This window comes from Toxotes jaculatrix, chromosome 2 (genome assembly GCF_017976425.1).
Source record: "Toxotes jaculatrix isolate fToxJac2 chromosome 2, fToxJac2.pri, whole genome shotgun sequence".
NCBI lineage: Eukaryota > Metazoa > Chordata > Actinopteri > Toxotidae > Toxotes > Toxotes jaculatrix.
Window position 1 is genome coordinate 18,804,733 of NC_054395.1, and position 72,089 is coordinate 18,876,821.

At 41.1% G+C, this 72,089-nt stretch overlaps 3 protein-coding genes across 5 annotated transcripts; all 3 read right to left on the bottom strand.

Annotated features, from left to right (window-relative positions):
* Positions 1 to 6,287: 6,287 nt before the first annotated feature.
* LOC121189684 (potassium voltage-gated channel subfamily A member 10) lies at positions 6,288 to 20,752 on the bottom strand. 3 transcript variants are annotated; one of them, XM_041050080.1, is made up of 3 exons: positions 20,552 to 20,752; positions 8,404 to 10,098; positions 6,288 to 8,306 (listed from the first exon to the last, which is right to left on the bottom strand). In XM_041050080.1, exons 2-3 carry the CDS (start codon positions 9,911 to 9,913, stop codon positions 8,251 to 8,253), a joined length of 1,566 nt encoding a protein of 521 aa, XP_040906014.1. In that variant the 5' UTR covers positions 9,914 to 10,098; positions 20,552 to 20,752; the 3' UTR covers positions 6,288 to 8,250. The 3 variants fall into 3 exon arrangements, with proteins under 3 accessions (XP_040906014.1, XP_040906006.1, XP_040905997.1); XM_041050072.1 differs by having other exon boundaries at positions 6,288 to 6,851; positions 8,118 to 10,098; XM_041050063.1 differs by having other exon boundaries at positions 6,288 to 10,098.
* A 6,312-nt stretch (positions 20,753 to 27,064) lies between these two features.
* kcna2b (potassium voltage-gated channel, shaker-related subfamily, member 2b) lies at positions 27,065 to 33,769 on the bottom strand. The gene is made up of 2 exons (XM_041050158.1): positions 33,632 to 33,769; positions 27,065 to 32,896 (listed from the first exon to the last, which is right to left on the bottom strand). Exon 2 carries the CDS (start codon positions 32,777 to 32,779, stop codon positions 31,277 to 31,279), a length of 1,503 nt encoding a protein of 500 aa, XP_040906092.1. The 5' UTR covers positions 32,780 to 32,896; positions 33,632 to 33,769; the 3' UTR covers positions 27,065 to 31,276.
* Positions 33,770 to 42,921: 9,152 nt separating this feature from the next.
* LOC121189724 (potassium voltage-gated channel subfamily A member 3) lies at positions 42,922 to 48,939 on the bottom strand. The gene is made up of 3 exons (XM_041050133.1): positions 45,980 to 48,939; positions 43,973 to 44,047; positions 42,922 to 43,827 (listed from the first exon to the last, which is right to left on the bottom strand). Exon 1 carries the CDS (start codon positions 48,876 to 48,878, stop codon positions 47,283 to 47,285), a length of 1,596 nt encoding a protein of 531 aa, XP_040906067.1. The 5' UTR covers positions 48,879 to 48,939; the 3' UTR covers positions 42,922 to 43,827; positions 43,973 to 44,047; positions 45,980 to 47,282.
* Positions 48,940 to 72,089: the final 23,150 nt, after the last annotated feature.

The following is a 72,089-nucleotide window of genomic DNA, read 5'->3' on the forward strand; positions in this document are numbered from 1 at the left end:
GTTGTGACTAATATGTCACAACATCCCAAACACTGGCCTTAAACTCCTACAGATACACATCCTGTTGCGGTGCAGGTATATATTTTTCCTCAGCACACTCCCCCTCCAGGACAAACTCCTGTATAATGAGTTTCTTTGTATTTAGTTTCCTAGCAACTTTAACATTGTAATATCACATGGGCTATGTGTTAAACATCTATTCATACTAATGGGCACAATGACTGATTATAACAGTGTGTTTAACCACCATTGGGCCCCCTGATTAGGCCAGAAGCTGGTGTGTGAGTGTGTGGTACATAAAACCCCCTGGATAAAAGCACTATTTGAACACACTCCATTTACTGCAATGACAATGCTGTTGTTTAAACAGAGCAGTCCAGCCTCATCATCAAAGCAACAATAAAGGAATATCTTTAGTTTGAATTGTGTTTCTGAGACTTGCTAGACTTACTAAAACCCTTTACGCCCATTTTTCCTTTCATTTGACACCCATCTCTATGTAAAAAAGCCACAAACATGCCTGCTGCAGTACGATATGTGTGCATGTATGCCTCACAGAATCGCTTCGCTAGAACTGCTGTAGACTCTTAGTCCTATTTAAATTTCATGACATCTCAAAAAATTGTGAACAGATATGTTAAGTTCTAGAAAATTCTTCGCCTTAAGAGGCCCAAGCCTTATGTGACCAACTATCAGCCTGTTTGTCTGTCTTGGAGATGAGTAATCTGTGGGATCTGGGGGATAATTTAGATTAATTCTGTCCTCTCAATCAACAGACCTAAGCAGATGTTGTCAGGTTTCACTAGGGAGAACAACCTACATGTTTTAATGAATGAGTCTGTGTGTGTGTGTGTGTGTATGATGTCTCAGTGTCTCAGACCAACTCAGCGGGACCTGATGACATAACTGACTAAGAAACAGCAACAGATTGACAGTTTTCTGTTTCTAATCTTTTCTTTCTCCTCCTCCTTCATCTTCCAAATTTAGAACCCACTTAATTAGATGAAGAAACGGTCTTACGATGATGATACCCAGCACTGAGGAACGTCTATTCCTTGTAAAACAGACTGGCAGGACTCCATTTGTCTTAATTCTTCACGTCTTCACCTCTATCCTCTCTTGACATCTTACCTCTTTATCTTATCATCCCTTTAATTTAGAAGGTGTTTCCTAGCGAGTTATGTGCTGCAGTGTAATGCCCATAGGTTCAGGATTAAATGCGCAATAAATTCATATCTGTTAATTACATTAAAAATATGTAAGTCATTTCACCATTTTAAATCTATTGAAAGGTTGTTGCAAAGTTGACTATCATCAGTCTGTGAGTCCTTCCACAAAGAAAACAAATCAGTTAAAAAAATACCCATTCCTTGTTATAGCTGCTTTTCAATGAAAAAGATAAACAACTGCAACATTGCAAAACTGGTTTTATGGATCAGGACAAATTATTTTTCGTGGTTGTCACATTTCTGGAGAAGGGACGACAACTAGTCGGAAAAACTCCAAGAATTCGTCATCGACTGCCTGGCAGGAGTTGGAGTTCTGAGTTGGTCTGACAAGAGAATGTTTTAACCCCCATTCCTGTGTTATTCTTTCATGGCAATCTGTATTCCACTCACACAATTAAAAACATTCATGCCAAATTCAGCCACAGCCTCATTTGTTGGCCTCAGATGCTGCAGTGGAGCATTTGAGGGCTAAAGCAAGACTGACTAACTTTTGCTGAGCAGCGGCAACAGCAGCCTCTAAATTCTGTTGGGCTCTGAGTCTGAATGGTTAAGGGCTCTAGAAGCAGCATACCCCTAGAAGCTAACAGCTCGTATACAGAAAACAAAGCCTATAAATCACTCAGGCAACAAACACAAAATCATCATCTCAATACACACCAGCAATCATGCTGCTATGATGTTAGCACTGAGAATAGTGAGCTAGCTTCTTCTTATAGCTAGCTAATGGTAGGGATGGATAGGCAGGCGCTGCTCTTTCACTTTCCCCATGTAGCTTTATCCTGTCACAAGCCCTACTATATAAGAACTTTGATAACAGCCACCTCCATGTGAGAGACAACAGGAATAACAGACTCTTCACATTAACCCTCTGTTCAATTTACTCCTAACATCCTTTTTTCAGAGACTAAAGATGAGAATTGAGCATGTTTGCATGCATTTCTTTTATTCAGTTCAACCCATATAAATTTTCAATATTAAAATAATTATTGTAAGAATATAATAAGACAGCTTTATTTTTATAATTTCTGCTTGTTTTGGCTGCTCAATATATGTTTGACTGATTGAATGGACTGATTTTACTTAATGTGAAATGTTTCTTATCCTTAATTGTAATACTTGCTAAGCCAAGCAGTCATATTGAATAATATACTGGAAAATAATCACAATAATGATAATTTAAGTTAAGCCAACTTGTCACAGTAATGCTGATAAAGTGCAATTTGTGTGATCAAGTTATAAAATGTGCATCCTCTATAATTTTTGCTTTTCACATTTAATCGAAAATATCAAGTATCAAATGTGTGAATTTTTTGTGGACATACACACCTACACCTACACCTACACCTACACACACACACACACACACACACACACACACAGCATGACTCTCAGAGGAGGGAGGCCCCAGCCTGGATAGAAATAAACTGTGTGCCAGTTCTTTCCTCTGTGTCACACAAACTCTCTCTCTCTCCATCCTACGCCTATTGTGGCCTCCTCTGTCTGCCTTCTCACTCGCTCCCCATATCTCTCACTCCGTTGTGGAACTTTCCGTCAAAGCATCTCGTTAATGATGGAGCACTCTCATGCATCTTTAAGCACTTGACAGGGATCTTCCACTATGCAGATTCACCCCTTTGTTCACACAAATTCACACACACATTTACGCTTTTACACTTTTTTGAAAAAGCCAACAAAGTAGTTCAGTTCTTTCGCGCTTCATCAGTAAAAGGCAGAAAATGCAGTAAAAGAAATGTACTTTGTAAACTGGGTACTGCTGGAAAGCACTTCAAGGAACAGCAGAACAATCTAGTTTTGGCTCAAATCTGCATCTCTGTAATGTATAAATGTGTGAAAGTGTATTTTGTTTGGTTGTGTGTGTAGTATATGTGTGTGTGTATTTTTGGGCCTTTGGGAGCCCAACGGTTTAATCTTATGTCGTCCCAGGAGATTAACTTCAAACACTGCATGCAAAAGATAACACTCCTACTGTCACCTCCACAAACAGGATCATGAGTGTTGTTGCATCTGCACCAGTGTATGACCCACACTCCTTCTGACTCCTGCCCTGGACCTCATTATGTGTTTGAATTCCAATGCGTTCCTATTTTATATATATATGCGTGGGAGTGCTGTGTGCATATATAGCACAGTGGAGGATACTGTGTATGTGTGGTTCCCTTGAAATGAAGTAACAGACAAACCTTCACTTCAAAAAAATTTCAGCGCACTTGATGTTGCCTGCGACATCTCAAAAACAAACTAATAAGACAAGGAGTGGAGTGCCATCATGACAAGCAAGGCAAGCACTGTTTGACCAGTTCAAGATAAAAATAGACATCAATTAGAACTACACTGAAGTGGAAGCAACATCTCTCCTTACATGTCTTAGTATGTCCTTTTCAAATTTGAGTTTGAATTCAAGGAAATCACAAGACTCAACAATTTTTCCACTCAAAGTAGAGCTGTTATTGCCAATTTATAAACGTGGACCATGATCACAGACAAAGATCCTGTCTTCAAAAAGGCGCTGTCTGTAATTCTGTTAAATTGTGTAAAATGGTTTAACAGTAAGAGCTGAATACATCCTTGAACAATCGTTTACTGTTTTTGAACCAAGGTCAAAGCAGAGCAAAGCAACCCAGCTGTATCACGTTAAATGATGATCGTAAAATAATGCTTGATGGGGATAAAAGATTATGTCTTATGTATTGATGAAGACATTCATTTTGAGTAATATGAGGACAGAGCCCTGGAAAAGCAGGCAGAGGAAAGAACTGACATTAGCTCTGGATGCTGAAGCGGCCTTTCGGATGAAATCGTTTCTCTTGTGCTCCCTCTCAAATGGTAACGACACTGGGGAAACTAGAAACAAAAGGAACCTAGAAGAGTTTTTATACACAGAAGACAAAAATTTCTCCCATTTTATCGAGAGAGAACTTGCGAATAAGATGCGCTTCTTCAGATTCTGAATTTGACTGACACGTTTTCTTGACAAGCCTCATCAGGTTTTTATTTTCATCCCAGTCAGAAAATCTATTTTACTCTCAGACTGTTCTTCGTTCAAATATCAAATTAATGCCTTCAGGGATAAAGTGTTTGAAAATTTGACATTGAGCAGGGCTACTGAATGTATATTGTCAGGGGAGTACTAAACATTCAGTACTTCAAAAATTACAAAAATTGCTGCATCACGCTAGGACATCAGTTTGCTTCGCAGCAGAGGTGTATTTGTGTGTGAGAGCATGTGTGTGTAAACGTACAGATTTATGTGCAAGGCAGATATCTGTTTCACTTGCAACCTATTTCCGCACCTACTTGTAACCTATCTATGTGGCTGACAGTCCATTACCAAAGACCAGGTAGCGTGTGAACTCTCAGCTCTCGTCTCCTCCCAAGTGTAATTCATCCCTCCTTTCTCTCTTTTCATCAGCAGCTCTGTTTTCACTCTTTGTCCTTGGATGTCCCTCATTTCCTACGGTCATAATCTGGGTCATACATCCCCGTTTAGGGTTCCTGTTGTCAAGTTGGAGGAAATGCAACCAGTTTTACTACAGCAGCTGAAAAACAATTTGGGTTGCTAGAGTTGTCAGATAACACTCATCTACTCTCTTCAGCGGCTTTCAGAGAGCCTGAAATGTTCAAAACACTGTTTGTGTTACTGTTCCCCAACTCTGCATAATAGCACAACAGTTGTGATGTGACAGAATAAAATTCAGATCTAAAGTTGCCTGCAAGTACAGCTTAATCTGCATTGCTAATTAGACATTTCTTGAAATTCAAAAGTTGCTTTGATAGTTTTACTGTATACACCCTGTAAGTCTAATCTGCTCAGTTTTTCTCCTTCTGCATGAACACTGTAAGACTTGTCACCACGTCTTATATCTCAATTATGTCGTTACAGTATTTACTGCATCCAAGTTCCGATTTTCTTTTATGTCTCTCAAGGCTACAAATGTAATTCAGCTACTTAATTCTGCTGCACAGGAATTCACCGTAACAACAGCTCACCAAAGAAATGCGTCTACACCTAATTGCTCCGTTTTTAAAAAATGAATTCAAGAATTCTGCATATTTAAAAAATGATTCCTGTGGAAACGTTTATATATATTAGCAACACACAAAAATTAACTATATGAATATGTATTTGCAGCAGGCAGTTATTCTCATCACCTTATTGTTGTGTCTGTTACTGTTGTTAGACACCATCTTATTATGATGATTACTATTCCTTGAATACAGTGTCAGGAACATAGCCTCCACTTTGCCCACCAGCTACCTAATCTGAATATGCATGGAACATTTTTGTTCATTGTTATTTGTGTGAAGACTCACTTTTTACACCACAAGTTGCTTTTCACACTGTATCACACTGGAAGGAAGCAAATGCTTATTTTAGGATCCTGCTGGTGACTGTGAGATATCGTTTTACATGTTAAATAAAATGGGGAAATTATTTCTAACAGTACCATTTGGAGTCCCTCCACAATTTATTGCTTGAAGTATTTACTGAATCCATAGGTTTAGCTTTCAGGAGCCTTCTTGGCCTGAAACAAGGTGTTGAGGTGAGTCTAGAGAGAAGGGTATCAGGTGAAGCTAGCCAGCATTAATAGCTCATAGACTCCATGCCATCCAGAGACTGGCATCCTGTTGTTGTTTGGAAGACTTCCAGTGATAAGGTTGCTGCACTTGCCTTGTTGATGTGACCTCTACCTTGGTCTGTGTGTGTGTGTTTGAGCGGCACTAACATTACAGTGAAAGCAGAGACAGGTTACTGAAAGTAATGACGAAATCTTATATAACATGAGGGATTTTCTTCCCTGAAGGGGAACACCGATGGAGATAAGGAGAAAATACAAGAACGCCAACTCCTTCTCTCTCTCTTTTCCTCTGTCTGCCACACGCACACGTCTGCGTGCACACAATCACACACCCTTCTATAAACACAATAGAACGCGCAAAACGTGAGAAGACACGATTTAAAATCCCAGAATATATTGCATCTACATAACAGTAAATCATATACTGAAATGTTATCATACATACAAATACAAATACAGTGTAATGGTCTTGTTGGTGTAATAAACTCTTACCTTTTGAACCCATGATGACACAGGTAATCACTTCAGGTCAGTCTAACTCTGAATCGTTGTACAACTGTGACTTTACAGACAAGGGACGGACTACATCATATAAACTGATATCCTGTGTAATCACTATAATCATCATTATCGCCTTGAAGCTGATTGTCAAACACACAGAAAACACATACAAATGCATATAATCTTAATTTGACCATACTCAACCAGAAATTCAGACATTACACAAGTCTAAAGCTATATTGAGATAATATTGTGTTCCTGGATCTGGATTTATACATCACTTACTTTCCAATGTTTCTTTTATAATCAGAAAACACATTATAAAAGAAATACTCATAAAACATATCACTATGACATTACACTGATACAGTATAATTCAAAACCATTCTCACAAAATAAGACAGATCATGGGACATTCTGACCTTATGTCCCCTGGCCCTGCAAAGGTTCCCTTTATTCCCTGTATTCAGCAATTATCTTTGGCCTCTTCCTTCTCTCTTTCACTTACTGTGTTTTTTCAACCCTGAAATAAAAAATACAGAGCAGATATGCATGATGAACAGGTATTACGGTAAGATTATGTATGGCGAATTCAACAGTATCCCAATTACATAATTTAAGGCACTCCATTATGATACATACTGTGGAATAATTTAGACTGCTATTTATTGTGGAGGATTCTTACCCAAGCTACTTATCAAAGAGACTGAATAAATAAAATAGAATTGTGATACATTTTTAAATAAATAAACAAACAAACACAGTAGGGCTATGATCTAGAAACTATACACAAGTTACGCATTCAAGACACATAGGAAAATTGTGTTAGTGACTTTTTTTTCATATTTTTTTTTCTCTTTTAAAACCTTGGTCTTATTTGGTTAGAACAGGCCATCATTCCTGTCAGTTATGAGTTTGCACAGTTCATCTGTAGGCAGCAGCAGCATCTACTGGGCACAACAGAACATATGCCTCACACAGCATTTTTGAATATGAGAGATAAAACCCTTTACCCAAATTGTCCAATATAAATCTCAATTTCAGCATTGCCTCAGTTAACTTGTAGGACTTGTGAGTTGCACACACACGACAGGTTGCTCACCTTTCCATAACCTATAAGTCATCATAAAAATCTGATGAGTTGTCAGCTACTGACAGCAGTGGAAGGTCATTCAGCAGGTCATTCCTATAAGCTGAACCAATTAGTGGCTCTGCAATGCAATAAACAGTTAAAAAAATATAAACATTTTGGCTTGTGGCGTGTGTCTTTATTCTTTACCTTTTATTAAATTTGTCTGGTTTGAACCTAAGTCTTCTAAGACTGTCTAAGAATTCTGTTTTATGGCTCCAGGACACAGCTTTTTAAAGTTAAGAGTCCTTGCCTAGATGGTGTGCAAAATGTTCTAATCGTTTGTATTAATGGCCAAGACAATGAAAATAAGACCAAAATTATAAAAACAACTGTACACAAACATATTTCTAAATTATGACAATGAGGGATTTTTTTCTGCCTCTACGCAACTAAAAGAGGGATCCTGACATAAAGTAAACTTGAAATACAAGTATGCCGACATACAATCCTGAACATGACTATAGTGAATTCTTCCGCTTGTCTGTTATTTTCAACATTTTCATAATAGACAACAAAAGAGGTATTTACGGTATGTCCTGTATATCATTATAAAACATATTTTTCAGTAGGTAAAAACAAGATATCTCCTTACACCATTATTTGATGGAAATCATTACAGATAATTTCATCTATATTCTCTTCTTTAAAATTTCTCACCTGATTTTGGGGCAATGTCTCTCCTTCTCCTTAACAGTGTCCTTCTACAGTTCTTTCCCTTTGTCACTCTGCCAGATGCCATTGGCCATGTTGAGTGAGGTGTTGCTACCCTGTTTGGTACCTGTCTCAGCCTTCATGGCTTGTTCAACAGCATCTGCCAAGGGCAACTTATCCTCTGCTTCTGTCTCTCTATGGTAGAAGTAGTTAAAGTTGGAAACAATAACAGGAACAGGCAAAGCAATGGTCAACACACCTGCTATGGCACACAAGGTGCCCACCATCTTACCCCCCATGGTAATGGGACACATGTCCCCGTAGCCTACAGTGGTCATGGTAACCACAGCCCACCAGAAGCCATCAGGAATGCTGACAAACTGTGTGTTAGGCTCGTCTACCTCAGCAAAGTAGATAGCACTGGAGAAGAGGATGACTCCAATGAAGAGGAAGAAGATGAGCAGGCCAAGCTCACGCATACTGGCCTTCAGAGTCTGTCCCAGGATCTGCAGCCCCTTGGAGTGACGTGACAGTTTGAATATACGAAACACCCTGACAAGGCGGATGATACGCAGAATGGCCAAAGACATGTTCTGTCCTGAGCTCTCTTGTGGAGTTGTGACCAATTCTGTAACCAGAGTAACAAAATAGGGGATGATGGATATAATGTCAATCATGTTCATGAGGTTGTGGAAAAAATCCTTTTTGCTGGGGCAGACCAAAAATCGCACACACAGTTCAAAGAAGAACCAAGCAATGCAGGCAGTCTCAATGATGAAGAAGGGATCAGAGAAAGTTGTGGGCTTTACACCAGATGGAGCCACGGAAGTGTAAGCTCTGGATTGGTTGAAAGGTTGTACAGCTGTGGGCAACACTGGGTCAGAGTCATCTCTGAATTCTGGAAGAGTTTCCATGCAGAAAATAATGATGGATATGACAATAACAAAAACAGACACCAATGCTACGCCCCGAGCTGCATTGGAGCTCTCTGGGTACTCAAAAAGAAGCCAGAATTGCCTATACATATCATTATTAGGTAGAGGGATTTCAACATCCTTTATGAATCCTTCATCTTCTCTGAACTGCTCCATGGCCTCGCTTCCAAGCTCATAGAACAGAATTTCATCTGCAAACACATCAAGAGGAACATTAGCTGGTCGTCTGATCTTACCCCCTGACTGGTAGTAATACAAGATCCCGTCAAAGCTGGGTCGGTTCCGGTCAAAGAAGTACTCGTTCCTCATTGGATCAAAGTAGTCCATCCTCTTCAAAGGGTCTCCTAGCAGTGTATCAGGGAACTGGTCTAATGTTTTGAGCTGTGTCTCAAAACGAAGACCAGCAATGTTGATAATAACTTTCTGGTCTCCATCATCCAGCCCTCGTTTATCTACAAACAGATCCTCGCAGCACTCCTTAGTGAGCCGGCTGAAGATCATCTCACTTTCCTTAGTGCCCTCACTGCTCAGTAGCAATTTCCAGTTGGAGATCATGCTGGCACAGCTACTGCGCCCCCGCCTGCTTGGGGTTGGCATCGTTGGGGACTGTGGTACTCCCAGTGTTTGTGTCTGTGGAATGGGCAAAGATGAGGTGGATTCCCAAAGGCAAGAGGGCACAGGACTGTGGTAGGAGGGCGTAGAGGGAAGTTGAGGGGCTTGCAGTAGGTAGTTGCCCCCTGGGCTATTCTGCTCTGGGGGCAGGTCAACTGTGAGAGCTGTAGTCTCATCAGCATAGGTGTCCACTTCATCCTCAAGGCTTCCATTAAGGTCATCCAGGCTCTCAAAGTCTACCAGGGCCACCTCCATGGCTGCGTTTCAGCCAGTGCAAAGCCTTGGGACCCCAGGATAAGACAATCACACACACAAACAAATAGACAGGAGGCTCAGTCACAGGATTCAGCAGCAGAGTACCAGAGCATCCAGTCTTCAGCAGCACTAACAGTAACAGGACAAACTGACAGCCCCCTCTATTCTTTTTTCCCCCTTAACACCTGTGGAGCGAGAGACAGAGAGAGAGAAAGAGAAAGAGAGTCAGTGTGTTTCTGTCAATGGTTAAGGATTTGTTTTGTGTTAATTGTCATCAGGTGACGCCAACATGACGTCTGAAAGCACATGTTCTATCATGACTCCTTGTTTCTTAGATACCCATCTCTCTGGAAACCAGCAGGGACAGAAAGACAAGAAAGAGTGAGAGAGGGAGGTACAGAAATGAGGGAAGAAAGAGGGGGACGAGGGTGAGGCAGCTGGAATGCGTGAAGAAATAAAGAAGAGATTCTCTTTTTGAAAGAAAGATGTAGTTGTAAAGTCCTTGATACTTCTTTCCACAGTCTGTTATTGTGGAGGCAGTGTGATGAGTCATGTAAGTGTGAAAAAGTCAAACAACAAACATAAAACAAAACAGTAACCGAGCATTTGGATGTAAGTGTAGCTAATGGAGGCCTTATTTGTTAAATGTTAAAATATCTCTGACTGTTTAGATCACTGTGTCCAGTTGTTGGCATAAATGTCTGATATTTTTCACCCAAATTATGAAACATAACCTTTTTCAACTCATAATTTATTGTACATAGACAATATCTCTTATTAACTAGCTCATACATTCACTGGCATACACGTATACACATTCTTTCTCTTTCTCAGCCATAAATTTGATCACAAACAAAACACCTGCCCCAGGGAAAGGGAATCAAGGAACAAACCATGAAGTGACCCCATTGCAGACTGTAGGAGGAGAGGACAGTGCAGGGTAACTGTAATTAGTGCATAATTAACTGGCTGTGTTGTGGCAGCATGGTCCTAACTTCCTCCAGACACCAGGGCTCGCATTTAAACTGGACTCTGCCCCTTCATTTACTCTGTTCCAGCTTTTGCTGTTTGTTTGGGCTTTTAAATTTACCCAAACTTTTCATCAGCATAAAGATAATATTAAATGGTAAACTGATCTGTGAGGCATGCATGCATTAGTGTGCGTGTGTGCATTTGTCTGGGTGTGCTTCTGTGTGTGTGTGTGTGTGTGTGTATTGTGCTTGTACAGTACTGCACGTGTGTATGTGTGTGACCGAGTGCTGACGCCTGCAGATGTTTAATTAAAGACTCCAGAGATGAGTCACCACCTAAAACCAATGCCAGTGATACCAATCCTGCTGGGAGAGAGAGAGAGAGAGAGAGAGAGAGAGAGAGAGAGAGAGAGAGAGAGAGAGAGAGAGAGATGGGCCAGCTGAGTCAATAAGGAGGATGACATGAAAATTGTTAGGAAGACGGATGTGGGAGGAAGGACTGGGTGGAATGAGGACAGAATGCAATAGAAGGAAAGTGACAGTGAGAGAGAATGGGAGTTGATAGGTGGGTGGATGGATAGACAGGATGATGAGAGAGCAGCTCTGACAAGGAAAGAGGGGTGCTTTATCAAGGGCAGAAGAAACAGATGACGATGAGGGGGTAAAAGAAAGAAAAGCTGTGCTCGAACTAGACAGCTACAAGGCCAGCTTTAATAGAGGGCCCCAACACTGAGCAACACAAAAAGTAAAATGATCAGTCAAATCAAACCCTTCACTCCTGTCCTCTTTAGCCACACGACTGCAATGACGTAATCTGACCCTTAGAGCAACCAGGACTTTCTCATGATCTTAAAATAGAATATGCAAACCAGCCTCCACCGACAAAACACTTGTTTTAGATCAATACCTGGAAATTAGCCAATGATGTGGTTCTGCTTGACCAGTTCCTAATGTTTTTTCAATAATTCAATAAACCATCTGCTGCATGCTACAGAAAGAACTGACAACTCTAAATTTCTGTCTCTAAAAGTAATTGAAATCTGTTTTACTGCTCTGATTCTCCAAAAAGACAAATTTGTTTCCAAAACAGATCAAGATGGTTGCACTGATTCAGCAATTCACCCTTTAATTCCAGCAGTGCACACTATCTGTTGAGAGTCATATGTTTAGGTTCCAATTTTGATTTCTATTAAAAACAGACTGAAATCTAACTCAAGATATGTGAAGTGTTCAAAAGCGTCAATACACAGTCAGCTCTCTTCCTGTTAAAGGAATAATCTAAGTAATGGGAACCACAGTCTAAACTGCTCAGACAGGCTCACAGACAGAGCTACAAACAGAAACACACACCTTACCTTATTTAGCAAGAAGTCTACAGACCATTTGTGTACAACATGCTGTCAAAAGCAAAAACAGGAGAGGGAGAAAAGGGTTCTCCACAAGTTCTGCCCCTGCTGCAGCTTTCTGCTCCTTCCCGAATTGGGATCAGAATGACTAATCTATCACAGACTACACTGGGTAACCTTATGCTGGAGTAGAAACTAGAGCTGTGGCAAAGGCCACATGCTCACACATGCACACACACACAAACACATGCACAGAGGCATGCACACAGGTCACTGAAAAGCAAAGAAAGAGTGGAAACAATCTCAAACTAAAGATTGTTCGTTTTATATACAAGTGCATGTGTGAGTATACATATGTATGTGTTTGTGTGTACGTGTGCCTGCGCATCAGGCCATGTGTGTCATTAACTGTCTCACAGTGATCTGGATGATGTGCTCAAGGCCTTCTAGACTGGAACGGTGCGATTAGATCCTCAGATCTCTCTATGCTTGACTCGCTGACCCTACACACACACAAACACACACACATGTACACGCTGAGGCCATATCCAAATCTGATTTATTTACAGTATCACAATAAATAATTGATGTTCAACAGCTCCATTAACATGTTCAACATGGCAGAGAAAGAAAGAATGATGAAAGAGTGACATGGGCAGAGGAACCGAAGCTCACCCTTCCTCGCCCCACACAGCTTTCTACCTTTCACTTTCAACTCAGCAGAGCTCCTGTATTATCACTTCATTTAACCCCTTCTTTCACTGTAAGCTCTGCCTAAGCTGTACACCTCGAGAACATGCACTTTTAATGTCTAACACCTGTCATCATTAGAGCAGAGAAAAAAGGTGGAAATTTGATCTCTTGAGGTGCCCCCAGATATCTTTTTAACAACCTCAGAGATTATAAATGATCTTATGTCAAATTCCACACAGTGACACACAGGCACACCCGGCCATACCTCCCTGTCCTCACACCGTAAAACATATTTGCACATAGAGGCATGTAAGGAAGCTCCCACTCCACTCTCATAATTCCATGACTATGTGTGAACAACTTCTCTGGAGAGTCTTGTCAACACTGTTTTGTCAACATGTCTTGTTCCATTTCCATGAATATTTATGTACTGTGAGATGGACTGAATCCTGTTTTATGCCCCTCAATTTGACTTGTGACTTGTGAATTAAAAGCACCCTAGCAGGAATGTAAAACTCGTATTTTTGTGCTTTACAGCCTCAGCACTGACAACCTGTCATGAGCACTTTTCAAATTATGCTAAAATGATTAATTCTCAGGGACCCCTGGAAACAGAACTTTTCTATTTCTCTACTAGTTTTTACTACATACCTTTGATTATGTGTTGCATATCAACATATGTTGATGGATGACGGAAAATGTGCTGGATTTGCAAATGCTCAAACAAGCAAAAGAACAACTAAACTATAAACAAAGTCAATGTAGGGTAAAGATTTAGATATAAAACACATGATAAACTTTTTTTTTAGATTCCAGTCATGCATACCGTACATTTGTTCTTGAATTACAGGATACACACCGGCAAAAATATGCAGATGTAGTAGATAAAGTGGATGAATGCTTTGACACCAAAACACAAATTTCTCCTGACAGTAATAAAACTGATAAGCACTTTAAGCATTCAAGCACAATAAAGTCAAATATACTTTTGCCTCTATCCTGGAATTTAAGATTGCTCTTCTGACTTGTTTTCATTTAATTAATGACAACATTTAAAATGAAAAAGACTGTGCTACAGTCTGGGATTAGAATGGTTTAACACAGAAGTGGGCAAAGAATTGGTTTGAGGGTTAAAATGACCAAATAAATAAATAAATAATAAAAAAATATACACAAATATAAACAAATATATGACTGTTCTATAATATTCTGTTGTACATTTATCGATGCTTGGAAAAAGACTAGAAAAAGAGACTAAACACAAGCAGCTGTGCAGTGCAGCAAAGAGGACAAAATGTTTCTGAAGAGGCTGTGTGACCTTGACTCGTTGTAGGACGGCGTAAAAACAGCAGTGTCATATGGGGCCCACGCAACCCATGGTGTTCTGACTATTCTTGCCATGCTATTAATACACAGGGAGTCGTGGTGGGAGAAACCGATAAGTCCCTCTACATGTGATGCTGTAATGCATACAAACACAGGAAAGCATTGCACACACATAGTGGGGAGAAAAAAAAATAGCCTGTGTGGGACAACATGGGAATCTGCATCAGAAACATGGTAAAACAGGCTGTGCTGAGCAACTGTACATTTTAGCAAGCTAACCGCTGCGACTTTACCACATGTATGTAAACATGAACAGATGTTCAGGCAGATCTAGCTTAACTACAACCCAATGCTTTGCTAGCTGGTCAGCAAGAAATGCATGTACATGTCATATAGTGACTTCAAAATACTGTTTTACATTTAGTAGCAATAAAACCTTTCTGTCTCCATTAATTCAACAGAGGATTTGCTGTATAAACCAATACAACACCACTTTGCCTCAACATGCATCAGGCGCATGCAGTGTTTTCATCTTAACTGGTTTAGACAAAGTGCAGCACAGTAAAAGCATTCCCTAGTAGCTTACATTTCTTTCCAGTAAAGTAGCACGGTGTGAAGACACACATCTGTGCAAATGAATGCACAATAATAATACCATGCTAAACTATACACTGTAGAAAGTACATCCTGTGCTGTTATGCAAATGTACTGAAAGTGGCCTCAGCTGCTGTTATTTTAATTGTCTGTCTCCTGCTTAATAATGAACAAACCCAAAATGATCTCCTTTAAATGACAGTTCATTTTCACAAACTGAAGTCCAAATTCCAACATACTTTACTGAATAATATTCATTATCACAAGAATAAATCTGCAGTGTGCCAGATGTTTGCAGCTGAGCACAGCTGGTGTATCTGTTAAGTGCACTCACACAACTGTGTACGCATTATGGTTAACTTTTCATTCTGTGTGAAGAACTACCACAGTGGATGCAGGAGCTGTAAATACAGTATGGTTGATGTTATGTGCTGGACCCTTTGTTATGCCTCTATGATGTGGCGTTCCGGGGGGGGGGGGGGGGGGGGGGGGGGGGGGTCTCTGGCTGTGTGAGGGCATTGGTTGGTAGAGCTGGTATTTTTGGACCAGAGTTTTGACCCTATTAAGCAGATTAATGCAGGCTGGGCAGCTCAGTGCCATAAGCCGAGGGATCTCTTCCGTCAGATCAACACAGATACTAGCGAGCCATCACAGATAGGCACACAAACACAAAAAGCAACACACACCCACACACAGACATGGAGACATATAACGCTTCCTGAGTCACATATTTCTTTAGTCTACCAGAATGTACAGATGTACAAGCAAAATGTTCGTTAACTTCTCACAACTGCTATGTCTTCAGAATCCATATGTGGAAAACAAACTACATTCAAAGCTTAGGTCAAATTTAGGCAACTAAAACCACTTTGAACTGCAATGATTAGTTAATTAGTAGATTTTTTGGTGAACTTAAGATTAATTCTTTCAAAAATTTCAATTTAAATGCTAATCTTCTGTCTCAAATGTGACTATTTGACTCATTGTCATATGCATTGTTGGTCAAATAAAACAAGGTATTTGAACACAGTTGGATTACAGGAAATTGAAAAATGCACTTTTCACTACTTTCTGACATTTTAATGACAAAACAGCTTATCTATAGATCATGCAAACAACTGGCAAATTAATCAATAATGAAAATTACTGTCACTTGCACCTCCATTTAAAAATGTCCCTTCCACACCTTTACCTTGTGCTGCTCTGTATGAATGTCACTTTTTTCTGCAGTCATATTGTTTCTACTGAGTGTAAATTGATAATGCAGTTGTTTAACTGTTAATAGAAAATGAATACATTTACAAGCACACACATAAAAAGTAAAACAAATGTGTGCATGCAAATAGACAAAAACAGACACCAACAAACAAACCTACTGTACACAAAGTCACTCATTTTTATTCAGTACAAACAAGCCTTCTATAATCATTTTCAGATCGTAGGCCTATTACAGATGGGAACTGAGAATATATTTTTAATTATCCAACATCTTTTATCCGAATAACAGATTTTTAGAATATCATAACCTTATCCCTCTCTCTTGAGCTTTTAAATCACTTACTGAAATGTGAATTACAAATGTCCATTTGGTAATGCAGTTCTCATAATCAAAGCCAAACGCTTCTCATTAATGGAGCTAAAAATAGATGCAAAATGGACCCTCAATGTACTTTAGTGTGTGGCGGTTACATGAGGTGATGCTTCACTGTATGTTTTTACTGTATGAGTGTGAGATTGTGTGTGTATGTGTGCTTCAACATCCTGCTTCCCTTCTGTACTGAATTTCTAATGATAAACCTGAAATCACCCTTTGACTGGCAGATCAACTTAAGAGAAGAGTAAGCAAAGATAAAACACACAGTCACACGCATTAAAGTACTCAGTTCTATAACAAAGACCATACCAGGAAAGCCATATCTAGCATAGCTGAATAGATTAATGCTTCACACTATTAAACGTGAGGCTTTATGTAAATGCCCATTGAAGTAGACAAAAGTACTTATTGCATGTATGTTTTACCTTTATTACTTACTTTACTCTTTTATGTTGTTAAAATATGAAAAACATGTTTTTGGTTGAAATATTTCCACAACATTATTTTGAAACTGTTGCAGAGTTCAAATTTGATCATAAATACTCTACATACACTCTGTAATAGCACTTTTAACTTTCCCATTAATGGCCCTTTGCCTCAGGTCAATTTAATTTCCAAATACTGTTGTTGGGGAACAGCCATGAATATGAGTATGACTATGATGTGAACCCCAAGACAGGGAAGTTGGTGGTCTTGTGTTCTGTGTCTTGACGTGTTGGCGCTGATTTAAGAAAATTATTCCAAGAGAAAGTGGAGCTTATTATTGCCCACAGATCAGTCCTGCCCATTGTGAATAGACACTTTAAGCATAAAGAATTCAAGATTTGAAAGTGTTCACCAATACATAAATTAGGATGCCACACATGGAGCTGAATTAAACAAAGCTGTGATGTGGAATATATTGAAAAAATATATTGAAAACATCTAAATATTATTTTTGCTCATATTACCCATCCGTACGACATATGACTGCCTGGAACAGATTTGTTGTCTACGTGCAGTCTCCGCGAGGCATTCATAAGATGTAAGCTGCTGATGCTGACATGGGTGTGTCTGCAGGCTCCAGGCCAAGTCCCAGTGCACAGCAGCTGGGACCAAAATCCTCCCTTGGCCTTTTGACAAGACACACACACACACAACAACGGCAACAACAGCACGAGCAAAGTACAGCCAAAATCACTTCCTAATAAATTAAAAACTTCCTGTAGAGCATCTAAAAACAGCACACAAACGCTGCCAAAACTGCAGGCAAATACACAGGTTTGCCAACAGGTACAGCCCCTTGTTATGTACTCAGTCAGAAGAATGAATAAAAATACTGTTTGAGAAAATCAAACAGATGTAGCCTACTGCCATGTTCTGGTTTTAGAAAAATACAAATGTAGAATCTATGTCTGAGGTACAAGTCAGTTAAACTGCTTCTAAATATGGACAAGGACTAAACTGCTTGTTGGTGTGTCTGGGTGAAAAAAAAAAAACAGAGACAGGCAAATCAGCTCTTGTTGCTTTGACAGGACATCCTCAATTACTGGCACAGAGGTTGACAAAAAGATTGATGTGCCAGCATGGGTCTGTCTGGTCTGTCTGGATGAAACTGTTACACACACACCACACACATGCGGAAACTCAGCCAGAGGCCAGCCACTATCAAAGCGTAGTTATACATAAACAATACATGGTACAATTCTTTTTTCGTGACAAAGGCAGGGCCGAGCTTACAACGCATCAGGTCAAACACTGAAATCTCACATCTAATTATTTTTCAATATTTCCATCCAAGAGACATCTCTAGATTTCATTTACAGAGCAGTTTGAACTAATCTGCATCATGAAGACTGTGTGGGTGTGGTTTTACCAGACTTCACTGGAAGTGACCAAAAAACCAACCCACTCTCATCAGATTTAAATCTTACTCAATTCTGATTGGTGCTCGAAAGTCAGTAACATCTGCATTTTTAAACTTGGACAAAACAAAAAAGGGAACATAAAAGTGTAACAAAAATGACTTAGTTTGGCAGAAAACATGGTATTTGCATAGGCATCACTTATAGTAAGAACTAGATTGAGAAAATACGTTTTCAGGGTCTTTAATAAATCATTTTGTCGGGCTTTGTCAGGCTACAAGTGTTATTATTTCCCCCCACTGTTACTTGTTGCACTAAAAGGTGCTGTTCATTGTCACTGAAAAATAATGGAACAACTCCAGACCATGTGAGTGGTCCTTTGAAGTCTGTGTGATGCGTGTTTCACCAGCAATGTCGTGCCATGTCTGCACCAACCTAACATCCAAACATTCATACATTTCTCTTCCTGTTACTTAACATCTTCAGTTACATATTTTTTACTATTGTACATCATCACATAGTAACAAGTTATATGGTCACAGAGCATAGCCAGGAGGTTAAATATCATCATTTAATTTTACCTCAAAAGCGATGAAACACACTCAAACTCTAATCCCTCCCACTGCCAACCCCGGTCACAAGGCCCTCCCCCACCTCTCAGTCCCACCCTGGTGTTCCTCTTTCACAGTGGGGATTAAGTCTGTCTCATTTACAGAAATATCACATTATTTTTTTAGAAGCCTTTTTTTTGCGTCAGATCCAGACGGGGAAAATATGGCCATCTGGTCTGACTCTCTATGACATATCACTAATCTCAGGTGGTGTACAAACAAGCAATGCACACATGTACACCACCTACACACATACAGATGCCAAACTACACCATGCACATTGAGTGAATCTCCACATCTGCTTATAAAATAAACACAACACATACTGTACACCTCTGACTCCTACAGACCTCTTTTCTCTCTGGCTTTTGGTTGGTGATCATCATAATGGAAGAACCTATCAAAAATAAACCATACTTTAAGAAAAACATTATTCTTATGCATACTTACTTTCCACCATGCTTCCCCACCAAAATAAACTTTTGGCTTGAGGAAGACTTACATCCCTAAAACAATTTTTTCTCTGCCTTGTGCCTTACACAGGTTGCTAAGGGACTTCAAAATGTAGTGGGTGGAGGATGGAGAAGAGTCAGCGGAGTTGAAGTGTTCTGGGGAAAATGGGGGAGTGAATGAAACAGTTAAGCATTCAAGGAACCTCAATTCAGGCTAAAACTCAGAGGAAATGTGAGGGGATGGCTACATAAAACACCACATATCACAGAGGTAAATGCAAACAGTAAATACAGCAGCACATTATGGAATGTGCTGTATATTCCAGTGTTTTTGACATGCACAGGAACAACTAGGCGACAGATTGGCAGAAGAGCAGCTTGACTTTCTGCAGAGGCATGCCATTTCATCTGTCTAGGGGTACGAAGCATTGAGGGGAGCTCCTGACCTGAGGGTTTCCATTGCATACATTTAAAACATTATTCTTTCAGCTCCATAACATTTTTTGTAACAGCTGTATGCTTTGAAGGTCAAAATCTTACATTAAATACATGCTGTATTAGATACTCATCAAACACTATGTGTAGGCTTTATATCTATTTATATTCATAATGCAGGGCCTGTGTCTAGTCTAAGAAAAAGCAAGCACAGGTGCTCGATTTACTCAGTCCCGAACATCTTTGAAAACAAGATGAAAAAGGGGGAAACTAATGGAGCATCACAGGACAGAATGCTCTACAAAGAGCAATGTGAGTTAAGCTTGTATCGGTACAGCCCTCAATACAAGCTGTGATTTTGGCAATCATGGACATAGCACATATCCCACTGAGAAATGTTAGTTTTCATACACTAAAGTTAGCAAGGAAAAAATATGAGGTTCGTCCAGATCGATGAAAAAATTTGTTTTGAGTTAAAAAAAAAAAAGGCCACGTGCCTCTTCCGTCTTTTCAGTTCACATAAAGTTTTCCTTTATATCGTTTATTTAGAGTCTAAAAAAAAGACGAAAAGTTATGTCAAATAAGTAGGATGTGATATTTTCTCTAACGACAGACAGGAGCAGCGCGAATGTGCAACAGCTGGTTGAATTAAAAAAAAAAAAAAAAAGAAAGAAAGAAAAGAAAGAAAAAGATCGTGCCGGACGATCTGGTCTCACAGCAACCTGTCGCACTTGTTGTAACAGACTGTTCGAGGAGACGGAAAGTGGCCTACCTTTGGAGCCGTCACGATCCTAGAAGCGTCCGAGCGTTCTTGGTGAAAGTTTGGCGCTCCGGGCCGTGCCGGAGGCATGGTTAGTGCACACTAGATCGACTGACCACAGCGCGCTTCCTGTCACCCCAGGGCTGATCGCGCCGACAGCAGGCGCGGCGGAGGTGCCCCGGCCAATCACCCTGGGGCCAGATGTGCGAGTGATATAACAACAACAACATGATTACGTTTAATTTGGCCAATTTCCCTCTTGCAAAATCCCTGTTTTTCTTCGTCCTCCAACCAAAGCTGTATCTCTTTATCTCGAGGGGAGGACAGAGAGAGAGAGAGAGAGAGAGAGAGAAAGGGGGGGGGGGGGGGGGGGGCAGAGAGAGGGAGACTAAGGAGATTAAAAAAAGGGTTGTTTCCTAACCTCTGCCAGGCTGCCTTATGCTCTCTTGACCACCAACAGTCATGATAACGTAGTCATTTCTAAACACAGTGAAAAAAGGACAGGTTCACATTTTTTCAAGTCCAACAAAACAAAACAAAACAAAACAATACTGACAGACCAGTGTGGACATTGATAGTGTTATTGGTCGCTTTAATTATTACTAATGTCTATGCTGACCCTGAACAGATCATTCCTGGGGTGATTTGATTATAAGAGATGGTAGGAAAAATCTTTGTTAAAATTTGTTTTAAAGTTCACCTTAATCTATGTGAGGCTTCAACAGTCTGACTTGCAATGACAAGACAGTGCAAATGGGTACCTTCCAAAGTTATTGTCTTTTCAGTATGAAATTTCCTGTTTGGGCTTCAATGGAGAGCTTTTTTTCTGACCTGCTTCAGAGGGAGAGTAACACAAAGGGATAAAATTGTGCTTAAAAAGTACTCCTCTAACATTGCTGGACTCATGATGGACAGTTAAAAAAAAGATTCAGAGTGATGCCGCAGAAACAGCAAAATCATCTTTTTTATTCCATATATTCTTACTTCCTATCATGGCCTGCCTGGTGCCTACATTACCCACAATGCAGCTTCACTATGCAGCTTCAATAATTAAATGAGCTCATGTTTAATAATAATAATTAATACAATTTTTTAACATGTATTTTTTACCTATATGTTTGAAGATGGACTTCAAACATATAGGGTCAAGATTGATTTACTACATTGCTTGCTTTCGTATTAATTTCCCATCATCACTGTTTAAATGGATGTGTCTGGCACAGATGTTTCCACATTCTGACCCCTGGACCTGGGTTCAGCCTTAGACTTGGGAGGAGATGCAGCTGTCTTGCTCCTGGGCCTTGATCAGTTTCAGAGTCAAATGGGAAGAAGTGCACAGTATGGATAGACCTCCCTCTGCAGACTACTGGTGGCACTGCACTCTGTCACAAGCCAATGTCACTCTTCAGGCCTTAGTTCTCAATACTGTAAATTTTTGTTCTGATTGATTTAGTTTGTCTGACTTACTGCTGTTATGTCAGTTTTGGACAGCTTGTCAGGTAAAGAATATAGCGTATCAATCCCCAAGAAACACTGGCTGATTGTGATGTATCATCTCCAGTTTTGTTTAAAGAAATTTCCACTGATGCTATTGGAAATAAAACCCTGTTTCTCCTCTGGGTGACTGAATAACTGGGTTCCAAGTGTTTCCAGTCAATGATGTTTATCTGGAGACTGAAGGCTGCAGATCTTTTATCTTACATATTTATCAGTATGGATAAAAGATAAACTTTCTGGCATGTTTCTCACTGATAGTTTTCCATTTTACACAGCCTAACAAATCTGGATATTTTTGGCTGTTTATGTGTGTTTCCAGTAACGCAATCCATATTCATGAGTATCGCTGTCTTCTTCCAGGAATCCTAGACGACATGTCTCAACAGGCCTGATCTCCTGCTCTTCTCTCAGTCACTCACACTTCTCTGTTTTTCCTATTCCTCCCAAAGCTGTCACTGCCAACACTCTGTGTCTGCTCTGTTTCCCCATTAGAGTCACAAAAACAGGCCAAAGACAAAGCTAAAGAGAAGATGAGGAAGAGAGAGATTGGAGTGGAATACCTGTTTCATTTTGTGTAAGTCTTATATACATACATACATACATACATACATACATACATACATACATACATACATACATAGAGATAGAGATAGATAGATAGATAGATAGATAGATAGATAGATAGATAGATAGATAGATAGATAGATAGATAGATAGATAGATAGATAGTGAATTGTATTCTTCTTTGATTGGGTTAGAACTCAGGAGATCAAGCAGATGGAGGGAAAGTAAATGAACCCTAAAGCTAAGTAACCATGGACTGCTAATGCTCTCCAGTCACCACCCATTATGTAATCCACTTCTGATGCATACCCAATCAATACACTAAGAGGTAAGAAGAACAAAAACAAAGGGCCGACCAGTGTGTGCGTGTGTTTGTGTGTCCAGTGCGCCTATGTGACCACATCTGTAAATCTGTGTTTTACAGTGTCCTTTTATGTAGACAGGCAGGTAGAAAACCATTCATACGACAAAGCAAACTTGAACCTGCGAGACAGAATAATAAAAACACACCTGCAGAAAGACAAACAATACCAGCAGGGACCAAACAACAAGGGAGAAATAGAAATGAGAGCTGGAGAGCAGGAGGGATTGTAGAACATGGTTTTTGAGTTTATGAATTATTTATGCTGGTGGGATATTTTAAGCCCCCAATATCATGTCTGTGAGAAATGAGTGGGTGGAGGTACAGAGAAGGAGGAGAAGAAGTGGGTATCATTTGCCCAAGACCTCACTGTGTTGACTATTATTGTACTTATGCCCACACATACAAAGAACTGTAAAAGAATCTTTAATATTCACCAACACATTTTACCGGTTCTGTCTCAGAACTTCTTTTTTACTGTAATAAAGCAAGAAAACTGAAACTACTGTCTTTTTTTGTACAAAATGAAAGCAAAACAAGAAATGTGTGTCATTTTCTTTATTTTCTTTCTTTACTTCTTTCTTTCAGTTTTTGTCTTTGTTTTTGCCTCTGAACAACAAAAACTAATGGAATCCCACAATTTTTGGCAAACCTTGCTGACAGAAAAATAAAAGTGGGATGATTTCTCTGCCATGTAAGATGAGCTCTTCATAGTTTGAGGGCTGTATTTTACTTATTGTAAACAGTATATATAGAGCATTTTGACACGCATATTTTAACTGTGAAACAACAGGGTGGCTTGTATCCAATGCTTTTTTGAGGAAAAAAATACAAAAACAAACACAGACACAGAATCACAGTGTTACATTAAGAAGAGGAGAAAATTATTTGAGTTCAGTATCTGTAGACAAAGTCATGTTTCCTCATGGACACTAGGTGGCAGATAAGTTAACAGCAATTGAATTAATGAATGAAAAGTAAGGTTAACTGACACCGACTCCTTTACTCGCTGAAAGTTCCACAAAGACAAAAAGTGAACAGCAAACTTCGTCACAGCAGGCAACTTTTAATGAAGCCCTCCATCTGTCCACTTCGCTGCTTGAAATCCACATGCAGCTCATTGACAAAGGCCCATGTTCTCAGGTTGACCTCGGTTCAGATGTAACAAAATAAAAGAAAATCCTGATGTGTGTCTGTCCTTACTGTGATGCAAGTTCACTGCTTGCACATGGCTCAGTTGTACTTCTGCAGGTCATTCATGAAAGCAGCAGGATTCCCAGAGGCCCTGCTGTTTGTCAGTCCAGACACACACTGAGTTATGCAAGATCTTTGCTCAGTGTTTTAAGTGATACCCTTTAACTAAGAGGGGTGCTCCGTTTTTTCCTTCATGCTCTGATATCCGGTGGTAGGTAATAGGTAGGATTTTTTTTTTCTCCAGTCTGCACAGATGTTGTCACTGGTTGTCAAATGTGAGGTGTAACTGAGTCTCAGTGTTTATGCTAAAAAGAGCGCATGGGACACATGGTGTATTCCTGTACTCCTTTATTTTATCATGAATAATTCTTGGGAGCTTATTTCTCTGAAGGTCACTCCACTGTAGGTAGGCTATGCAAATTACCAATTGTTTTGCCTCTCAACATCTTGTTTTGTGCCTTGTGTTTGTTTTGCTTCCACATGCCTAATTTTGCTGCTAGCAGATGTAAAGACAGATGGAGTACATTAAAGAAACAGCATGGCTGAAAATATTAACAGCAGTAGGTTTCTTTTATGTTCATGGGGAATGCCTCCTTCTACATATATGTGAAAGGAATCTATTTATGAATTTATTGAATCTATTTACATACTGGACAACAACTACAAGTCAGCTGCAGAAAGTGGATGAAATACAGAATTTAATTTCAAATTTCTACATAAATTATCTATAAAAACAGTCTTGAGATTCTTTATTAGCTAGGACAATATTGAAGACCCTTGCTGTGTGTTCGACTCTAAAGTAAAGGTAAGTGATGGAGAGCAGCCGACAGAATGTAGGCCAAACCCGTAAATCAATGCAGCTCATTAAACACATTGACAGACTGGAGCTCCCCAGTGGCATTCTTTACCAATACGTCCACCTTCTCATCTCTTCAAAATCTAACCCTGCTCCCACTCCACCCTTTATGTTATTCACTCCATCCATTCAGCCATACATCATCCCTGCATTTGAGAAATATTTTTTAACATTTTTGAAAATGTTTTTTTCACATGGCAGTTTGCATTGTTCAAAAATAATCTTAATTTTACTGTTTTCCCCCTTGTGTTGAGCAAATATCCCCAGTCCAAAAAAAAAAAAAAACAAAAAAAAAAAAAAACAAACCCAAAAAAATCTTGGTTCTCCACACTTACAGTTACATTAAACTGTGCAACATCAACACAATCCACTGGCTGTTTAACTATTCACAGCAAGAATGAAGCATTCCCTATAAAAAGAAAGGAAACCTACTGCTATTAATAGAAGAGGCAAACATATGGGGGTTTCCACTGTTGGGACAGGAGGGATGAAAGGACTCCCCCCTCCCCCACACACATACATATAAATGTTCAAATGTGCACACACATACATACACAGGTTTCCCCGATGGAACCTGGCGTGCTATAAAGAAAGTTCAGGATGACAGGCCATTAACTGGGCTGTGTATTAGGTTATAAATCAGTTCACATTGCAATGGGTAAATGTTCACATGTGCTGGTTTTCACTTGGTCTATTGGGTATTGCCTCCTGCGACATGCAAACACAAGTGCACTTGTGTCCATCAAACTGCCACCTCTTAGGAGAGAAACTGGTGGGGGGAAAACTTATGGGTAAAATATGAATTTCATTATTTTCTTGTGGCCGCCTTAAATCATTTAATTAAAGTGTAAGTCAAGACAAGAGCTGAGAACAATCTCACACACATTGTAAGATAGGATAAACCACAGAACCAGGGATGTAGTTGGAATATGGGCTGTCTGGGTGACTCAAAGAGAACTTGAGCAAAGCTCATGTTTAATAATCAAACAGCAATCAGTGGATCAATACCCATCAGTTACCTGGAAGGCTGCCTAGTTTCTGTCCTTAGTTGACGTACCGGAACCCAGTCAACTGAGATGGCCAGAGGGAGCATTATTCTCCTGCTAATATATGTCTGGGAGAGAAATCAGATCACCCACCGTGCATTACTTTAGTGCTTAGAGCCGCTGGAGAGGCAGAGATGGAGAGAGATGAAAACAAGAGAAAATGTGTGGGAAATGAAATGTGAGAGGGGCAGATAATAGAGAGGGAAAGTGAGAACAACCTCAAGCAGCAGAGATGAGAGTAGAAGGGAAAGGCAACAAGAGGGGAGACAAACATTTCCAGCAACTGGGTGAAGTGTTAGACGCTACTAAATGGCACTGATACAGAGAACATTTGTACTTGTCCCACTCGATGCTGAACCAGGAGTCAACAGTGTTTTGCTCTCCTCTGTCTTCCTCATTCTCTCTGCCACACTTTCCCCCTCGTTGGTTTTATAAATAGGCCACTTTGCTTTCTCAGTTAACCACAGAGAGCATAAGATTCACTTAAGGGGAGAAGAAGAATACAAAGCCATTTAGGAGGTGAGGGTTTATAGTCGATTAAAATATACCTTCTATAATGGACGTGAGAATTTATACTGTACAGTATATGAAACTTTTATGTTTTCTTTCTCATTGCTTTATTGTCTTTGCTTTAAGAGCAGCGAAGAAGAATGGAACCTGTTACACTCTGTAGACTTGAGTGACTTCGCTGTGTTTTAACACAGGACATACAGTTAGACGTTGGACGTTGGACTTAGATTTTGAGAAATCATGTTTGCTCAGTTCTCTATCTGCATCCTGCACATATGAAGTATATTGTTTAAGTGAAAAAGCATCATAGTTAAAAACCATCAACCTAAACAGCAGGTTTGGGCACACATGATAAAATGAGCATCGTTGTGAGACAAACTGATCCACTATTAGAGTTTCCCATCTATTTGCCTTCACAAGAGGCTGTTTCAGAAACTTAATACATCACATGAGAAAGACGTAAAACAGAAGCTTGAGGTTATTGTAAAGATGTGTAATTGATATAATCATCAGACCATTATTATTATTATTATTCATAAGAGTTTTTAATTTACAATTATTTTGAATGATGAAAGTATCTCTTTTTAGATGTTCTCTATTAATCAGTTTATATTCATTGAAAGTCCTTGTGAAGGGCATGTCAAGTGTTCAGATCCATATTCCCTTTGTGTGTAACGGCGTACAGTTTGCATCTTGGTTCAGTCTTTTCCTTACAATGGTAGAAAAAAAACAGGTTTTATACAGATAGCTGAGCAGAATGCACCATGAGAACATAATACAGTGAAAGAGCTGAGGATTATCTAAAGCACATTCAAACACACTTCTGACTGGTTGAATGGTTGAAGAGAGCAGAGGAAGAGAGAAAGTATAATAAGTGGGAGTTATTGTCTGGGGGCAAATATGTATCAAGACCGAATCTATTTGACCAAGGTCTGAAAGTGCATTTCAGTCAAACCTCAGCCCATGCACTGTGTGAGGCTCAAAGGTGTGCTAATTATAACATTCAAATACAAAAACATACTGGAAAAAAAAAAAAAAAACAAGAACAAACATAAGCTCAATCAGTGTCTGATGACACAAATAAGTTAAAGTTCTCATAGAAATTACATTTCTTTTGATTTTTTTTTTTTTAATATACTTCCATCCTTTGTCCCTACAAGATAATTCACCTACTATACAGCTTGAGTTTTCTTTGATTAGTTCAGCAAGCATACACTTCGATTCCCTGCTACACAGGAATCTGTACATGGCAGAAGCTCATTTTAAAGCTGAAGCTTTTAGGCATTTTAAGACATCATTAAAAGAAGCTGTAACAGTTAGATACATTGTTTACATGGCTACGTGTGTTCACCACCATCAGTGGGTTTTTTAAGTCCATTCAGTTTGTGGCCTTAAAGTTTGATAAAACCACAGGTATGTGTTTGTCCTGACAGCAGAGGTCACCATAAAGGTTATGGGCAGTGTGCGTACACGTGTGTACACTGGCTGTATGTATTCAAATGTCCGTCGTGTGTATCAAGTGTCCTCTTGTCTGTGTTGTGAAGTACAGCAAAGATGTGTTTTCCATGGTTCAGATCCAAATGTGCCGTCTCGTTGGTTTCTCGAGGAGAGTGTCTCCGTCTTGACAGAGAGTGTCACATCAATTGTGTACTTGGTAACGAGAGTGGAAAAGACGGCAGTCCAGACGAAGCCTTCAAGTCACATAAAGTCACGTAGGTGTTCCAGTACAGAGTAGAGAAATACAAGTACACATCAAAGTAAAAAGCAGAGGGTGTGGGCAGTGTTTATCTTACTTTCATTATCATATTTTCCTTCCCAACCTTTCCTCTCTTTCCTTCTATTTCCTCTCTCCAATTCCCAGTAACTGGCTCTGGCTGATACTGCAGCTTATCTCATAAGTCAACACATGCTCGTAGATCTGATCTCTAGTGAGCGTAGCAAGACATTCCTCTCTGTTTTCTTTGTTTGATTTACTACATGCATGTGTTCAGTATATACACAGTCTGTAAACAGTGTGCTAAGATGGAGCAGAATATACAGAGCACCACAGTCGTTCTGGCCTTGAGTTAAGAAGAGTGGCATTTTAGATAACTGCTACTACATTGTCTCTAAAAGCTACACGCTCAGCTTGCATCTAAAAGCTCTCTACCCCAGTCTCTTTGTCTCTCTTTCTTTCTCCCTCTCTCTCTCACAGACACACACATGCACAGACAACATTACACACTAAGAGTGATGGACCTATATGTCAGAGATATGGGCACTCCGACAGTCCCTCGGAGCATCATGATACACTTGGCTGAGCAAAAAGTCTGACTGGCCAACTGTTTGAATCTCTGTGCATCCACTGGGCTGGTGGCAGATAGTAGCTGTTGTTGCTCTTTCACTGTGAGACACAGTTACTGGGTTGTGACTGTGACAGACTATAAAGACTATGAAAGCTGAGGGGAACGGGATATTAGCTAACATCTGAACTGCAGTTGTTACTGTAGGTTTAGCAATTCTTGTTCTGGAGTCAGTGTCGCTCTGGACTCTTACGTCGCCTTGCTGTCTTTTCTAAACCCATCAAACCTTCCCTGTTTCCTCTTATGTTTAACCTGTTGTCATTTTGGGATAGTTAACAAATCTTGTCTTGGACACACTTCCCTCTCTGGGTGAATACTTCACATGGATTGCGATTCAACAATATTTCAAATAGCAATGGCAGAAAGATGCATAGGCTATGCGAAGCATCACTCATACTTCTTAAACAAGACACTTGCCTTTCATATATTGCACATAGCGCCAGTATCACTAGAAATATAGGGATATATTTAAGTAAATTTGCCTTTTAAGTATTACTCATACTAATGCATGCTACAATGAATACTTGAAAGGACATGCAGTCCTATAATAGCAGAACAGCATCTGTTTGATTAAAAGCTAATAAAGGACACATACTCTAGGACTCTAGGTCCTGCATTATGTGGGCAAAATGCACCAATGGAATGTTCAAACTACGTGGATGAAAAAAAAAAAAAGTTCTGAGATAGAATTAATCTCTTTTCCAACCCAAGACACAATATTCCAGATGACAGCATGTTTGTCTTTGGTGACCTTATAATTGAGCTTACAACACTGTAAAATCTAACATCACTGAAAAACATTTTTGTTGCTTTTAACTTATTCCATTTCAATTTTGATGTATTGCTTACAGGGAGAAATATATGGGAGAGAGCACAACACAGGCTAAAATGATTTATCAGTTTCATTAGGTAAGATCAATCAAATTTACAGGTATTGCTAATGAGATCCTGGATGTCATAAGCAAGCTTGCAGTAGCTGGCATTGCTGGTATGAAAACAGATGGACCTTACAGAGCTCATAGTTTAATTTTAGTGGATCACTGAGGTCTTTCTTCAATTGCGGGCATTTGGTCATTTGAAACTTTTAGGGTTAATAAAAGCCTTAATGGATTATGAAATCAGCTTCTGACAAAAACAGCAAACTAGAATCTCACCCAAGTTTGCTCCTTGATCTAATTTGATCTACAAACATGGAATGCTATGAAGTCAAGAACAGCAACATTTATGCTGGGCAGTGGTGTCAAATTAAGCACTACTCACTGTTACAGTGGAGGAGGTGGCAGCTAAAGAAAGTCTTGAAGGTACAGGATGGAGAAATAGGCACTCACTCAGAACACTACAGAGAAAATATTCACAGTCTTTCTACACTGAGTGTCTCAACCATAAAAATGTAGGTGAGAAGCACACATTCATCATATTACTAAAAAAGAACACATTACAATAAATCAAATGAACATACAACAATAAATAATACATTCACTTTGTTTAGAGAGACATTTTTTCTGTCCACCTACTAGCCATCATTGGCTGGGGGAAAAAAAAGGCAGAGTCTTGGCGAATGTGTACATGTGGTAAATCCACTTGAGCTTCATCAAAGAAAGAAAAATGGCAGGAAAAAGAACGTGGCGTCCTGTTGTGGTCCAGAATCACAGAACAGCACTGTCATATATCTGTTGGTCTCCAAAGAGGCCACTAGCTTGCACTAGACAATATCTGGTGAGGGCCAAGTAAGTAAAGCTAGTGCATTCAGGTTTTTTCTCTGACAGAGAAAACAACAAATGACGTCTTGCACTTTTCCCCTGATAGAACAGCTCTGATCTTGGAGATTTTTTTTCCTCTGAGTCAGGACCTTGGCAGTTAGAGCAACAGATTTCCATTGCTCATGAATGCTGATCGTATGGCCTGTTTTTAATGACAAGTTAATAAGTTAAGTTACATTTAAAAATAAAGATTACACCGATCTAAATTATTGTTATTGAGCATCTTCTCCCGACGGCAGCTTGAGCAAGAAGGTAGAAACTTGTGGTCCCTTTACACTGTTAATATTGATTATTACTGGTTAGGCTACTATTTGGCTACTGTTGCGAGCAGGACGACTATAGTCATACAGGTAAGACTAACTCCATGCAGACACTGACAATGTCCTAAATAAGACAAGGGGCAGTTCTATGATATGCAATGATAGGTCCATAGGATGTGGGAGAACATCAGATCCTCTACTGACCTTTTCTCCAAGTTCATCTCACATCTGCTCTGGTCTCCCATACTGGGCACCATGCGTAGGTCAATACAGGGAGTCACACTTCCCTTCCCCAGTTACAGTCCTTGTGGACTCCAGCTGAAGTTAACCATCCACAGTAGCTCACACTATACATCTGTACGCATCTTAGTGATATTTACGTAGTTAGTGTTGGAAAGGGTGCAGTTTCCTGTTTTCATGGCCTCTGGTCTGAAGTCCTCAGTGCTGTGATTCACAGCCTCCTGGATCTCCACATAGTCTGATTTACTGAGAGTGGATCCACTGCCGCTCCGCCCACTCTTCTTCAGATCGTCAGCTGAGCTGGCTTTAGGTACACTTGGGATATTCAGATACTGTGCCTGCTCCTCACCCTCCGTCTCTCTGTGGTAGAAGTAGTTGAAATTTGACACGATGACAGGTACAGGCAGGGCAATAGTCAGCACACCAGCAATTGCACAGAGAGACCCCACAATCTTTCCTCCGATGGTTGTTGGGACCATGTCTCCATAGCCTACAGTGGTCATGGAAACCACGGCCCACCAAAAGGCCTCAGGGATGCTGCTGAACTGGGAATGTGGCTCGTCTGCTTCTGCAAAGTAGACAGCACTGGAGAAGAGGATCACACCGATAAACAGGAAGAAGATGAGGAGGCCCAGCTCACGCATACTGGCCTTCAGAGTCTGTCCCAAGATCTGGAGCCCCTTGGAGTGACGTGAAAGTTTGAATATACGAAACACCCTGACTAGACGAATGACACGGAGAATAGCCAAAGACATAGCCTGCTGGCCTGCCTGGCTGTCCTCTGGTCTCTCTGCTAGCTCTGTGCCCAGTGTGATGAAGTAGGGGATGATTGCCACAATATCAATGATATTCATGATGTTGCCAAAAAATCCAGCTTTACTGGGACAAGCAAAGAACCTAACTAGGAACTCAAAAGAGAACCAGATGATGCAGAGGGTCTCCACGATGAAGAACGGATCTGTAAAATATGTTGTGCTATCAGAGGTAGAGGTGGCATTGTACATGGACTGGGGTGAATACTTGTACATCTCCTCATCATCATTTCGGAAAACTGGCAGTGTCTCTAGACAGAAGCTGACAATAGAGATAAGAATCACCATGACAGAGATGATGGCAATGATGCGAGCAGGACCTGAGCTCTCTGGATATTCAAACAGCAGCCACACTTGTCTCTGAAATTCATTCTCTGGCAGAGGCCGTTCCTCCTCCTTTATGAAACCTTCATCCTCCCTGAAGATTTCCATTGCCTCCTCACCTAACTCATAAAACCGGATTTCCTCCGAAAAAATGTCCAGGGTCACATTAACAGGCCGACGCAGCCTCCCTCCTGACTGGTAATAATACAGAATAGCATCAAAACTTGGTCGATTCCGGTCAAAAAAGTACTCGTTCCGGAGAGGATCAAAATACCTCATCCTCTTTTTGGGATCACCCAGCAGCGTCTCTGGAAACTGGGAGAGGGTCTTGAGCTGCGTCTCAAAGCGCAAGCCTGAGATGTTGATGACGACCCTCTCGCAGCACTCATGATCCGGCTCTGGGTCGTACTGGTCATGAGGCTGACCCGGGTGTGCTGCTGCTTCGTCGGCAGGGTCGCTGGTAGCAACCGTCATGCTGGAAGGAGATGGGACCTGCAGCTTTCAGACAGAGTGGGGCCACGTCGGGCCGCGAGGAGATAAAGACTCCCCACACTTGTGGGTTCAGGTACAGGCAGATCTGCCGGTGAGGAGCTACAGGACAGGACAGAAAGCAGAGAAAGACTGCAGTATTAATGTGATTACCATGTGTTTCATGCTATCCTTTGTACGCACTGAGCAACAAAAATCATACTTTTACACTGATTTATTAATCTAGTTTTTGAAGCTATATATTCTATGTGTTCATTGGCATGTAGCTCTGCTCAATTATTTTTTTTATTTATGTGACTCCCAGAAATGCTGTGTTATTTCAAAGCCTTCTTGCAAACAGGCATGAGCAGGGCAGTTGAAAATAACAGGCAGGAGGGGCAGAACCATTTGAGCGCATTGGCTCCATTGTGTCTATGTGTATTAGGTTATGAGTTCTCTCTCATTTGAGCACACTGCAGGATCAATATGATAGCCAGTAATACTGTATCAGCTCTCACAGGGTGCAATTACAACCAACAAATCTGATTACATGCTGAGTGCTCCATACAATCTCTGAGATAAATTTCCTCTCTCTTTATGTGTGATGAGATCAACATTCACTCCCAAAGCCAAGAAAAACTTCATCAAGCCACTGATCAAATTAATAGTTTATCAGCAGATTATATATAGGGATATTTGTCACAGCCAGTGGTTGACATAGCCCACTGCGTTACAGCAGAGCTGTTTGAGCAGTACATTGTAACCTTCAAACTTCAAGGGCCACTGCATAAAAGCTATATGTATGTCGATACTGGTTGTAAAAGCAGCAATTTCCAAATAAAAATCAAAAAGTCCTACCTATTTTCACTGGCGCTTGTTTACAGTCTGTCCTCTAGTGGTAATGTGTAACAGGGCCCAACAGAAGTGTCCGGTCCAAAGTCAGTCCGCACGGTCAAAGCACCTCCACTCTACCAGCCATTTATCACCCGATGCGCCGGCTCTGCAGCAACGCAGCGGTGGGAGTGGGAGAGGGGACAAGGCGTGAGGATGCAGGAGTTACCTCCCTGGCCTCAGTGACCAGCATGTACATGTTGTGATGCAGCTAGGCTACAGGTTGAATCTGGGAGGGTGGAGGTGTGAGGAGGGGAGGAGGTGGGGATTTGTTAAGAATTGTTAAGCAAATATCTTAAAATGCTGGCATCAGCAAAATTTGACGCCCCCACTTCAGAACAATATGTCACCGCCTGTAGCAACAGAAAAAGGTAATCCTCCAGTGTGGTATCTGCAGAGACTTATTGAGGAAGGAGGCTGCGGGAGGCGATGCTGTCAGTATTTCTACTCGGAAGCACCCATGCTTCGGCAGATTTCATATAAGGCGAAATCACCTGTTTGATCCCCAAACAGGTCCATATTCCTCCCGAAGGTTTGCGCATCTCGGTGTTTTGGCTCACTAAAATGTTATTTTCCAATTTATCTCCACATAAATTCCACCATCTTTTTTCTGATGGGGAATATCCATATGAATACACCAATGATGCACATTAGTAACAAATGGAGGCTTATGTTCACAACCCATTCCATGGAATAACGCAGTCCTCGGATGGCGTTTTCAATAGGTGAAGGACTTTTAAAGAAATCTGAGACAAAGCAGCCAAGTTCATGCACTGGGATATTCAAACATTAAATGGCAGTGCTGTAGTTGATCGGCAAGCGCGAGTGAGTTAGTTTGGAGTGGCAGGTGCCAGACATGCTCAAGCCATTTGCAGCCCTCTCCTGAGTGGATCATGGACAGCCACAATAGACTCCATGCACTAAGCAAAGCAGCATAGCATTATCTGTCGGACTACAGCATAATTTCAGATAATGGCATGCAGGAATTCACCCTGATTCTCTTGGTGCGTAGACGCATGTATATTTATCCAGTTTGTCTCCTCTTAAAAGGTGCCTTGAGGTCGTGAGTCCATTCCTTCATATCTGTCCCTCTTCCCTTATTTGACTAATCTATCCAACGGCTGTGTCATCTCATCACGACCAACTGTTTTTGAGCTGCCGGCTCTTCCCACGTCTCTCATATTTCACCATAATTCACCATAGTTGAGATGCGTGGGCTGCAGTTGGGCATCGCAACGCATACTAAGAGCTTCTTGCGCGCCTCGCCCCATCCCTTTGCGCTTCCCCTTCCCCGACACTCCTGTCCTCACTGCTCCACATTAAAGGGGAAGCATCGCCCACCACAGGGTGGAAACTGTTTTCATCAAAACATGCGCGTTTCAGGAGATAATAAGGATAAAACAACATTTGGAGGTAGAGACTAACAAGATATGAATTCCTAAAATGTTGTAATAGTCTTTGCAGGCTTGCCCTGTATGTACATTTACACTTGACTGCAGACACATAAGCCAGCATAGCAAATTAGTTCTGGTCCAAAGATAGAAAGAAAATAAACCAAAAAAGAATATACAAAATGTCACCAATATCAGCACAGTATTTGGTATGCAGGGATGTCTGGGAAAGTGGCAAAAAGATAAACAGCAGGGGACTTTTTCCTCTGAACTGAAATAAGGGCAATGAATTGAGGGAATGAGGGACTGGTGAGACAGCAGCTGCAATTTGTGTGCACATCCGTAACCAGTGTGTGGGCAAAAGTCCCAGGGCAGCATGTCTGAGCTTTCTTGTAACCCAGTGAGTCATTTTTATCATAGTTTGTCCCATATCTTATGATTTGTGTGTGTGACTGGGTGTGTGCAGGTTTTAATGGATACTGACAACTCCTGTGCTGTAATCTGTTTGTGTGCATGCCCGGCCGTGTGCTTTGTTATGCTCGTCTGTACAAATAAAACAGGTACAATATGTTCTCAAACATTATGAGAGAAGGATTTGTAATGTGTGAGTACGCTGTCTGTGCCACCTGTGAGGTCTTTAATACATGCAGAACACAGAGGCAATCTCTAGTACAGTTTGGTGAGTCTTTGATTACGCTCTGATCATTTACAGACCTGCATACTGTATCACAGTCCGCTAATTACTGCCCCCACCTATTACGCACATGCAGGCACGCACTCACACTCACAGGGGACTGATACTAACAGCTCTTAATGCAATCACAAACTAGATGAAATTCATGCTGAGAGTCCAGCGATTATACGGTCAAGTTAACTGGTGCAGTGAAGTTCTCTCGCAGACAGTTTTCCCTGCCCTTCTTTCCTCCACTGCTTGAAAGTGGGCCAGGTGAAAACCCAGATATGTCTTCAGGCAGAGAGCGGGAATCGCACATGAAAGGAAAAAGAGACTCCACAACTCTCTTGAGAATACATGAGGAGTACTGCATGTCCTCCCCCATGATTTCCCCTCGCTCTGCCATTCTCCACAGTCCAAGGACAAGTTCAACATAACATGCGAATTCTTCACCAATCAAAGTGTCAAAATACTGATTAAGATGATGACATGGGACCACAGGGATTATAGCAGTAGCCCACTCTGCATAGATTGAATGCAAACAGTAGCTCACTCTAGGCTCACTCTGCACAGACTGTTTTCCACTCTTGCTGAAGGTCTCAATGAGGAGGAATCGACACTTTTACATAAACAGGCTGATTGATGGCTAGGAACTCTTAAATCCACATCGTCCATAAATGTAAATGAAGAGGGGCCCCATCTCTCAATGCCTTGCAGCTGAGAGCCCTGCCACCAATATCCAGTGCTCGGGGTCAGTAGTGTAACGATTCATCATCCACCACCACGTTCATAGCAATTATCTATAACACAGTTTTACTAACAGGACAGGGAAGAAGGCACTTAGAGTATGAGATATGCAATGAAGTGTGTTGGGGGACAGTTGAGTCATATTCTCTACTGACTGTGATGTTTTATTTCATTCTTGCATTTATTTTGCATTTACAGTTTGCATACACTGTTCATGTCCCATTTCATCTTAGAATCCAGTGTTCTTAAACATGACCACGATTTTTTCTCTTAAACTCAACCAACTGGTTGAGCCCTGAACCATAGTATGCCTGGACCACAGTTTAACATTATCCTACCTGATCTATGGTGAAAGGGACAGTTGCATACTTCTAGTGATTTCCAGTGATTTGGCTTGTTTACCAGCATGGTCAGCAGTTTGGAGCTGCAATGGCTGTCACAGACAACTCATTCTCGTAAAGTCATTACTCAGTCTAATCTGGATACACAGATATTATACACATAGATTTTGATTCATTGTGACTTACGGACTGGTCATACTTCTGTGTAGAATTGACGCTGTAGGTATGGTGTTGCCATGTACCCTACACTGTAGCCTGATCCATTTATAGTTAGAAGTACCTGTTGTTCAACAAATTATTATCTCCAACTCCATCATGATCCACTCAATTTCAGTTGCCATTGTTTGGAGTACCTGAAGAAGCTCAACATAGTGGCATCGAAACTCCACCATCAATTAGCATTTTGCCTGTGCTTTTGCAGAATGACGCAGACACATCAGTGCCAGAGTATACATGCTCAGAGTGGCATAGGCTACTTGCATAGGCTTTTTCACTTTTTGGTGACACCATTATACTCCAATATTCATTGTGAATAAAAGTCCATAAATCATAGGAAAAAGACATATCTTTTAACTCCAGAACTTTCCTGAGAATCAGGGGGCACAGCGTTAGACTTTGAAAACCCACACTGAAAGAGTTTTATATTACTGGCACACAACTGACCCACAGTTTTGAGGGCCGTTAACCCTCCAACCATTTTAGATCCTCAGTTCTGTCTCCAGTTCCCTCTCACCTTCAGGATGTGCCAAGTCTCAGCAGAATGGGACCATTGATTCTGTTTTGTGTTCAGCCAAGCAGACCAAATGGAACCTCACACAGAAACTTAAGAATGCCTTTCAACTAATGACCCCACATGGTTGTATTAACTACATCTGTGCACTATATAAAGCATCTTCTTAATTTAATTTGGTATTTTTTAATTGTGGCTCCTTTGTGCACCGTAGTGGCAGGGCTGGGGCCCTAGCTGAAGGAGACCCCCAAAATGTCTGGACAGAAATCTCTGTCTTGTCTGGGTTTTGTTAGAGCTATGGATAACAAAATGATACAAAAGATATTTGTTGTCAATGGAATAATGATGATGACGATGGTCAGGACAACAGGAATGTGCAGGGAGTGCCCAGACCTCCCTGCATAGAATCCATTATTCTGATGATATAATCAGGATTCATTTACTCAGAAAATAAATTAGCTTTTGATTCCCCACATTCACCAGCCATTTCACTGCAGCACAACACAAATAGTTCAGCTGAGACATATTGTGAGATAATCAACACATTTGTGTATCAGTGAATGAGTCAGCAGACCTGCACACCTAAAATCCCCACCCTCGTCTATGCAGTAGGACATGTGAAAGTGAGAGAGGGAGGAGGAGAGTGAGAAAGAGACGAGGTGAAGGAGAGATGAGGGCGTTGATCCAACTTATGACAGCAGACTGCAGGGGAGGAGCCTTGTCCTGGATGACCTCTGCTGGTGCTGCAGCAGGTGATCACTCACTTACAAGCTACAACACACATGCACACACACACAGATGTAATAAGCTTCTGTACTGGCATGTGCACACACACGTACCACCAGAACACAATGGAATACACATTTAAACAAAGTCACACTGACTTTGTGTTCCTCTAGTCAGAGTCCAAGGCAACACACGTACAAACACAGACTTAATGGTAAAATCCACAGCACAATAAACATACAAACACACATGCTCTCTTACACAACTTGGCTCCTTTGCCTCTATTACTGTAACTTTCCTAAATTCCCGAATGGCAACATCATGGCCTTACCTTATTACATAGTGAACACATGAAAATCCTTCAATTCCTAATTAACTGTAACATGAAGTCATCAATTTCTCTACCTGCAACAGGTATTGTCCTCCATGACTACTTGCCAAGGAACTTAATTGCCATCACCAACTTATTTTGACCCTTCATTGCTCTTTTCCCCTTATTTTCTCCGTTCACTCCTCTCTCTCCCTGAATGTTTCCCTCTGGGGTTCCCCTATATTTAGAGACTGACCTTGGAAGAGCTCTACCTGCCTGTTGAGAGCAGCCAGGCTGATGATGATCACTGCTTTCATGATGAGATATGTCCTCACCTTCAGAGTAGAGTACTCTGGTATCGATTCTGGATGTGGTTTCACTTTCTGTTGTTTTCTCAGCCTTGGAAAACAAGGAAAAATCAATAACCTAACTGATCTGGAGGTCTGGCTTAGCTAAGAGAGGAAACTTGGGACTATGTATATGATACCTATACTGCATGGGTAGGTACTGTATGTGTGACTGAATATGCATGGTATATGCACAGTCTTTGAAATGCCAACTGACTGTGCAGTGACACAATGGAAATCTTCCCCAAGCAAATGTTTTCATCCCACACTGCAGGCAACAGTTAAGTGCTGTCTGTCTAGTCAGTTCAATCAAATCAACAGTTAATGTATACAACCACAGTCTGGCAGCCACAGGCATCAGCTACTATTTTGTCCGTAGTGTGTGTCTAACGGTCAGCCTCAACATTAAAACCTATTATCGGTTTTAATGCTGTGGCTGATAGGTGTATGTGACAGCCACTTGTGTTAACGCTGTGTCAGAACCACTATACATCCCATGAGAAAGACAGTACCTGACCATAGAGCGATTCGGTGATGGGATCAGAGGGCGCAAATAAAGTGAAGAAAAGGGAGGAAAAGGTTGAAACTATGTCAGGAAGGACAGATCAGAGAGGAGAGGGCGAGTGAAAGAGGGAATGAGGAGAGTAACATAGTCAGCAGGAAATCTAGTTAGAAATGTGAAGAAAATTAAAATGAAGGGGAGGGATGGAACAATAGAGGTGGAGAGGGTAGCAGATAAAGGTCACAATGACAGTGATGAGTCATCCAGTAGAGCACAGCAGCATCTCTCTCTCTCTGCTTTACACTATCACCCTCTCCACCATCTGTCTGTTTGTTTTGACAGCAAAACCAGAGATGACTGGCAGCAGATCATCCCTTCCAACAGCTAGGGAAAAAAAATCAAATGTGTTTTAACATCTGGGTCTGAATATGCTACAGATATTATTTTGAATGTGTGTTTGCATGTCCCTATGTGTGTTAGTGTGCATCTAGGAGTATGTATGTGTGTATGAGATAGGTTTGTTTTGTGTGTTTGCATATAGGACATATGTCTGGGCAGGGAGTCCCACATTGTCTTCTGCGCCTGTGGCTAGAAACTAGAACTGATCAGCCAATCAGCATCAAGAAATAATCAGATTTTTTGTGGAAGCACTGCCAACAGCATCATCAGCCTTAGCAACCATCCGTCCCTGCACTGCCAGTGGTGGGACTCTGCTGGTGAACATGTTAACATCACATAATTAAAAGTCAAAGAAGAAGTGAGCCACACATGCCATGTAGCTGGCAGGTGTGAAGGATGAAAAAATGTTTTTCTGTAAATCATCTTGCGTATGTTAGGAAAATTTGAATTGTGAATGTGCTTATCTCAAGAGGGTCCACAAATTTTTTAAAAAAGGTGGTCACTTTAATGAGTTCAGGTGAAGTCAAATGTACAGATCCTGAAATCAGAAAATTGTCTTGGAGGGGCTTCACAACCTGGGCAACATTTGACATTACAGAACTTTAACGTGAGTTTCAGCTCATTGTTACAGCTCAAGATAATATAACTTACTGTTACTGAGTGGTGACACAAATAACTGAAAAGTTTAAAGAGGAAGAGTGGCAGACATGCCTTCAAACAAATAAAATCTGACTCTGTCTGGCTCAGTAGATAAGGCTCAACAAGGTGCAATCCTCAGTCTTCCTGCCAGATAGAAACACACATTACTATAGAACACAGGGAAAGAGCCAAATTTAGTTCAACCATGGCCTACCTCTTGAACATGGCATCAACAGCCAACAGGCTCACAGGACTGCACAGATCTGTGTAATCAGAAAATACCCCTATTAACAAAACAAATAACCTTTCCCTTTGTCTCTCTCTCCAAATCAAATCTTCTCTTACCTGCACAGACCAAAGCACTGCTCACAGGAGGCCTCAGACAAAGTAGGAGTGCTGCACTCTCACCTGGCCTTTTAAAGGCAGGCATATCTATTCCTACCCATTAGTGGGTGGAGCTACAAACCTAAACCATCCAGGCCTCTAAGCCTAACTTAACCCTCACATAAACTTTATTGTTATGGTTCCAAAAACCAACCAACCAAAAAACAAACAGAACACAGAACTAGATATTTTCTGCAACAGTTGGGAGAGACCATAAACAGAGCTAAAATAGAATAAATATTAGGCTCATAGTTGCCACATGGCAAAAAACAAAACTCCAGTTTAATGATTATATTTTTCCATGAGTTCAAAACGTATTTCTGTTGCCACCAGGAAAGAAAATTACATATTCAAATCATTCCATGGTCTGAAAGACGTTGGAATGTCCTTTAATTGGTAGCTGTTGTTGACATTTAGCCCTATGATACCTCTGTGTTATTAGTGTGTGCATATAAACTGATGTTGACTCATGAATGGGTTGTGTTGGCACTGTATTAACTCCGCTTAGATTTGCTGTCCAAATGGAGTCCCTGAGCCTAATCCTCTGCCAGACATACGAGCACACACGTATACAATACCCATAAACACACTGACACGCACACAAAATGACACATTGCCAACATCACCCTTCTCCGAAGCCGTGTGCACGTAAATGCTGCAGCAGTTGATATTGAATACAAACAGCTTAAGTGGTGATTTCTCCAATGCACCTGCAGAGAGAGCTGAATCTGTTCTATACGGCTTTTTCTCACCAACAACCCTCCCTTGTTGCTATGGAGATTTCCTGCTGTAGCGCCATGGCTGGTTGTGAGTTTTGATGACATCATAGGTGTTTCAGTGATCTCGAAGGCAGCACTACACCTTGCACTAACTTCTTTAGTAGTAAAGCCAGAGATTTGTCCATAACTGTGCTCCACTGGAAAACACTGGGGCAGTATTTAGTCTGGAAGTATATCACTACATTTCATGCTGTACAGAAAAGCAGTTTTACACTCACATAATAGCCAAAGTAGATGGCAGAGTTATTAGCAAGCTGGTGGGTTTACTGGAACAATAAAACACACTTGCTCATACACAGCATGACAGTGTGATGGCTGTAAACCTCTGTTAGAATGTTAATATTTACCTCCTCGGCTCAGAGATGATCTGAAGTTTTCCATTGGGCTCGTACACTGTTCAGTTCTCTTTAAGGTCCAGCCATGCACTTCAGTGAGCAGCCAAATGTGTAATGTGATATAATGTTCTCATGGAATTAAAACTGGGAATCACCATCTCTTTTCAAGCCAAACATAAATTCCTGGTGCTTCTGATGTTGCAGTTCTTGAATCAGACAGAAGAGTGTCTTTTATTTTTAATCTTTTCCTTCTATTTCACTGATGTTTACAAATGGATACAGTATTCTCTCATAAAGGACTGGTCCGGTCACCCTGTTACAGAGAGGTTTTCTTCATCTATCTGTTCAGCACAGCTACATGAGAGACTTCTTTTATATGAGTGTGTTTTTCTGTGACCAGCCGTCTGAAGGGCTACGAGCCAGATGCTGTTGTTCGCTGTGTAAGGCTCTGCAAGGGAAGCACTTATTAAACAGTGACATTTTCTGTGTGTCAATGGCATTTTTATAGATGCTAATAATCCAAATAACTCAGGAATTTTTTATCATGCACAATCTCACATTTTTTATATAGTAGAATCACTTCATCTAGTGCCCTACTTTAAGCTATTCAGTGTTTTTTCTCTGCCCTTATTTCACCTTCATCCAGCTGAATAATAAAATACAAATTGACCAGGGTGCTCATACTAAAAAAAACAACATATTGAAGTGATGACAGAAGTGCAAAAATATCCACACACAAAGGATTACATTGTGCCAACCTTCTGTAGTCATATTTGCCATTTTTGAAATACACATTGTGTACACAGAATAGGTAATAAGGTCTGCAATTGGGCCTTGATATTCTCCCAGACATAAATGAGCACCATTCTCTCAGTAATTGAGTGAAAGCAGGCTGCAGCTCCTCTCAAATAAAGACAGTACAACTCATAATCTCTTTATATGGGTCATGTTTAAGACAGCACAGAATAACACAGAACAAATACTGGCATACACAGCCTTCCCCTGACAACATTCTGCCCCATCCCAAAAAAACACCAGTGCACTCTGGGATAAAAGAGAGCCATCCACAGGCATGTGTATACATGTGTGTGTGTGTTTGTGTGTCTGCGTCTGCGTCTGTGTGTACGTGCATGCCTTTGTATTGTTGTCCATGTGTGGGTCAGGGGAATAGCAGCAACCAGCACAAGTATGCATGTGTGTGTTTCACATATTAGCAATACAGAGCACACAGAGCTAACAAAGGCATATGGCTAACAGTCTTTGATTTGTATCACAGTTTCATTTCAGCAAATAACGGTTGGCCTCAGTTTTTGCCACTTTTGACTTGAAGCAAAAGCTGTTTATCAGTTATTGTCCGTAATGAATATCCGTTCCCAGAAACATGAATTACAGAATGTAATGTCCTTGTAAAGTCCGGAAATGAAATGTGCTTTGCAAAATTGCTGGCTGTTTCCTGAAGCTGTCCTTTTGAATTTTATATAGAAAGCAGTATGGAGAAATGTCAGAGTCCATAACACACAGTTCCATCTGAATTCTGTCACTGTCTGAATCATTTTTGATCCTGTGATGGCTACACTCACAGTGTGTTAACTGAAGAACAGAAGCAGTCATAAAACTGCAGCTACAAAACTGTATGTGGAACTTGTTATTTGTCTGTTTTTATTTTCATTCTTGAAATTGCATTTTGGTGGTCCACTGGAGGAGGAGAACTGCTAGGCACCGCTTGTTAGAAGTCCAGGTTTGAAGAAACCAGTTGGGAAGGCGAGGGCAGGGGAAGAAAAATTGATCCAGAGGGAGTTCTGTCTCACCTCCTAACTTTGGCCCATCAGGCCCAACAGGAAGACCAAAGTCATTGTACCCCTACAGGGAAAAAGGGTCACTGCAGGTTAATGGATAATCCCTAAAACTGTAAAATAAGAAAACCTTTCTCACTAATTACCAGTGAATGTTAGCTGAAGTTCACCCATGCCGTATTTACACTCCTTATCAAATACAGTCTATTTACCTAAATGGGAAGCCGTCTAATTGGGGTCGTCAGGGACTTCAGGAGGTCTGAGCAGAAAAATGGAACAACTTTTACCTGAGAGAGGGAGAGAGAGGCGGGAGGAGGAGGAGGACAAAGAAAAAGCAAAATTGTTAGAGCTATACAGTGTAGACAGACCTATCACACAGCTCGGTGGTCTTATTAGCAATGCAAGGCTGCTCCTCTTCTCCCTGCTGTCTCATTACCACCCATGCAAAAATCAAACTGTAAACACTGTCAGTTCAGAAGAAGAGGAGAGGAGAAGAGAAGAGAGGAGAGGAGAGGAGCAGGCAACATTGAGGTAAGAGAATCTGTCCTGCAACAGGAAGGTCACAATTGACATGGAACCGACAGCTCCATGTCCCCTTCAACTGTCTTTTAGTGAAACACAGTAGATATGCATCAGTACCTGCAAATTACCCTGTATACGATCAGTGTCCACACTGTGACAAACTTAAACAGAGAGGATCACAGGTCAGGAGAAGTAATTAGAATCTGACAGAAGCAAATATAAAACTTAAGTGAGCTGTGGGGATTGACGTGCAGATGTGAACAGAATAAGAATCAAAACGATGACTGTGCATGGTCCTGTATCTTGTCTGAGTTTTTTTTTTTTTTGTCTCTAACAATCCATTCTGTCGTCCTGTCTGCCCCCATGAGAGTAGCTCCCAGACTGACCAATCTTATTGGAAGATAAATGAGTAGCTTGCATCTCCGCCATAATATATTTTTCTCAGTGATCAATAGAACTGTGTTTCTCAGCAGTGGAGCTTTTATGTGACCTGAAAAATGAACAGGTAATTTAACCAATGTCCAATACGGAGGTTTTCACTGAAAAATTATGAAGTCATGGTCAGAGGTCAAAATGGAAAGGAATAATCAATGAAGAGGTTGTTCCATGGGACCTCCTACTTTGCCTTTAGGGTACCGTGGCTAATGAGACTGCCCTTTTTATTACTCAGCCATGACTGGAGAGGTATACATATTATTAGTTGACTACCACACACATGCTCAAAAGCACACATGCAAATGGACACACACAGCCACACTGAATAGATTCAGAGAACGACTGCTTGATAGATTCCCCATCCTGCCTTTTTAAAATATTATTTCCTTCTCCCCGTCCTCTCCGTTTCAGTTAAGAGTAATCATAGTCAGGGAGTACACTGAACATAAATCTAGACATACATCTGCAGGAATAGCAGTGCAGTAGTTTCAAAAACAGGAACCCAGTACAGGAAACAAAACAAAACAAAAGTAAGAGGGTTACACTGTGGCCAAGACAATTTTCAGCCCAATTAACACACATATATAAAAGAATATAAGCATAAAAATGATAATTTAATAGCAGTGTTAATCCAGCAGCTCTATCTTTACTCTTGCTGTCTGGCATTTCATTGTGATTTGTCCTCTGTGTTTGTGTGATGTCGATTGCAAAATAAGACAGAGGTCACGAAACAAGTATGAGCCACCTGTTCTGGTGGCCACCTGGGGGCAGCACTGAGACAAACTGGGTGGGCATGCTGTTGGTGTCCAGAACTGTTTCATTTCGTAGGCAAAGTCACCTGAAGGTGAAAGACGACCTGGGCACACAGCAGAAGCATCACACCCCATTACGCACAATAGGAAAGCCCACACACACAGACACACACACACACTCAGGCTGATGGAGGTCTACACGTGCACATCTGCAGCTTGTGACACACCACTATATATTTTGAAGCAAACAAACAAAAAAGCCCATTTACTTACGTAAGGTCATGGTAGTAACTACAAAACGAGTGTAAAAATTGTAAGAAACTATTTTGATCTGCACGTGTTAATGGAGATCATCTCATTTCCATAAACTGACATTCTCTCGTGTGTCATTCTGAATTGCTTTAATTGACAAATCTACAAATCAGTTTTGAAAATCTACAAGCAGCAAAGGGCTAAAGGCAAATAACTCATTCACAAAGGGAGAGGGACATGAAAGTGGCCAGAACTTACCAGTTTTCATCAGTGGGAGAACAGCAGCCTCTGCTGAGCGTCCGCAGTAGCGCACTCAGGACAGCCAGACACAATGTGCTCCCAGTCCATTCATAATTCCTCACACACTGTCACTCCTTTCCCGGCTTAGCACCTCTCCGAGTTGTGCCTTTTTTTCATTTTTGAGGGCAAGTTCATGGTGGCAATTTGTAAACAGACCTCCATAGTCCAATTTGTTTTTGTGTCAGTGTTAAAGTCACCAAAGTGAGCTTGCTGATTGGTGATAGTGGCGCTGGAGCATATTTGGGCTCGGATTTTACGCACTCAAAGAGCGATGACAAAACAGTCTTATTGGAGACTGGAGACAAGCTATTTAGATGAGAATCTTCAATATAGCTTCCAAGCCATCTGGGAGGTTACTGTGGAAACAAGGGTGCCATGGCAACGGTGACTGGGGTTACCGAGGAAACGACCGTCGCCATGGAGACTGCATCACAGCGGGCTATATTTGAGGCATCCAAAGAGAAACACGCTCCATCTTTGATCGCTGTATGTGTGCGTGAAAGAGCTCTGTGTTTCTCCTCTCTCACGTGTGTCTTGCGCCGATAATGAGACACTTATAGTCGGCTGCCCCCTGTGTTTACACGGTGCCGTTTACGCATTAAATAGCCGGACAGTTCATGTTAAGGAATTATAGGGGGGTTACTTTGAAAGACAGTAGCATTTGGACTAGACTTTAACGCACAATAAAGGCATAGCACAGAACGGTCTAATTGAGATAATATATTCTGAACTGTGTTTTCAAACATTACATGTGTTTAAACACACACATATTTAAATGATTCTGAATATTATACATAGGCTATGGCTGACGAATCACGACTCATAACGCATGTTAATACAATGTGAGTGTCCTTCGAGTAGCGTACATTTGCACTCATCTTTCACAGTTACAAAGCTTGTATTTCTACCTGTTGTGATATTATATTGGCTATTGCACAACGCACAACAGGTCCATTCCCTCTCTCAGAAAAGAATAGTAGGCCTAATACTTTGAGGAGCTATTTCTCTCCAAGTACGAATGGAACCATACAGTGTTATGATGATTCAGATCACTGAAATGAAAAATCCTGACTCTTTGAATGGAGCACAAAGCAGCGTCTCTGAACAAACAGGGTTTGCTCTTTCTTTTTCTCTCTCTTTATTCCTTCCTTTCTTAATCTGGTCTACCGGGGCTTCCACACGCTGGTGCGCAACGACAGAACCAGCTGTGTGTTGACACACCCCCTCTTTCCTGTGTTCAGGGCCATGACTCTAAAACTGGCTACACGTCGGTGAAAATCTTCTTGTTTATATTCACACAGTTCTGCGAGTTGTTTTGCGTGGTGGTGGGGAAGTTAGGCTGCTGTTTGAACGCGCTGTTGATCCCGTGCTCCTCTATCACCATATACTCGCTCTTGCTGAGTGAGGAAGAGGAGCGGGTCTTCCTCAGGTCCTCTGTGTCTGCCAGAGGCTGACAGCTGCCCACGTGCAGGTACTGTGCTTGCTCCTCGCCCTCCGTCTCTCTGTGGTAGAAGTAGTTGAAATTGGAGACGATGACAGGTACGGGCAGGGCAATGGTCAGCACACCGGCAATTGCGCATAAAGACCCCACAATTTTTCCTCCGATTGTCACGGGGTGCATGTCCCCATAGCCCACGGTGGTCATGGTGACAACAGCCCACCAGAACGCGTCTGGGATGCTGTTGAATCCCGAATCAGGGTCGTCTGCCTCAGCAAAGTAAACAGCACTGGAGAAGAGGATGACACCGATGAACAAGAAGAAGATCAGTAGGCCCAATTCACGCATACTGGCCTTTAGAGTCTGTCCTAATATCTGAAGCCCCTTAGAGTGACGGGAGAGTTTGAAGATGCGAAACACCCGAACAAGCCTAATTACGCGCAGAATCGCTAATGACATGGCCTGCTGTCCGTTTCCTTGCCTCTCTGCCAGCTCTGTGCCCAGTGTGATGAAATAAGGAATGATGGCCACAATGTCTATGATGTTCATAATGTTTTTGGAGAACGTGGCTTTACTCGGGCATGCAAAGAAGCGCACCAGCAGCTCGAAAGAGAACCAGATGATACACAGCGTCTCCACCACAAAGAACGGGTCTGAGAAGGGGCTGATGAAATATGGGAGTGTGCCATTTATCACAGGCGCAATGGTGATCGGATCCCTGTTCTCGTCCCTGAACTCCGGCAATGTCTCTAAGCAGAAGATGACAATGGAGATGAGAATGACCAGGACAGACACTATCGCTATTCCCCGGGCGGGACCCGAGCTCTCCGGGTATTCAAAAAGCAGCCACACCTGTCTTTGAAATTCATTCTCCGGCAACGGCCGCTCCTCCTCCTTTATGAAGCCCTCATCCTCCCTGAACTTCTCCATAGCCTCCTCACCCAGCTCATAGAAGCGGATCTCCTCAGAGAAAATGTCAATGGGAACATTAACAGGTCTTCTGATGCGCCCTCCAGACTGATAGTAGTACAGAATGGCATCAAAGCTGGGTCGGTTCCGATCGAAAAAGTACTCATTCCTAAGAGGATCAAAGTACCTCATCCTCTTCTTGGGGTCACCCAGCAGCGTCTCTGGAAACTGGGAGAGAGTCTTGAGCTGCGTCTCGAAGCGTAACCCTGAGATGTTGATGACCACTCTCTCGCAGCATTCGTGATCCGGTTCATATCGGTCCAGAGAGTGGTGGCCTGGGAGAGCCGCCGACTCTTCTAGCATGTTGTCACACGCCACAACCGTCATCACGTCGGCCTCTGTCTCGGTGTATCCGTGGTTCACCAGGTTGTCGCCCCGGGTTTTGGTTGCGCTCGGCGGGGGTGATTGCAGGAGGCTGAGGTGGTCGTCCATGCGCGGTTGAAGACGCATACAGGGGCGACCGCCTCGCCCCCTCCGCGTACCCCGGTCAACCACAGCCGCCGCCACAGCCCCGTCACCTCCACCGTCTCCTTCACTCTCTTCCTGCGCTTCACTTTCACTCTCTACTGTTGCTGTTCCCGCCCACGGGGAGAGACCTGGGTTTATAAACAGGCCTTCCACCCGCCCACGGCGCGCCAGCGCTGGGTACCTTTCACTATCCTCCGCCAATCGCGGGACGCACCGATATACACAAGAAGCAACAGACGGGCGTCATTCAACACCAGCGTTTGGGCGTGCCCGCCTCCCTCTGCCCCCTCTCTGTCTTGTAGACACGCGCTCTTGCACACACACACACACACACACACACACACACACACACACACACACACACACACACACACACACACACACACACACTTACTAGGCGAGTCCAAACAGTGTCCTTTTTAAAACAAGGTCATTGCACACAGATAGGACGTTTGCAAAGAGGCTACTCATTAATATAGAGCCTCACTTTTCCGAGACACTCTTACAATACGCACGAGCTTTACGCGCTGCCTTTTGTTCCATCTTTTGTTCATCCAAGAAACGAATTTGGGTGTGCCATGGTAAAATCAAAAGCATTTGGAAATTGAATATTGAGGACAGCCCTGTCGTCCTTAATTTCTTAAGAAAACAGAGAGAAATAGTGGTTGGAATCATTGGCATCTCATCTGAAATCCTAAGTATAACTGGTGCCTGCTTCCCAAAGTGGCGATAGTACGTGTTAAAGTGAAGTGGAGCGAACAGGGAGGACGTGGATGGAAAAGAGAGGAGAGGAATCGCACAGGTCGATGTGAGAGAAAGAGGTGTGCTATTCAAGTAAAAGCAGTATGAAAAAGAATATACAATGTGTAGTATACTGCACACAGACACCCCCCCCCCCCCCCACACACACACACACACACACACACACACACAGTCTCATCAAATATTTAAGGGTTAATATGGTGAATGTCAAAAGGGCAACTAGTACGCTGGATCTATCTTCCGTCCTATGACAGATTTAATCATATAGGGAGAGAGAGAGAGACAGAGAGAGAGAGAGAGAGAGAGAGAGAGAGAGAGAGAGAGAGAGAGTAATCCCTGTCTTCTCCACCTGAAACGTGACCAGTTTGACTCGCACGGATTACCCGCCCCGCTGTGCTCACCAGTAATGTTTAGCCTACTTTCGTTGAATGCCATGGTGAAATAAACGACCCCTTGTGCGGACACTTTAGGTTAAAACATGGACCAGAAAATATTTTCTTGGTCATTAGTTGCTGCTCCAGTTTTGTCCTCTGATTTCTCCATACAAGTTTGGTTTGAATTATTTTATTTAATATTTTTACTATTACTGGCAGGGATATTTTGAACTGAGCCACTGGAGGCTGCTGTCCGAGGTGCTGAAAGGAAAACACACACACACACACACACACACACACACACACACACACACACACACACACACACACACACACACACACATACATTTATATATATACATATACATATACATACACATATTTTTTTTAAATAGAGAAATTTCTGAGGCAGACATTGCCTGTAAGTGGTCAATAATTAAGTTAACCTGAATGGGAGGAGCCAAAGCAGAAGCCACACTATAGCTTTATGAAAAGGACAAGAGGTCAGAGTAGTGTAATATAACCACTGTGTTTTCATTTATATTTTGACCTGAGTCCCTTTTTTGTCCAAGTTTGTCACTATAGCTAAACAGTACTCACAAGAACTGTGTTTTATTGGATCCACTTATTAAAGTGTAAGTCACTTGCATACTATTATTTCTTGGGTGCCCACTGCCCTAGGACTTAACATGCTGATCACAAACAGAAATGTCCCCAGCTCAAGTCCAGTTGGGGATGTTTAGAAGTTTAGTTTTAACTTAATGTAACCAGAAAGCAGCCCTGTCATGCTGAAATGTTTAAAAAAAACTCTAATTTGCCAAATGATGACATTTAACCTTTAAAGAATTGATGCAGCTGGAGTGACAGTGGTCTGAAATGGCAGCGACAGTAAAACAACGAGTGTTGCTTTGACTAATCTACTGTAAAGATGTGAACAACATGCATATCCATTCAATGTTTCTCAAGCCATCCAGAGTTATTTGTTACAAAATCTGTTCAAATCAGCTACTTTCTATGAAGAAGGTCGTTTTATAGAATAGGATCACATCTTTTTTACTTCCAAAAGTTTCACATACTATAGAGGGAGGTAAAAACTACAGTAAGATTGTAAAAAATTAAAAATGTTCTAGCCTTCAGTCTTCTGAGAAATTTGTCAATTTATTTTACTGCTATCCATTTTTAAATGAGGACATGAAAGATTAAATTCTTCTGTAAATACATTATGCCTACATGCCAGTCTCCTCCCTCATTCAAAGATGTGAACCAAATGTGAACCTGATCACCTGGATGGAAACACTGGCTGCACCTACACTACAGGATGTTTGTAGGGAAAGTGCAGGGACTAAAGGGAATCTCCCACTATCTTTATGAAGTTGTTAACTTCCTTACAAGGTCAGAAAAAATGAGGACAATCCCCCACGGTGGGGACATTGTGCTTGTCCTCACTTCTACAAAGAGATGCTCTGGGTTTGGGGATAAATGTAGTCAGTGGAAAGTCTTCAAGTATAGCACTGCCAATTCCAAACACTTGTGTATGCACCCCTGTGTGTGTGTGTGGGTGTAGGTGGGTGGTGGTGGATATGTGAGCTAGGAATAAAACGAGAGAGAGAAAGCATGGAAGTTGACTGGTTACCAAGCTGAATCTGCTCAACAAAGAAAACAGCAAATATGAGGAGTCATAAAAACCTTTCAGCAGCTCTCTTTAGTCTGATGTCTTTAACAGACGGTGTCAACCTTGCAAATGTTCACACTCAACACACTGGATTGTTTACCTTCATACTCTTAACATCACGGTCTGGCATGTACACACACACACACACACACACACACACACACATTCTCTCTCTCAGACATCATATCAACAAGTGGAAGGAACAAAACACTAAAGGGAGTAAGGGAGGAAAGAGACCTCGGGCTAATTATGAGGGATGACTGTGTTTGCTGCACATGAACATCTGCTTCCTCCAGATTAAATTAAATGAACCTCAGCTGACTGGACTAATCTGAGAAGTCTCCCATCAACATGGGGAATGTGTGGCAACACCCAACCTGACACATGCAGCCCCACCCTCACACACCCACACAAGCACTCTTATATTGTAATTGCACTGTACTTGTGAGGATATTGCATTTATACCCTGCAGGTTTAACCTAACTTCAATCACAAGTGCAACATGACTGATGCCCTAACCCTAAAGTTAAATGCTTGCTTACTTGCCCACAGTGCCTTTATATATTGCCACTGGGGGGCACCAATAGCTGTTTAACATGCTGTTTTACAGTATGGGCGGTGTTTCAATTACTTTTCAGAAGCAGTGCTACAACTTATAATTGAAACTAACTGACTCAAAATCATTTTAGCAGTTAAACCTATTACTATTCATAATTTCTCTCACATAGAGGTATTCATTAAAATTTGTAACTGCTGTAAAAACAAACAAACAAACAAACTGGTGGTAGAATGTAACTTAAAGCAAAGTTTTGTTGTTTAGTAAAAAAAATTTCACATGCTATAAGTCAAGTCAAGTCCCTTGATCTGAGTCTAAGTTTTTTTCCTTTTTTTTTTTTTTTTAAACTCCATACCTATAATCACAACAATAGGTATGGACTGAGACTGTGAGTCATGACACATTCAGCGTAGAGCCTGTTTTCCTATTGAGGCCACATTGAAGCTGTGTTGTATTAAAAGGGCCAGGCGGTCCGCGGGGAAAGAGCTCAGGGACAGCCAAAGGGCCTTTTAATGTGGTTTCCACTCTCCATGTTAAATATAGGACCACCCCAACTCCCTTATTAACCTAGGAAATTAGGCTACCTTGCACATTGCACTTGAATGCCTCAAATTGGAATGTGGCTGACTGAAAGGCATTGAAATAGGCCCAAGGAGTGAGGGGGAAGTGGGTCATTTTGCAGGAAGAACAGCTCAGCTGGCTGAGGTCATGGACATCTGGTTGCACTTGAGAAAATGGGCTGGTTTGGATCTTCTGCAGTGGATGCACAGCAGCCTCCATTCACACTGTTCCTGCAAAAAAGGTGAAGTCAGTGTTTTTAAGAGAAAACTTAGGATGAAGATCATGTATCTGGCAACCTGTCCCCAGCGTCTACTGGCCAGCCCTTAAGTGGTTTTGCAAGCTCTGACTTGTATGTGTATTATAATATGTGTATTAGTTTCTCTCAAAAAATTGTGTTTGATTTTGGGCCATCTCCTCAGGAAATACTAACAACTGACTAATTACCACCTACCACACTGAAGCCACTAGAGCTGTAATGGAACATTTATCTTGGTTGCTGTTTGTCTTATTGGCTTTTCCTGGATCTCACTAATGTATAGTTTATGGTTTAAACCATAGCCCTCGAATTACAGTTAATTATTATTAACTAACTTATTTATTTCATTATATTTTAGTGGCACAAATCTTGTGTGTTGATGCAATATCATATTACTGTGTGGGAAATTAGCCAATTGGCGCCGTCCCCATCTCCCAGCATGCACCACCAGCATATGCATGTAGAAACGGCACCCTGACTCAGGGTGGTGGCTAGGTTGGAAGAGTGTGGGAGTCGTCCCTAGTGATGGTCCTCTAACACTCAAGGCTCAGACACATGCACGGCAGCTCATGAGGCAGTTGTATTGAACCACTGTAACAAGGTGTGGTTTGGTCACTGACGTCTGAAGCACTTGAGTGACGTTCGAAGCAGGTGAGTACTTCGGACATCATACAAATCACCTGATTGGTTCGGTTTGTCATGTGAGTTTCCCGAACGGCCGGTCCATTCCCGGCCAGTGGTCGGAACGTTTTTTTACCCCATAAAATGCAGCATCAGTGTACCACAGCAGCCTGTCCCCGCAGCCGCAGGTGGCACAGAGTGGAACATAACATAAGACTGCGATGATTCCCCACCGCTGGACTGGGTCAAACTAATATTTTGCATATTAAGGGGGGATACGAGCGGCCCCTCCTAATTTGAGCTGATCCCTGTTTCTACTGAAATGTGGACTCAATTTCAACCCCAGCCTGCCCCTGGCTTTGAATATAAAAATCATTTGGTCATCTCTGTTCACTAAAGAAGTTACTGCACTGAAGATGAAAACCAGTTGGTAAATGATCCACTGACCTGTACTCCCATGCTTGTCATAGCAGCAGGCTCCATTGTGTCTTTTCTGTGAGAGAGGTGTTTCTTTCCTCTCCAAAAGTCCATACACCAGTCCTTTCCAAAAACTCCATCGATGGCTGGAGCAGGCTGGTGCTGTTCTGGAAGAAGAAGGAGATGTGAAATTGTAGGCTCCTATAGAATGTTATCATAGTGTAAATATATACACCAAGATCAAATAAAACTTCAGAACAGCATTATTGTTTTTCAAAATAGCTGAACGTGAAGGGCTGACAATACAGATCTGCACTTTGGGAGATAACTGTCGCACATCATCTCGACGGGGGGAGTCGGTGTATCCAAATTTTGGCACAATTCCCAGAGTAACAACATTGCTCCTTGATCAAATATGTGCTATAGCTGTGCCGCAAGGGATTATGGAAAAACCGTATCCTTGAGTGCCGACATTTACGATGAGCAATCGCCAACTGGGACAGAACACGTATGACAAAGTGCCTACATTTATGTGTCATGATGCCAACACTGGCAAAAGATTTTACCAAGGTTATTTAAACAAGCTAAATGAATGCCAAACCATTCATGCCACACGGCATCACATGGGGGGCGGCATAAGCACGTTAAAAAAAAAAATCATCTGCACCGCTGAACGGTTTTCTATTATCTTTCATATTACTGTGTGGGGATTTGGCAAATTGGCGCCCCCTGCAGGTGCTCTTGCTTGCTGAGAAGGTGCCGTGCTCACAAGCTGTGTGAGGAGGGGAAAGAGGAGGGGGGTGCAGTTCACCTCTGGGTCTTTCCCAAACGGAATGGACGGGGGGGTGGGTCCAGTACTCTAATGGAATTAGTGGGCTAAAGTCACCTCAACTTTCTTCCTAATAATGCACATTTCATTCATATTATAAATACAGGCCTAACATTACTGCACGGTTTTGTTTTTCTGATAATCCTGCTCTTAGGATTGCACTTACTCCGCCAGTCACTGTGGCTCAAGCAGCTTTTCAAAGCTAAAGTTGATCAAGTCGTACCTGAGGTCAACCATGTGTCAGGAATGGCTCACCGGCCTTGCTGTCATCAGTATCAATCACTCAGTAGGGGGGCAGGTTTCATATGATGACATTATTGATGATTTTGCATCAAGGAAGGCCAGAAAGGTCAGGTTTTAGTTTTTGGTTGTTAGTTTTTTAGTTTTTGTTAATAGTGTTATAATTAGATTTCCTTTAGTGTGTTTTCATTTGTGTGATGAAGGATTTGTGCTATTTAGAATATTTATTCTACATTTTATTTGTTTATTATTCTTTTATTTTCTTTATTATTCTAAAATAATAAATTATATTGTTTTTATTTTATATTATTGTTATTCTCTGCTGTTGTAATGTGTGATTGTGTATATTTTTGCCACTTTTATGTATATAGAGTGTATTTATTTAATTTCTGATAACTTTAATTTCTAAACTGTTTTGGCAATGTTGGAGATGGAGATTGTTATAATATAAATATTGTTAAAACATGGCTATTTGTGTTAAATGTCTTTACTTTTTTGGGGGGGGCGGGGGGGGGGGGGGTGTCTTGGAGGGGGAGTCGCCCAGGAAGTAGTTCAATGTAGAACCGCCATGACCATAAATCGGCAATTAAGTCATGTGCCAGCGGCAAAATATGCTAATACATGCTAATTAGTGCAAACATCCAGGTAAAATAGTGAGAAATTTACTTACTGAAAAAACTACAACACAGACTCCTTCGACGGTCAATTAATACAGTATACACTACAGCAAGGACCATATTGTCACAAAAACCTATCCGAACATTGGCAAACAAACACGGACACTGCAGCCCCTGTCAACCGCTGGAGGTAGCCGGAGGCCTCTGGATGTAGCCGCCTAGCCCAGCCGATGCTTTAGCAAAGAGCAAACAGCCAGTGACTGTCTATGGAGCTGTCACTCAACGTAACCACGCCCTAATTTATGTAAGAATAAGCCTAAATAACACCCCCCCTAGTGTTCACGGAGGTGGAAACTATCAATAGACACCAAATGTACCAGGTTGTAAATATGTTTTTATAGGCTACAACTCCCCCCTTGGTCCCGCCACTGAGATTGAGTATGGTCACATGACGAGGCTGCACAATTGGCTAGGGCCAAGTTTCATTGGTTAAACACAGTCACGCGGTAGATCCTTGGGCGGAAGTCTCTCTCTGACAAAATAAAAGTAGAGATACTGGATAGCTTAAAGCTTTATCCAATGACAGAGGGGTGAGGGCTCTGAAGGGGTCTCAAATGCATGACTCGAGCACACAGGAATGAGAGGCAAAGGGCAGGTCTTTAATCCAAACAGGGTCGGTACACAGAAAGGCAGTCCAAAATCAGGCAGAGGTATCAAAGTCGCGAGGCAAAAGGAAAAACCGTAAGAATACTAACCAGGTCAAATCACAAAGGGAGAAACACAAGGAACTAATGCTGAAACGCTTGACTGAACAGACAAAGACGATCTGGCAGAGAACAAAGGAGAGGGCAGGACTTAAATATACTAGGAGGCGGGGAAACAATAAGACACAGGTGCAATACATTAGGGGCGGGGCAGGTAATCACTGAGGCGGGAAACACAGGACAGGAAGTGAATCTACAAAAAAAAGACAAAGGGGTTAGCACTTTCAAAGTAAAACAGCAAACTAACTAAACTGGCATCGAGGAACACACAGACAAACAGGACATGACTCAGGAGCTGGATGTGACATCCAGTATCTGTGATAAAAGTAATGAGCTCAGTATAGCCTAATGTAGCGGAGTAAGAGCACTGGTTCGCCTTTATAAATCTACTCAAATAAAAGTAAAAGTATATTGATTTAAAACTACTCCTAGAAGTATTTTATTTTCAAAATCTTACTCAAGTAAATGTAACGGAGTAAATGTAACTTGTTACTACCCACCTCTGTTTATATGGCGACTGAGTCAAGGTATGATTTACACGGAAAATCTAAATTTGTAAAGTATTGGTAATTAACCCGCCCAGCTAATGCAATGATGTGCTATTCCAAGATGCAATGACAACCATAGTCATGAGTCTTTGTTACTAACCTGCCAGTAATCTATATGATGAATAAGATCCAGATTGTAATCATTCCACTTTTACAAGCAGTGTCTTCCTGTTACTCTGCCACTGATATGCCCTCACCCATCCCACATCCTCTCCCTGCCCACACACACACACACACATACGAACAGTAAAAGCACACAGGGGTGTTGTAATCTGAATATTCACAAATAAAGAGGAGGCCCATATGGACAAAGCAACTGTGTGTGGACTAATTAATGAACTGTTCCTATTAGCATAAGTATAGATATCAGAGCCAGAGTGCAGCTGCATATGACAGAGGCACAGAGGAGGCAGACAGGAGGAGAAGCAGAGCGGGAGAGAAAGGACAGGACCATCTGTAGAACAAAGCCTGACTGGCCAGGAGCCGCATCAGGTCCTGCTGTAACCCCGGCAACAGAGAGAGGGATGCTGGAGAAAGGGTGTGGGGAGAGGGAAGAACACAGCTGAAGCTCGGCTGTCTGTGACGCTCTGTTATTGTTTGAGCCTGATGATCATGTCAGCACATTGGGTGGAGACAATTAAGTAAAGTAATAGCTGGCACACGGAAAAAAATGCATGTGGACCACCACATGTGGCTGCACAAACACGTACATTCTCAGACAGGACCATATTTTGCTTCACCATACTTTTCCACCACCTTAAAACTGACCACTTATGCGCATCTGCTTTCAGGTTGAACCAGATCCAGTGAGTATGTTTCTGGACAGTTCCAGATGTCATGAATATGGAGATTGAGAGCCAGGCGATATGTATGCATAATAGATACAGTCCCACAGTAGCATATCAGCTGCAGCAGCAAGAGAGAGGGGCTTCCCTGCCTCACACACCAACCATCAGTTCCATTTAGAAACAGAATGAGGACAGGAACAGAAAAAAGCCTTCACATTTGGAGGAGAAAATACTGCAAGGCTGAAGTTGATTGAACTGAGGACTCTAATGTGTTATCCATATTGAAGCTCTGGAGACCACGCAGGACTTTGATGAATTATAAAGCCTTGTAATTATCTATTAATTAGATTGTTTGTCTCTGTGTTCTGCCCTAGTTAGACTCTACTTAGAAACCAAATCTTTCTCAGACTGGAGAGTCACAATGAGTAAGATGTAGAGCCGTGAGAGCAGCTGCTGAATAATTGCATTACACAACAGTTACTTCGTATGTCAGTCTATAAAATATAAACCAGATTGCACATTATTTCCCATGGTGGCAGAGCTGGGGAAGCCATGTTCATGGGACTCTCAAGATCAAAAAAAGCAGACATGTGAGAGCCCCGTCACATCCCCTCCTCCCTACGCCCACACCTCCGTCCTCCTCTTCACGTTGACATTGCTCACACTAATTTCTCACATCATCTTCTCCCCCTCCGTGTCTCTCACCTCCACTCATCCCTTTCTACACCTCCAAATCTTTTTCTCATCTGTCTAACTTTCCAGTCCTCTCCTTGGAGGCAAAAATTTTGCTTCCTGCTGCACGTCTGCACTGCTTTATTTTTTACTTTACTTTCATGAGGATAGAGGGTATTATAATTATATAATTATAATTTACAGGATTTCCCCCTACATATTAAAATTAAGACATTACTGCAATCTGTCTGTCACATAAAAAAGTAGGTGCAATTCAAACCAAATGATACTTTCGAGGAAGTAAAAATATTTAAAGACATACAGATTCGAGAGATGTTATGCAATGTTTCTTTACAAATTGACATAGCCAAATAAGCTCTGTTAATATTACTTTTTAAATTTAACTGAATGGGTTGGCTGTTACCAGTGCTTGTCCGTGTATTCTGATACATTTGTTGATGGAATATATTTTTTATAAATGGAACATATTGGCGCCCATCTGTGTTTACAGTTTACCTGTGTTTGACATGTTCCTCTCTGTACTGCTGTCTGACTCTATTTTTCCACCAAGGCTCTGCTCAGGAAAGCCACCGTTTCCCCAGTTGGTCCAGATGGTTGTTGGTACATGCCGTGAAATATGCTTCAGTGCATCCACAGAGCCCTACTGTCCTCCATATTGTAGGGTAATTATCCTCTCTTCACTATCACAGGACTCCATTTCATACACAAATTAATAAAAGATTGCTAAAAATTGTTTTTATTAAGTGCTGGTTTTATTTTGACTAAAATGATCAGTTAAACGTTTCCACAAGTTATTTGTTATATTGGGAAATTCAAGCATTGTGATGTCTGTTGAATGCAGCAGTGTGAGCTGCCATATGGTTGGTCTACTTCAACAGACACTAATGTACAGGCTTGTTTCTTTTTTTTTTTTTTTTTGTCCTTTCAGCAAGTCAAAATATCACAGATCCACCTGTGTCAAGTCGATGATGCACTGAAGCACACTCTGTAAGTCTCTGTGAGGCTGTGCGTAGCAGTCCTTTGAGCTAAATGCTAACTCCTGCACGCTAACATGCTCACAATGACAATGCTAACACATTGATGTTATCAAGCAATGTTTACTATGTCCATGACTCTAACTTAGTATGTTAGGATGTTCATATTTTGTAATCATCATTAAACACAGTACAAATGCTTGATGGAGGATTTCAGGGAAGGATGGCTTCCACCCACCACCCATCACCCCCATTTCCATATTTCTCCTCTGTGGGTTTCTCCCGCTGTGTGTTTTACAGATAGATGAAAAGGGAAAAGGAAGGTGTTTGCGCCCCAGGATGTCTGTGTGTGTGTGTGTGTGTGTGTGTGTGTGTGTGTGTGTGTGTGTGTGTGTGCATGTGTGTATGCTTGAGTGATGGTACCATGGGAGGTTCAATACCTTTTCAAAGCCTGCCTGGACTCCACAGAGGCAGAGGCAATAAGTCATTAATAGAACTAAGCTGACACACACACACTTTGTGGCTGGAGCTCCTTGGTGGCCTCTCTGGCCTCCATGTGAGCTCTCTCTCAGGCCATACATCCTTGGTAAGTGGGTCAGCCTGTCTTTGCCAACAGCAACTGTGCGAACGTACACTTTTCTGCTTAAGTTTATTTTTCTTTTGCTTATCCCACCTCCAGTCACACTCTTCACCTCTTAACATCAGTGCATATTAATCTTGTGTCATCTACTTTTACCGTTGACATCAAGTCCTGAATTATCAGGCCTCTGCTGTACTTCTTGTGCACACAACAAATGTGCATGCATGTGAGCGTATGTAGTAGCAATTGTTAATCCCCTTGAGTACTAGGCCACACAGGCAACATGACTATCATGCAGTTTCAGCAGTCTTTTTAATGAGCGTTTACTTTCATTAACATATTAAAACACACATGACAAGTTAGCTTTTTGTCCCCCAAGACTTACTGCCATCTAAATAAATTGACAAAGGTCTCTGTAAAGGCCACTGTAATTATCATGTTTATGCAAATTAAGGTTTAACTAAAAAAGGTAATGACATTTGACTTTGCCTTCATGTCCCTTAACTTTTGATTTAGCCAAGGTTACGTTTGCATGATGAGGGTTTTAAATAGGAAAGTGTCAATGCAGGCGACCGATGAGTCACTACATTTGCATACAGTTTTGCTTACTATGAAAAATTAGATTAATGGTAATATTCATTAAATCATCTTTGTTATTCACAGCAACTTGTCATTCCCATGTTATCTGACTGCATGTGATAAATTGTTAAATTTCTAGAAAGATTTTAAGTCTTTTTAGGGAAATAATTTAAGAAAAGAAAAATGTAGGAAACATTGATTTGATTAATATTTTTTATTGATGTATTTTTTTATGATAATAATCTGAGATGTCTGCTAAGTATGCCTTTTTTTGTGTGGAGAAATTGCTTCGCACGCCTTTCTTGCTCATATAGACAATTAAAATGTACTGTGGTGTACACATGCATTTACAGGTTAATAATCTCAGTTTGTTAATGTGGCTATGCATACGTGATAATACGGTAACATGTAACCTGTAACATGACATTTATTATCATTTACACTTTGTTATAAGAGGGTTGGTCTGCTTAGCCTCCACTTTACACCCAGGTCTGGGTGTACCGTAAATATACCTTGCTAATTTTTAGCCCTGCAAACCCATGAGGATTATATCCGCTGGGCCTTGCACTAGCAAGCAGCATGGATTCCCTCCTGCTGACAGGAGCTTGCTGGGAGGAAAGTCTCCTTTCTTCTACAGGAGGAAAATGATTTTACAAGACTCAGGATGGTGATTTTTCCTAACTAGTTCAGTGGTTCGCTGTTTGACTCAGTATCATCACTAAAGGTGAGAGGTGTGTAGGTCTGCTGCTTTCCTGCAGAAAGATCTAGCTGCACTCACACAAGGACTACTGTGTTTCCTAAATTACTGTACACATTTGTCCTCACAGCTGATGTGTACAAGCTCAAAGTCACGACATTTATCACTCCTTGTTTAATATTGGAATTCTGGTTCACAATTAAATAATATTATTAAAAATAATAGTGTGTGTGTGTGTGTGCTCATCAGACTCATCTTCTTTCCATTTGTCTTCATCCCTCATCACTGACCTCTCTCTGAATGGTGTTGCCTTGATAAATTATTCAGTTTTGGCATTTAGAAATCTCTGCCCTTGTGAACAGAAAACACACATTTAAACATGGGTGTCATATAACTGCTGCCCTCAACATGTGCCACATCCTCTCCCCAGTGTTAAATGTCATATTATTTTTTTCATAGTCACATATGCTGCAGACTTTACAGAACTTAAATGTTTAATTGAGATCAATGAAACCGCTTTGTCATTGCCACGAACAAAGGATGATGCATTCAGTGAACCTTTGAATACAAAAAAAAAAAAAATTCAATAACAAACATCAACACATTTCGACAAAACATTACAATCAGGCTCAAGGGACAATATTATAGCACAAATACCAAAAGCTACAACAAACCGTGCAACAGACCTTTGAATGAAATCACACTGAAACAAAGAAAATCATTGTGCAGGTTCCCCAGCAGCCCAGTTGGTGGTCCTGGGTGCAGTGATAAAATTTTAATTGACAGGACACAGTTATAATAATCTAATGTTCTTGCCAAACATCAACCATTTAAGTGTCAGAAAGGAGAAGAAAGTCTTTTGTTGTTATTGTTGCTAGAAACAAAAAAAAAATTTTTATGGTCTTAGATTGAAATGCAGAGGCACATCTGACAAGCTCTCTGAGCCATGCTCCAAAGTGATTCCTTCTGTATGCAATGGAAATTAAAGGAGAGGAAAGCCTGGCACTAATTACTGTAAAAGGGGAATATTGGAGGAAATTGTATTTCCAATTGAATTGTTTAAAGGGGGGAATTTTGACAATTATTTCCAACCTCACATAGTTGTGATGCAACTTGAGTTTTAATGGAGGATAAACTCTTCACTTATTCCACGGACGTCTCTCCAGCTTGTTCATAAAAGCCAGCTTCAACTGCTTGGCAAAAGACTGACTTAATTAGTGTAACTTCGCCACCACAAAGCCCAGTGACTGCGAAACTATTCACTGTCACTGCTTCATTAGCTCTGCAACAAATATATCAACAGATTGTCTACCTGTTTTCTTTTTTTATATGAAACAGACAATTTTTCATTCTTTTGTCACTGCTCTTTTCTAAAACTCTCATTGTCATTTGGCACATTGTGTGCCTGTGATTTTGTGCTTGTTAATTAGACGCACAAGCTTTCTGTTCCCTCTTGTGAGAGAGGACAATGTGATGAAAGAACTAACCCAATTTCTCACAGCTTTCCATAAAAGGTTGCTGATATGATTCTGTCAAGCACACACACACTTACACAGACACAGGCATACATACATGGACACACATATGATTTCTGTCAGCTCTTGCAGTTCAGTATCATATCTTATCCCTCTGTAAGTGTGGAAAGACATACAAAAGCTCTGCTGATGGACCCATGCTGCACCAGTGACTATACTTTTAGAAGTTTAGAAACTTATTTCATTCAAGAGCTGGGAACTTCTATAAAAATAGAAAAACTTTCAAAACCATCTGAGAACTTACTGTAAGATAATGAGTCCAGTGTACTATTTTAGTGAGTGGCATCATTCAAAGATTACAAAGTCAGTACATCTGTGCTTTTCACTCACCTCTGTTGGACTAAAGGCTGCTGTCCTGGGACCAAGTGCTATTTCTATTCAGAGAAAGAGGAAAAGGACAGGAGAACAGAAGAGAAGAGAAGATGTTACAACCATAAAGTTACAGTAAGTACATTGGGTGTTTTTGTTCTGTCTTCCCTTTCAGGACAGGGCAAAGGGCTAATAGCACTGAGACTATGGAAGACCAGAGCAACTGGAGGAATCAGAGCAAATAAAAACTGCTGCAAAAAAGACTCACAGAGACACACATAGACATACATGCTGTAGAGACGCACACTTACTCAACACAGACCTCCCCAGCTACCCACTTTGACAGATGACTTCCTTGGGCATCTAGGGGATGTGAGACGGTGTGAATTGAATTTCAGGAAAAAAAAAGGAAGCGTACACACACACACACACACACACTACTGCCCAGAAGTGCACACTCACCCACACAGCCCATAAACAGAATGACATTGGCACAGTTAAAGCTCAATTACATTGCAGCCATGGTGCCCTCAATCTCTATAAGATCTGGCGTCATTTTGTCCTCTATTGTCCCTCTCCATTCTTCCTCCATTTCTCACCTTTCATCTGGCCCATATTTCAATTTATTCACCACTCATCCACACTCCCCCCATTCCAGGATTATCGTGGATGTATCTTGTGCGTGCATGCTCATCTTTGTGTGCTCTTTTGGATGCATGTGATTTTGTGCATCCATACATGGTCATATGGGTGTTTATCCTGAGGGAAGAATGGTGTTGGAAATATTAAAAAAAAAAAAAAAAAAAAAAAAAAAAGCAATCTGCGGCACTGGGGAACTGAAGCTGCAGGAACCACAATTGTTCTTGGGGAAGTAATTTCAGACTCATGTGGTGGAACGGAGGCCTCACAGTTGTAATTCTCACTCTCATATCTATGCCTGACTTCGTTTACATAATCACACAGTGGCTAAAGGGCTTCATTGTGAACACATGGGTTATAAGGGGAAAAGTACACCTGGGAGAAAATAGCAGGTTTTATGTGTTTCAAGTGAGGCACACTGGATGTACAGAGGTTATTTGCTCTTTCAAGCTCTTTCAGGCAAGATCCCTGCTGAGGTAAAGCCGGGTAAAATCAATTGTCCTTTGCAACAAGTCCTTGTTGAATCTGCAGCTCAGGCAAGCACAGTGTGGAATGTGTAAATGGAGTCTACCCCCCAGTGTTTTTCACACAATTTTTTTTTTTTTTTATCAACTCATTTTTGGTTGATTGTTTTCTTTATGTATAGAGATTATATCATAGACATTTTCTGAAATATGCTCAAACATCTGTCAGAGACCGCTGTTTTGATTTCACTTTGACTATCCTTTTCTGTGAAACTAAAAGAAATGGTTGGAGACAGTTTTGACTTTTACATATGAGCTATAGAATAAAATGCTGCAACCTTTTTGTCAGGGAGGGAGCTCAGAAAAGAACTCAAATGCACAACTCCAGAACACAGGGATAAAAGGCAAAGGCTTGTCTTGAATACAAACAAAGTCAGTACACAAGGAGGCAGTCCAAAAGCCAGGCAGAGGTATCCAAATCGAGAGACAAGAGGCAGAACCAAAAAAGAACAAACTGGGTCAAAAACACAAGGAGTAACACAAGGAAACAAATGCTGGAACTCTTGACACTACGGACTAAGACGATCTGGCACAGACAAAAGGGCAGGCAAGACTTAAATACACTAAGGGGCGGGAAGAACAATTAAACACAGGTGAAAACCATAAAGGCGGGGCATGTAATCAGAATTGGAGGGAAAACACCAGAGGGCAGGAAGTGAATCTAGAACTAAACAGGCAGAGACGGATTTCAAAATAAGACATGAGTCAAACATGAAAGGTAACACAAGGAAATAGTCATCAGACCAGGCTTAGGGACTAGACATGACACTTTTAAACCTGTATGCAAAATGAGCTATCAACACAACACTGACTTCATATTTTAGTCTATAGGACAAACTTGTTAACAAATAGTTACCAGACACTTCCGCATCTAGCAGTTATGGAGCAACATTAGCACTCAGTAATAGTAACGTTTCTTGTGATTTATTAAATAAAGGTTGAAAAGCAATTTCTGCTCTTATCTCTGTTTTTGGTCTCTACCAACTCCTGAGTGAAATACTTGGCTCTTTAGCTGCATGAATGCAGTGCATGCTGCACTGTGTTCACCAGCTAGTGGCTAACTGGGTTTGTCTGCCGTTTGGTGCTGTGCAGGTAGTTCTCAGTAGACTTTTACAACTTCTTTAAAAAATGATTATAGCCATTGTTTTATTTTTTCTTCAGCAAGTCAATTAGCCATTATTTTCCCAATATTGGTCTGAATGTAACTGTACCTACATTTACATTCTTATCATTCCCAAGTAGGACTTTTCTGTATTTTTGCTTACATGTACTATGTTGAAGATTTATGTTCTTTGTTCTTACAGAATTATGTGTGTCCAGACCTATACAGTCTATGGTCCAGAGTGGCTAACAAAGACACAACAAATACTGACATCTATGTTTATTAGTATAGCCCTCAGACTCAAAAGGCCACCTTTCCTCCCATTAGTTCAGCCCTGTGTGCCTTTATCAAGCAGTGACCTTCAGGAGGACAAACCAAACTAAAGTGGGAAAGAAAGGATACGTCAAATCAGAGATGGAGGGATGGAACGAGAATAAGATTAAGGGTGTGTGTTTTGGGCAGGCGGTGATTCCATTAAACTGCTGACTCAACTCTGGTCTGTAATGGCCTTTACCATAGCAACAATGCCCAATAGAGGTATGTTAATAATGTAACAGACAGGAGAATAAAGCTGCCAATCAAAGAGCTTCAGTCCTCATTGCACTGAGTGAATTATTCACCACAGGCACTGATTAGAACAGGGAGAGAGAACAAGAGAAAGAGACTTACAAAGGTGTGGAGAGCATGACAAAGAAGAGTGATGTGACGCGAAGGGGAGGAGGAGAGAGACAGAAAAGACGAGAGGAATAAAGAAAGGTATTTGCTAGTTATGTAACTCTGGACTTGAAAGGAGAGAGCAGAGGGTTGTGGTTCATTTCAAACAGCTCAAGACAAAATAACAGTCTTGTTGAAAGAGAGGGTAGCAACCTCATGGTGCAGTACTGCTCTGCTGGAACATGGTGCGCTGCCCTTTATGTCTGTCTGTGTAAAAACCTGTTGTTCTGTGCTATAAACTGTAACGCCAGGTTCAACATTCTGATTTTAATATGTTAACCTTTTCTTGACTGCTGCCATCTGTCCCTCGTGCCTCAGTTTTCTTTCTCCTCCCAATTTCCCTTTGCATGCTCTGAAAGCTGTGAGCAAAAGCTGATAATTCAGAGGTGGAAATGCGCACTCACACATAAAAAGGAAGCATATGTAAACACGTCAGCTTCTAGTCACTGACAGGAATGCAGATCTCCGACCAGCAGCTGCAAAGCCTCCAGAGGACAATGACATATGACATAGTCACTCATTTGAAAGGCTTGGGCAGTACCCTGTGTGTGTGTGTGTGTGTGTGTGTGTGTGTGTGTGTGTGTGTGTGTGTGTGTGTGTGTGTGTGTGTGTGTGTGTGTGTGTGTGTGTGTGTGTGTGTGTGTGTGTGTGTTTGTTTGTTTGTTTGTTTGTTTGTTTGTTTGCGTGTGTGTGTTAGAGAGAAAATTTATTCTTAAAGAGTCCCACTTTTTTCATGATCCCTTTTCATTTGATTCAGTCATAGATTCCATGAGGTTTTCTTTCCTGTTCACCTTTTCCTGTTTGTCTTTCTCTTTCACATACAACACCACTTCCTGCCCTTTCAATTAGCAATGCTTGAAACACAATGCTTTCTGGCAAACCTTTAGTCATTAGGATGCAATTAGCGACTTAAATACATTGAGCTCACGTATAAATTTAGCCTTTATATGATCTCTTCATACAAGCAAAAGTGAAGCAGGATGGAAAGAAGCTGGTAATTAGAAGCCTGTGGCACAAAAGGAAATGTGCCACATAAACATTTACACGTGCAGGCACACAAGACAGACATGTTGGTGCACACACACGTGCACACACATACAAGGTTTTTCCATAGGCAGAGCTAAATTTAAGCTCAAAGTTCACCAAGTTCTTTTAAGTGGCAGGTCCTTGCACCACTATGAGCACAGTTCAAACAATAGAGGTGAGTAGTATTTCTATAAATACTAAAATACTGAAAAAAGATTCCACTAGTTTTTCATATTGTAATTATTTTTGAAATTGTCCCCCATGGACACTTTTTTGACACAAACAACAAACAAATTAGATTAGAAGTCTTGTATTGACAGTCAAGCTCACGTGACAAAACAGTTATAGCAAAAGCTGCAGCAGAGAAATGCTAAATGTATACACGAGGTTAAATTTTGGAATGGTTTGCTTTAATTTTTATTTACTCAAAAGTAACGACAATGAAGTGTGATTTAAAAAAAAAAACTGAATACAGTCAATCCAAATGTGAGCAGATTATTAAAAATGTAGCAATGCAGCAATTCCTTTCCAGGTTCATTAACTTTTACATTTCCGGTTAGCTCTGTACTGTGCATCTAACACAGCATGTGTTTGTGAAAATGCACCATCCCACATGTGCTGCAGTGGTAAACCAACTCACCAGTCTTTCCTTCATGACCCAGTTTACGGTTTTTCCAGGACTAAGGGTTACCCTCTGTAAAGGAGCACCGTTGGATGAAACCTCCTCTTTCCACATGTTGGGTGTGTGCATGTGTATGTGTCTGTGCGTGTGAGTGAGTGAGTGAGTGTGAGTGTGTGTGTGTGTGTGTGTTCTGAGAGTGGTAAGACATTGCTGAGCTTTGTTTTTGTCATGATTACACATGGTGGAATAACGCCTCAGGCAACCAGATGGAGTCTCTCTGTGTGAGAGCTACACAATCAAATTCATCTTTGAACTCCACCGTTCATTCACTGCATGAGAATGGAAATCCAGCGAGGAAACACTATCAAGAAGCCCCTCTTTGAGTAAATAAGTCCATATTATCAAAGATAAATTAAAAAAAAATAATATAGTCACTAAAGTTGTTGTTGGATGAACAAGAAGAAAAGATAATGAACTGAATGTTGGTGATGTTATAAGGTCCCAAATACTTAGTTCATATAATAATAAAAGTACATATGAATAGCCTAGCACATATTTATGAAGGCCCATGTTTTGATAAAAGCAAATGTCCAACGTTAAAAAAGCTTGACTTGCTGCCTCTGTTATTTTTCCCATCTGCTCTCAGCCACAAAATGTTGATTAACCTCAGCATTTGTTTGTGTTCAGTGGTCAGTTCTGTATTTATGATTGTATCTGTATTTGGTGAGGTACACTGCAAGAGGCTTTCAAATTCCCCTTTCACAGTGTCCACATTTGCTCATTGTCCTTTCATTCACGTTGGAAATTGGAAACTTGTGCTTCCATTCGAGTGACCAGTGTGGGAGAAAATTTGGCTCCTGCTGTGAAGTGTTTGTTTGGCTGTTCAAAAGCATATGAAACTTTTAATTGCACTAAGAGCCTTTGTTCCACAAAGCAACACTGATGTAGCTGAGATAAGACCTGACATAGCTCTTTCATATTTGAGAGGTTTAACTAATTGAAGTCATCAGGGTAATTTAACATGTAACATAATCTGGACATAGAAACTGTACCAAAATTCAGGTACAACTGAGCTGGGAGCCTGAATCCAGATAAAGAATTACACAAGAATGAACTGCTAAAGAATAATTTCAAGAAAGAGGGGTAGTTGCCTGAAACATTGAGCTTTATCCCTCCTCCTTTTGACCCTCACAAAAACCCCTCACAGATGAGAAGACACATGTCCAATGTTGTGTTGAGTGCTGTATTAATATTTCATCGTAACAAATGATTTGTGAGGGATCATTTTTTGATTCATGCTTAATAGTATTTTGGGTTCATGCATAAACTGAAATGATACTTCAAAGAGCACACACGAATTAAATAAAAATGAGTGCAGTATGAACACTGCAGCAAATGCCTCGCGTACCTTAGTGTCCTCCAACACACATATTTTAGCAGATCATGCAAACATCCTCCTCCTTCAGTCCTTGGATGGGTCTGAGAGAGAAATAACTCAGTCTCCCTCATAGTTTTTTCTCTTTTATTGCCATGAACAGAACATCTGATTTTGATAAAAATGCACTTTCCTGTTATGACTGCAATCTGGAAACCAGCATGAACCATTAGCTGCTCAGACATGACTTATGATGATGCACTGTTAGTCATTTACCTGTTAGCCAAGGAGCCAGCACTGAAGATAAAGAAGACCCATAATCATATGAGTTGGTCTAGTAGGTAGGACAGTCTGTAGCCACAGTAGCCTCTGCATTACATAAATACCTGTACCTCCTGTAACACACAGAGCACATTTATCGGAAAGTCTGTACTCAACCCTAATGTTAGGTAACACATATTTTATGTGTTTGTTCTTCTTCAGGTTTGGCCACTCTCCTGTCTGTTAAAATTTTGCTACTAGTAAAGTGGCTCCATTAGAGAAGGTTGTGTTATGACAACAGGCCAAAACAGGGAGCATGTAGATGGCTGGCCCTGCAGAGCCTGGTGTGTGCATTAATGGGGACGAGCTCCAGTTTCAAATGGGGGAGTCTGAGTGTCCCCCGTGGAGATAGACAGGCTCAAATACACACAGATACGAACACATCCGAACTGACATTCTGAGAAACCGCATGAATGCGGCTGTGTGTAGATTTACTGTATAGCTGAGACAGAAAGCCTCTCAGATCACTCAACTATCAGCATGGCAATCTTAAAGAGACTCCAGAGAGATCAGCATTTGTTTGTTCCCACATTAAGCAGCTCAGCTACTGCATCCCCTAAACAACACACAACTGGCAACTGACACTCAAATCAAATCAAAACAAATCATTTAAAACCTGTTGGACAAATACCGTATTAAAACACAAAACCAGACAGGATCAGTCTATTGAGCTTAATTATTATCCCTGTGGATTAATCCACAGGGATAATAAACATCATAAACCACAAGGGATCAGGCTGCCATTCAAGTGAATTCTTCTCCAAATTTTGTTCCAGCCACCATTTTCAACTGAGATCGACACGGCGACCACTGCTGCTCCCCAGTGGCATGTAAAGGAAACTGAACAGGGTATACTTTACCAAAAGCAAAGCTATCAAGTGGAAAGTGTTGCACACACTCCCCACCATAAAATAACAAAAGTAAGAAGTGATATAGTAAAAAATTTTAATTTCAAATTATTATGAGAAGGATTAGAGGTAGGTAAGGACAATGAAAAGAGTAAATTTGAAAAACAAAACAAAATAAATACAACAACATCAACAAAAGAAAAGAGATGTAGAGGGAGACAGCCTGCCTTTGTACTCCAGTACAAAAGCACAGACAAAGAGCCACAGACACCTGATCACCAGGGTCTTGGACCAGAGACAGAGAGCCTGCAGGAATAAAAAGAGGGACGGATGAGGGCATGAGGTGCATTTGAGTATATGTGTGTGTCTGTGTGAGTGTGTGTGTTTTATCTGGCGAAGGGGTGAAAGCCAAGAAACAGGTTCCCATTGTGCAGCAGGGAGTAATGAGGGAGGTAATGAGGGTTTGAGTTTCCAGAGCTGCCCATTACAAGTGCACCATGGCTGGGCCCGTGAGAGCCAAGGGACTGAGAGAGCAGAGGAGGGGCGGCTGGTATCAATGAAGACAGGGGAGCTTGATCTAGATAGCAGCAAACAGCCGTCAGTCTCAAACTACCACACAGGGAGTAGAAGTGACAGTCTAGATTTTAACAATACCAGATAATAACTTCTGATGGTTTGATATGTTGAGGCATGTGTTTAGTACAACTATTACAACTATTACATTTATTTAAAATCTGAAAATAAAAATTTCCTGTAAAAAATGTTGTCATTCCAGGCAAACAGGTTTGATTGGCATATTTTTTCCATCAGGTTTTTTTTTTGTAGGATTAAAATTGACCACCTGGGGGCAGCAAATGACACCAATGTCACATTGTTTCTTCCCAAGTAAAACATGATGTCAGTAATTGTCAGTAACATCATCATTATCAAGTAGTCAGAGACCATTCATTGACTAACCACCATAGTTAAGAATACACATGTACTTCTATACTCGTCTGGACCCTCACTGACACACAGTATGTATGTGTTCTCTACCTCCAAAACCCTCACCCTATCATGCCTAACCCAAACCAGTATCAAAACTCGGTGCTGGAAGAAGTACTCAGATCCTTAAATTGTGTCGATAATAGTATTATTGACAAAATGTACTGAGAGTATAAAAGTAAAAGCACTCATCATGGCACTCCTGTGAGCGTTAATGATGCATTCATGCATGTTCTCAGCCTGTTAGCTGGTTGAGATGGAGCTAACTTTTGAGCATTTTATATAGTGTTGGACAATTTAACCTGTCGCGGTGCGTCATACTTTACAAGAGCGTTGCACATTTTGTGTGCAAAATAGTAATCTGCAAAGTAAGCACTAACTAAATGTACAATATTTATTTATGAAATTTAATGAAAAATATAAAGTAGCGCAAAATGGAAACACTCAAGTGAAGTACAACGACATAACTTGGGCTTAAGCACATTTAAGTAAATGTTATGTTACACCACAGCTGAGACTTAATGAATGCCTAACTCTAGGTTAAGCTCTAATATTTTTTCTAAACTTCAAAAAAAAAAGAACTTCAGGAAAACTGAGAACTATCTGATATTGCCTTCGCTTCCAATATGTCCCAAATCTTAAAAATTCATATTTGTCCAGAGAAAC

What these genes read in the sequence shown, in the direction of transcription:
- LOC121189684 (XM_041050072.1), bottom strand. Translation starts at nt 9,913, where the DNA reads ATGGAGGTGGCCCTGGTAGACTTTGAGAGCCTGGATGACCTTAATGGA.
- kcna2b (XM_041050158.1), bottom strand. Translation starts at nt 32,779, where the DNA reads ATGACGGTTGCTACCAGCGACCCTGCCGACGAAGCAGCAGCACACCCG.
- LOC121189724 (XM_041050133.1), bottom strand. Translation starts at nt 48,878, where the DNA reads ATGCGTCTTCAACCGCGCATGGACGACCACCTCAGCCTCCTGCAATCA.